The sequence below is a fragment of the Sinohyriopsis cumingii genome, chromosome 14, assembly GCF_028554795.1.
Source record: "Sinohyriopsis cumingii isolate HCF-2022 chromosome 14, ASM2855479v2, whole genome shotgun sequence".
In the NCBI taxonomy this organism is placed as follows: Eukaryota; Metazoa; Mollusca; class Bivalvia; order Unionida; family Unionidae; genus Sinohyriopsis; species Sinohyriopsis cumingii.
The window spans coordinates 22,341,817-22,413,905 of NC_142974.1; the positions used below are offsets into that span (position 1 = coordinate 22,341,817).

General features: G+C 34.9%; 1 long non-coding RNA gene across 1 annotated transcript; it reads left to right on the forward strand.

The window, feature by feature from the left end:
• Positions 1-32,679: 32,679 nt before the first annotated feature.
• LOC149783411 (uncharacterized) lies at positions 32,680-58,485 on the forward strand. The gene is made up of 7 exons (XR_016413596.1): positions 32,680-32,964; positions 33,478-33,599; positions 55,352-55,477; positions 55,823-56,962; positions 57,463-57,620; positions 57,816-57,922; positions 58,375-58,485. It is a non-coding gene; the product is annotated as an uncharacterized LOC149783411 (long non-coding RNA).
• The last annotated feature ends 13,604 nt before the right edge of the window (positions 58,486-72,089 follow it).

The following is a 72,089-nucleotide window of genomic DNA, read 5'->3' on the forward strand; positions in this document are numbered from 1 at the left end:
TATAAAATATTTGTAAATTATGTCTGCAAGGGTCAGTATTAGTATTAGTTTCAATGGGCAGTCACTTTCTTAATAATTTGTTTTTCATACTTTATCCTTCTAGTCGATGCGGTAGTAGGAAAAGATTATGCATAGGAACACGGATCAAATGTAATAATCAAGGTCAAAAATATATTCATGTAATGCAATGTATAACTTGTCATTTTTATTATGAAGTTAGTTTAGGAAATAAACTTTGATCTCATGTTGACCTTCTAGCTCAGTATTGCTTAGCTTTTCCATTTGCATGGAATAAATATTATGAAGTTAGTTTAGGAAATAAACTTTGATCTCATGTTGACCTTCTAGCTCAGTATTGCTTAGCTTTTCCATTTGCATGGAATAAATATATAACTACAGGAACTAATATCTTAATATCTAATTTGTAGCATTTTCTGGTTGTAGTTGCTTTTGTAATCCTCTCTAACTTCATCCTATATTGTCCTTTCAATATACAAAATTAGTATCATTTAACTCGATATTTTAACAACCTAGGTTTTTCCACTATTTACAGTCGACGGCCGAATGTATCTAATAGTCATGGTAACTATAATATTAAATATATTGTGACTAATTTTAATACGTGATTTGTTTCTCTATATATTGTCATTATTGTCCGACATACGTCTGCAATATATGAGCACTTTAAAAGCAGTGTTATATACAATTCTGACTTTGAAAACATTTGACTCAAACCGAAGCAATGTTGTACAAAGCAACCTAAACGATAGAGGTATCAGTGTAATTTTGATATTTTCTTGATTAAAACTGCGAACAAATATCTTTGTAATCATCATTGCCTTTAACTAATTCATTCTTAATTGAGCGAATCATTTTCAGATGATTTTATGTATGTAATTTCCTGCCGGCAATGTAGGATACAAAAGTGGAGGAACTTGTATTTTACAACCTTTAATATATATGAAATAACTTAGCTGTACGATATATAAGATAGTATTCAGCCACTTGTAGTAATATATTTTCAAGCTTAGTTTCATTCTCTCTTATTTAGTTTTGTTGTTCCCCAAAATAAGGCACGAACAAGGTGGAACTTCACTTTCACCGATAAGTATTGGATATGGATGAATTGCGCCACTACCACCATTGGCATATATTGTTATTATAACCCGGTCGCCAAACCAGATTATTAGGAATTGTTTACTTACCCGATTTATCACTTTGAATTAGTAAACGTATTACATGCCCCTTTGGTTTAAACACGATGTCAGCACATGAAGCATCTTCTAAATTAGCACACAATTGACCATACAGATACAATCAACTACTTGTGATATATGTTATTGCGTAGTCAAGAGTGTATAATTATTTCATCCCATATTGCTGACAATGAAATAATGCAAATAGGAAAAAGACTTATTCAGTAAATTTGGAACATAAATTATAAATCTTTACGTGTCTTTGTGAAATGTATAGTTTTTTGAAAGCGATAAGAAACCTATTTCGCGTATCGAGCAATGGAATACTGATATATGACCCAAATGTGTTCCGTGATGTCATCTTGATAAGACTTCAAATGTACATAAACGTCTCTCTCCTCGGCGCGTCGCATAGAGAGAGAAATATATTCTGTTTCGCTTCTTGTGAACCGCATTTCATTTACTCACTGACTCCATAATGTATCTTACTAAAAAGGTATTTTCTTTCCAACAACGAAAGAATAAGTTTATATAGATCCATTATCGAGCAATATTTTAGTTTTAGTACATTTAAAACGGATATTACTCTCTGTAACGAAGCTGACAGTTGTAGTTCCATTTACCTTCATATAATTTGCTATTGACAGCCAAACTCATGCTACACTAAGGCCAAACGTTTTACAGGAGACCATTATATAATAAGTGACCTCGGTCCTTTTAAAGTATAAAGTTCAAGTGTCAAGATTGTATTATTTTCGAATGAGGCCGAGGTGTGGCGTAAGATGTTCATGACCTTTCTTGATGACCACGGTGAATGGGTAGATCTATAAATGAGGACTTCAATGTGACTGGCTGGTAGAACGGAATAGAAATCGAATTTCATTTCTCACGATGAAGGCTTCAGTCATTTGTTTGCTGTTTGCAAGTCTGCTGGTGATCGTCTTTCCAAGAGGTATTTATTCGTTCATTGATTTTTTATTGTGATACGTGTAGCGCTTTAATAAATGTTAAATATTTCTCAGCAGGTACAATTGTCAATGCTTGATTTTGTCATTCTGAAGATCGGTTTTCTTGCGAAATGTAGCGTTGTCCCTAAACAGAGAGTGATGTTCAGAACGAGTCAGATAAAGAATATAAATATGGTTCTAGGATTTCCTGACCACGCATTTACTTAATTCATGACCACACATTTGTCTTTATATGGTAAATGTTTATGTGATAATCAGTCATGTGAGTGAAAAAAGACTAAACTCTTTGTCCTTGTCCAGTTAGTGCATTTAGTGGATGAGAATAAATAGCGCTTGGTGAAAGGGTTTTTTAATTTTCTTTTGCAATTTTTTAATGGTTCAGTTTTAAAATTGCTGAGCGATACATGCTAATTATGTGCCAGCTGAGAACTTTTGTTTGTCCCAAATGAGGTTTGAGGCTATGAACGGACACAGGGGATTATACACCATTAGAAAGAGGCTAGACCATCTGCTCAAAAAAAAAAACAAACATATATTGGGGTGTGTATCATATACAGTTCCATTTATGTATTTGAAATGCAGTAAACAACTTCAAAATAATCCTTTGGGGCACACAAGCACTAACACAATGCATTTTGACAATACGCTGTGTTCTGATCTTGCAATAACTCGAGTACAATATAAAAAGGCTCCCTGTGCTATTAGAGACTTTCCTTTTGTGGGCGATGTCTTTACGCCAGAATCGGCCAAAAGCATTTTTGGTCGCAAAAGACATGTATAATTTCTGTACAAGGCGTTTCAAAGGATTACTAAAATGATTTACTTTGGTTCCCTTTGAAAAATTACAATGCAGCAAACTATAGTATCTACAATATGAAGCCAAGCCAAAACAAGCCTCTATCAAATAGGTTACATTTTATATTCGTGAAGTTAAAGCATGGCATTGTTGATCTTAGTTAAAATAGAATAAACTTGTTACAGTCTATCATAGTCATGTATCTCGGGCAGTGCTTGACATTTTTATAGTATCATTGTTAGATGGTTTCTATGCAGTCTGTATTGTTTTATACAGTCTTAAATGTGATCATATTTGGGATGTTAAAAGAAAGATACAGTCTGTGACGCGACAAAATTGGCTTAGAATTTTGTGAAGTAAATGTGCAGACTTAAATACTATTTAAATAACGCTTACACGTCGAAAATAATCTGTTTTTTACCTGAATGGAAAATAAAGCGGCTGTGGAATAATGCTGCTATTAGCTAACTCCTTTTAAAAGCCATTTTTGAAAGTTCTGAGAAACAAGGCCAATCCTAGCATCTAAACAGTTCAGGACATTTATAGTTTCCACAGCGATAAGTATTAGATATGATTGTAAAATGAAGTAGGTATTAAAAGAGTGGAACTTTTTACTAAAACCCTGAACCCTAAACGAAGACAAAGGCTCAATATTGGGACCACTCATGTAAAATTGACCAATAACAAATCTACACGAGTTAGAGAAGAACGAAGAAATGTAATCGATATTACATACCACTATTACTACTACTACTCTTACCACAATTTTCAATTCATTTCATCCTTTCTTGTCGAACATCTTTTCTAGTCAAACATTAGTACCTTACTGGAAAATAACGTAAGAATGTCTTGAATACTTTAATTTACATCGCATGATAGTATGGCCTGTGTTACGCTAATTGAAACATCCAAAGAATGTAGTGTTGCATTTTATTCATGTATATATGAATTAACAGCCATGATTTCTTTCCAGGCAACGAAGGGCACAAACGAGATCACGATGAAGAGGAAGAAGTTATACGGCGTGAAAACTTCAAAGAATACGACGCAAACGGAAACGGATATATCGATCTTGAAGAGTTTAGGTGCATAAATTTCTTTTGTACCAATATAATTTTATTATATGTAATGTATTAGGTGCTAGAAGTTTTCTTTCACTTACGATTCATACTGTCAAAACATTTTGCCCGTATTGCCTGCTTCTGACCCGAGAAATGAAACCACTCTAATCTATCACATCGAATGGAAAGTGATGTGTCTATATTGGCGTTGCGATACAGAAGATTAGTTTCACATTTTACAATAATAAAGGAACCGAAGACTTTGGAATATTGTGAATTGATTTAGCCAGATGTAGATTCAAAAAGGAAATGTATGCCGCAATGGGTCTCGGTGAAAAATAAACGTATGCAGCTGAGACAACTGGCGAGCATGTTTTCCAGTGTTCCCCAAACTAGCTAAAGTAAATAAGAAGCGTTAGGAAAGGTTAGTGATTGTTGAGACAAACTGTATGCTGGTGCTGCTCATTTTAACTGAACGTATATGTTTATGTTCCTATGTAATGCTCGCTTAAATGTGATCAGTAACATACTTTTAATGCTGACATAACATGGATTCTATCTCACATAGGTATGTAGCTTTCAGAGATATTTCGTTGAATTTACAATGGCGCAATCTATCTGCAACGCTCCTTTTTGGGCAACTGGGTTGTAGCTGTCACCTGGGTTGGTCAATGTCATGTTTAACAACGACAGTTAAAATCAGATCACAAAAAATGAGATTGGTAATGGTTTATGTTTTTCGAACTGATTTGTGCGCTCACTATCTTTTGGATCATCTTAAGTGGCTAATATTACTACTGTATCTTTGATGTCTTGTTCATTATGCTTATCTGACTTACATTGTGTGATTAGTAGAGCTTCTAGATTCATCAATGCTACCTATATTTATTTTCTGTTCAATCTTGATTTTCCGAGATATTGGTTGTCAAAGTTGTTGTCCTAGGTATTGAAAATTCGAAGTTGCCTTATACCAAAGTCACACAGTCTTACCTATTTGAATTGATGCTGTCTTAGTACAGGATAGTTGCATTTACGGCTTTTCTTGATGATGTTGCTTCATTTATCATATATATCAGTACTTGGGCAGATAGACATTCGAATATATGCCATGATTTTTACTATACATATTTTACTTATGTGCACTTCAAGATTTGTCACTTACATTTGCTAGGTATTTATAAAAATATGCTTGATCAACGTAATTGTAAATGTTCTTATATCTGCTTGTATGTGCATGTCCAAGTACCTAGAAACAGTCATTTATAATGTCTTGGAAGTTACAAAACGGAGCAACAAGCCAAGCTTGTATAATTATCAGCACTTTTCATTTCAACCATTTAAAATCTATATATATATCAAGAGATTTCTTTTTCCAGGCATACAGGAATACAGAAAGGATTCGGAGAGTATATAGAATTTTTGATGGGACAAGTCGACAAAAATGGAGATGAACAAATAAGTTATGAAGGTAACTTATTAACAGCCACATGTTGCTAAATTAGTGTTATACTACTACTTCTATTACTACTACCACTACTACTACATTAACTAATACTGCTACTACTACTGCTACTACTACTACTACTACTACTACTACTACTAATATCTATTATTTTACTTTAGTTATAAAGAGGATTTAGCAGAATTATGAAGTTTCTTCTTTAGAGATGTTTTACAATTTCAATTAGTCTTTATTATTATCAAGTTGATTACAAAGATTACAACGTATCGGCAATGAAACGATACTCTTAAGATATGAATACTAAAATTCCAGTCAAGTAATTCTTCTTTCGGCGCGTTCTTATCAGCGGGTTACAAAGAACAATCAAAAGCGGTATAGTGCTTACATTTAACGAAAATGTAGTAAGTATCCATGCCGTGCGCTTAAACTTCTCTCACATACGATAGCTAAAACAGTATTCGAGTTTGTACAGCTGGAAAAATCGTGATTTAATCAGGTTACTAGATTACATTTATTTGTACTATTACGTTTTGAAATGGTCCAACCTTCTGCTGACAAAGGCATGTTTCGCATGTTAGTTTTTTCTAAATTCATCCATATTTCTCTTTATGATCAAGCTCTGTGAACAGCATAATAGGCAATATATTGGAACATTTATGACCAAGGTAATCATACCTATAAATAGTTAATATTTTTTATCTTGCAACGATAGCAGCGTGTCATTGCAATGTAGTAATTATTCCAAACATTCATATGACAAGCTACATATGGCCAGTATTAATATCGAATGACGTGGATGGAAGGTCGTTGTCTCGTAAACATGGGGGAGGAAGGTGCGTCAGCCTTTTATGCATTGAAAAGTACATTAAAATTAGATACCTTTTATTTCCAGCTTCAGTTTATTTTCCCCGTGACCTTATTTTTATTATAAAATTTCTAATTGCCTTCAGCACACTATACTGTTGCGTTTTGTGAACAAATGCATAGCCGAATTTCATGTAGTCTGTGTATGTGCTCCTATTTACAAAGTCCAGTCGTTATCATTTGTATACACCTATCAATTTTGAACGCATGAAGCAGCCATAATTGTACTAGCATTTACTACAAACAGGGGACCACAGTTTTCTGATTCCGTATTAATATACCCTTAGACGACGCCGGGTCTAGATTATCTTCGATGATTTCCGGTTGTATAGCAGCGTCTCTAGTGATGGAATACTGAGCCTTGCAGGAAGCATAGCTGCCATGCAATGTTACCTAACAAAAAGAAACGTGGCATAATAGGTAGAATATACAAAAGGTCAAAAACATTGTTTCGTCAAAAGAACAAAAAATATAAAATAACGTTTCTAGAAGTACACAATATAGGCAAAATCTTCGCTCGCAAAAAGATTACAGTACAACTCATTAACAGAAGTTCAAATTTATTAACGTTGGTGAGATTCACTGTTGATGAATTTCAAACTGTAAATATTAGAATTATCGAAAATTCAAAATACCTATAAATACCATAATAATATATCTTTATCATAGTACTAATATATTGATTTACAGTTCATGGGATACTTTTTCTTCCCGAAAGAGTCCGAATTTCTGGTAATAGAAAGTCAGCGTCATGAAGCTACCATGATCATGATCATGTGACTTTTTATTGTTTTATAACATTTTCTGCTTACAGTGTGTTCTGCTTTATATTTCGTATGACACAATTGACAAAGATCGTTCCAGTTAAATATGGAATGAAATGGTTAAAACATCCTTCGATAATTGCTCTGAAATATAAAATGATGTTTTTCTTTATTTCAGAATTCAAGAACAGTTCTTTTGGGATTGTTGAATAAATTGAAGAAAGAAATGAAACTGGCGTGTCTTATGAACTGCACTGAGAAATTAATGTAACCTTCAACATTGAATTTCAAATCAACAATATATTATTTATTTTTATTTTTCATACCATGAATGTTTGAAATGCATATTTTGAACTGTTATTAAGTCCTTGAAAGTCACCAAAAATGAAATGGATGAAAATTTCCAAATGAGTTTATAATGAATGTAAATGTCTTAAATGTTATAGATTCTTCCGGACTTTAGGCATTTAGGCATCACTCACAAGACAGCGCACTGAGAAAAGAAATTAAAAGCCAGTCTGATAAAGTCGTTTCAAGGACATCAGAGATTTACGTTTGAGCTCTAGACAAAATTACATTTTCTCTCCATATTTCGAAATGTCATTATTGTAGTTGTTCCGCCTTCTGCAAAATTCACCAAGGTCAAATTACTGTTTCCAATAACACCGTTAAGTGTTACGAAAGCTTCATACTGATCTAAGACTGAGGCAAACATGTTTCGTGTTAATTGGTTAATATCCGTTGAAATCTAAATTTAGGTTTTTTGAGATATCTGGAGGAAGAGAGCCCACTTATATTTTTCCATCTTTTATTACACGAACTTTCATATTCAACAAAATTTAGAGAGAACGAAAATCATATAGCATCAACTATTATATTACTTATGATAAATTTAGTATGTTTAGTCAAATTATGATGAAAACGAACAAACTCTTAGTTGATCTAAATTATTTACAGCTTTGATTAAAATTTCTTAGATCTTAATACTTGTTTTTGTCTTTTATTAATTCAGCATTTCTTAAATGTATATTGGCATTGCTATTATATACCCCTTCTTTTCTTCACGAAGTTTAGATATTCAGAAATATATATTCTTTCTCAATACATGTCTGCGTTACTTTGAACGGAACTTGTCTTTAAAAAAATAATTATTCCTTTCAATGCTGCGATTTCACAGAATCTCATATCATCCGCTATAGAGTCATAGCGATACGCCGTTCGTGACAATTAAAGGTTTCCAGTTCATGAGTGACATTTTTCGTATAATATTCAGAAGACAACTATACGGATTTAAAATAAGAGAAATGAATTTCGTAAAAGAAGTCCCAAACGATCACCTCAGTTTTGTATCAAAATTGTCAATAACGTTGGTGGGATTATAGGGATAAATGCAGCGAAAACCTTTACAGATGAAATGATAGCAAATTATGATCGGCTGATGTAAGGAATATCAAATTAAATTCAGTTGTATTCCCCTATGTACATTCGTTCCTGGCGGCTACATGCTTTGACTAAATGAGACTGTTAACTTATAATAGATAAAAAAGATCCCAGAACAGACACGAAAACAGGGAAAACTGATTTTGATAGCTAAAAATGTAATTGTTGTTTGCCGATGGATGAACGACTTCATTGCAATATCCTATTACATATATATATATATATATATATATATATATATATATATATATATATATATATATATATATATATATATATATATATATATATTTATATATATATATATATATATATATATATATATATATATATATATATATATATATATATATATGTATATATATATATATATGTATATATACCATTATTTAAGGTGGGTCGTGGGCAGTTTTGTCGTCCTCGGACTGGTATCGTGGGCAGATGAAAGCTTCGTGGGCAGATGGAAATCTGCCCATGAAGCACGTCGTCCTTTTCTGCACTCTTGCCACAAATATAAATAAAATAAATGCATATTTACGCTGCTGAATGTTAAATATTCGATAAATATTCATCTGCAAAATAAATAATTGCCTTTTTACCTATTTATTTCCATTCTTTCATTAATGAATTGAATTGAATAGCACAACTTGAGTTACCTCCCATTATGTACAAGCATTTCTTACATGGTAAAAATAGATTGACCCGGAAGTAGTATGTTTCAAATTTACTGCCCATGATGACAGGGGATCGTTACAAAGAAAATCAAGGGATGGGGTTCTAACCTGTAACAATATAATATGTTAATATTGTTACAGGTTAGAACCCACATCTGTTGATTTTCTTTGTAACGAGCCGCTGTGCCCGTGATTATTATTGTGAGAGATCACCACTGCCCGGGAACCAGGATGTGGAGTGAATAATCTGCCAATGTCGCCAAAAAGCACCATACATAATTACATATATACTATTTATTATGATATCTAAGAAGTTTTCAATAATGCTAATTAGTAATGTACATGTACTGTTTAAGGTACAAAACTGTTTTGCATACTTCATAACTTATTTATCTAATAGTGCAAATAATAGGAGACAGAAGACAGTTAGAAAGAATTAATTTGTCAAAATAAGTTAAATATCAAGATTAGTTTAATGGACGTTTGAAAATTTAGTATTAAAGTAAAATTGCCTATTTTTGAGAGAAAAATCCTAATAGTAATACATGTACTTTATTTAAATTAACAGTAATGTAGAGGATGCTGATTTATTTATGAAATATACCATAAACGTGTGTTTCATGTTCATTACTCCAAAGTAAAATATCCAAGAACCACCTCAGAAAATCAGTAATGACATATTCATGTAAAACACAAAACACAATTCTAAAAAAGTTTTGGAGATGCAGTTATCAGCTGTGAGTCACATAGCTAACACATGTTGAGTAGCAGACTGGATGCTTGGTATGGTAGGAATTGTATTTGCCTTGTCAGAATAGTTGGTAAAGATTGTAAGAGGACTTCCTGGTTGGAAAAAAGTGAATTTGAGAAATGTATTATTTTTTTCATCGTATGTGTCCTTGTTTCACTTCATTAATAATAATGATATGACTTTTGACAAATCTTTTAGTCTGCGTGACTCAATGCTGATATGTGTAAAACAAATGTCGAGGCTGCGACAGATGTGTCCTCTGTAGAAATGGGTGTTTATTAAACTAGGTCAAAATTAGGTAGTGTAAAAATAGGAAGTGGAACAATACACAATATGGAAAACGCTCGCTTTGGAAGACATTGGGCGGACATACAGACACATCAAGATGTACTTAATAAGATTCATACACATATTATATACTGTTGTATAGCTGTCCTTGTATGCTTCAGATTTATACTATTAACATTGAAGTTTGTGGTACCGAGGCAAACGGCAATGGTAGATGCACGTATCAAGGATATAAAGATCGTTAAATTCACAACCGATACAGAGTCAAAAATACCAAAAATTTCATATTGCATTTTCTTACATTTCTGCTATCACAGATCGATTTAGACTGATGCGAAACCTATCAATTTATATCAAATTTGTCAAAATCGGGGTTTATTTACTATTGTTATGAGTTATTCACCTGTATGGAAAACGATCGTATAGGAAGACATTAGGCGAAATGACAGACAAAGGAAGACATACTTAATAAGATACATACACATACTATTTACAGTTGTACGGCTTTAATTATATGCTTTAGCTATATAGCAATAGGATCGAAATATGTAGTACGATCGCAAAACGGCAATGGTAGATTCACGTAGCAAGGATATGAAGATCGGTAAAGTCGCACCCGATATTCAGTAAAAAGAGCAAAACCTTCTATTTTGCATTTTCACACATGTCTATTGGCACCGATCGATTTAGTATGATTAGAAACATATCAATTAAAATCAAATTTTTTATCTGATATCAAATGTGTCAAAACCTTGTTTTTGCGATTGTTATGACTTATTCGCCCATATGAAAAACTTTCGTATAGATCGGATCTAGGCGCACGGATAGACAAATAAAGACGTGCTTATTAAAATATATACACACATTTTATAATATTGTATAGTTTTAATTCTATACTTCAGATCTCTAATATTAGCATCGAAGTATGTGCTACAATCACAAAACGGGAAGGGTGTATTAAAGTAGCAAGGATATGAAGACCGGTAAAGTCGCACCCGATATTCCGTAAAAAGTGGAACTTTTTTATTTTGTATTTTCACACACGTCTATTGACACAAATCGATGTAGGTAGATGAGAACCTATATATTAATATGAAATTTGTCAAAAGCTGTGTTTGTTTACTATTGGTATAAATTATTCACCTATATGGAAACCGTTCGGATAGGAAGGCATCGGGTGCACAAACAGACATATGAAACCGTACTTAATAATATACATACACATATTATTTAATGTTGTACATCTTTAGTTATATCATTCAAATCTATAGTATTAGTATCCAAGTATGTGATACTATGGCTAAACGGGAAGGGTAGATGCACATATCAAGGATATGAAGATCGGTAAAGTCGCAAGCCATAATGAGTCATAAATACCAACTTTTTTATTATTAATTTTCTCGACTTTTTTGGGGGACAGATCGATTTAAACTGATGAGAAACCTATACATTGATATTATATATGTCGAAATATATGGTTGTTTAAGATTGGTACAACTAATTTACCTATATGGAAAATGTTTGTGTTGGAAGGCATTTGGCGCACGGAAAGCCAAATGAAGACGTACTTAATAATATATGTAAACATGTTATATACTGTTGTTTAGCTTAAATTTTATGCTTCATCATCATCATCATCATCATTATCTTTATTTCCTTCCATGGAAGATTACATGATATAAGAATAAATCATCTGAATACAATCAATAAATATAATAAAAAAAAAAAAAAAAAAAAAAAAAAAAAAAAAAAAAAAAAAAATATTCTATATTGGAATACAAATTCTTACACAATATCAATCAACAAAGTGTTCGTCAACTCATAAGTTGCAAGTTTCAGTACCTTATTTACAGAAGATAGCTGCACACTGCGTGACAAAGTATGCTGCATACAGGACGAATAGCTTGGAGTTTTCTTTGTCGATTACTCCTGATGGTAACCTTTTACCTAAAAGATATTGTAGTTGCAGCTCATCTTCTGCATTAAATAACGTAGTGTGCAGGCTCAGGGGAAATTTATCAGTAAGGAAATCCCAGAAAGAATTTCGAAAGTTCGACATATAAGGACAACTAACACAACAATGAAGTATCAAGTCTGTATAAACATTCCCACATCTAATACACATATCAAGCTGTGTTTGTGGAACAGCAGCCCATAGTTTAGCTACATATGTAAATACCTTAGTGTGTTGTCTAGTTTTAGCCCACTGCCACACTGAGGCAGGTCGTAAGTATTCGTGTATCGAAGAGAATCTATCAAAATCTGCTTGATTAGACATACGAACTCTCCAGAGGCTATTTTCAAGACCAACAATTTTTGACCTTACAATTTCTTTCCAATTATGTTTATCTGGAATTTCAGAATAATGTAAATAATCAGCTAGATACCCGAGCAAGTCAAACTTCTTTGAGGTATAATATAAATTTGAAATTAACCCGCAGCTTGACATGCATCCGCTCAGAATGAAGTGAAATAACGCAACGTTAAACACACGTTTAGTATGTACATTGTTAGGCATCAAACACAATCTGTGTAAAAACATCAATTTTCTTCTATCAATTTCGGACTGCGCTGATGTCCATCCTAGCATTCCCAGGGCAATGTCTGATCTTGTATGTATTGGAAAACCTTGTAAATGTTTGGCAAAATACCTCAGAGTTTTATCCAATAAAGCGAGGTCACTTTTTGAAATGTTACACCATAATTCACTTCCATAAAACATTGAAGGGAAAATTACCTTTTTAATTACATTTGCGGCAACCAAAGGATTTAAACCATTCTGTTTAATGCCAATACCAAACAGACCGTGAAAAGATTTTTTTCCCTTTCTTGCATGCATCGAGTATTGCGTCATGCGACGTCAGCTTTGAGTTAATCCGGTGACCCAGGTGTGTTGCCGAATCGGTGACCGGCAAACATGACGGGCCAAGATACCATTTCATATTGATACAATTCTTGTATTGGGGTCCGAAAATGATAATGTATGACTTTGTAACACTAAGCTCGAATCGCCACTTATTACTGTAGTCGTATGCTATATCTAACAGCTTTTGTAGATTGCTAGGATATATAGCCAAAAGTGAAATATCATCAGCTAGGGTTGGATTTCCCACAGCTAAGGATCCAATCTTTGCTCCAAATCCACTATTTTCTAACTGTAGCAGCAAGTCATTTATAAATATTGTGTACATCAAGGTTGACAAAACACCCCCTTGTCTCACACCTTGGCCAATTGAGAACCAATCTGAAAATTGCCCATTTACAAGAACTTTACTCTGTAAATTTGTATACATGTTAAAAAATATCAAAAGGGATTTACCCGTAATTCCCAACGTGAATAATTTAAAAAGCAGTCCTTCGTGCCACACGGCATCAAATGCCTTTTTTGTATCAAGAAAAGCAGCAAAAACCCGTGAACCCATGTTTACATTATATTGTACTGATTGCAACAGCACAAAACTCGCTGTTGTGCAGCCTAAACCTTTTTGGTAACCATGTTGTTGTGAACTGGGTATACTAGAATTAGTATCTTTGAGCCAAGTTACCAAACGTTCATGAATAATTTTCTCAAAGGTTTTGTAGATAACAGGCAGTAAAGTAACAGGCCTGTAACTTTCGAGGGAGTTCTTTGATTTTCTGTTACCTTTGTACAGTGGTATTACTAACCCTTTTTTGCAATCTACAGGTATGTAAGATTGATCAATCATCCGAGTAAATAAAATTGTCATACACTCGATGAGGTAGTCGCTGCCATAGATCAAATGTTCATTGCAAATTTGATCATGGCCCGATGCTTTTGATTTCTTTAGACCTTTAATGATTTCTCTTACTTCATTTAAACTGATACTGGTCTGTAAGGCCTCGATATGGCTTACTTCGTCCTGTAGACCCCGATTTAATTCTCTCTCTATAAATTCATAAAAGTTTCCGTCAAAACTATGGTTTAAATTCGGCGTGTGAATGTCCTCATAGTATCTAGCAAAGCCATTTGCGATGGAATCATCATCACGGACACAAACTCCATCAGTTGATAGTTCCTGACAAAAATTTGTATTGTTCCCTCTCTTAATGTTGATCATTTTCCAAAAGTGTCTTACATCGCATTCATGTGCTTTTTCAATTTCTTCATACACCTCCCCCATATATTTTTCCACAGCCAGTTTTTGAACGTTTCTAAAGTCTCTCTTCTTATCTTTATATTCTCTGTAAGAATTAAATTGACTACCCCTCGGTCTTCCCTCATTTATCCAAGTATACCTAGCTTGTCTTTGAAGTTTATGTGCTTCTTTGAGTTCATTTGACCAATATGGTTTGGCATGATAATTGAATTTAGACTTTGGAAGCGCGATGTCGCTTGACTGCTGTATTGCATTAACAATGTGCTGGTAAAAGCTATCAACATTGTCCGAAATATTATCTATATCTAAAGTTTTCAGGCGAAGGTCCAGCTCAGATTGATAGTTTTTCAAGATATCAGCGTTTAATTTATTCCAGGCTATGTTGTTTCTCTTCATAAACTGTCTGAAGTCTCTCCCACAGGTCACTGTACGAAGGGAAGTAAGGATAGGGAGGTGGTCAGATATCGCGTGCTCTTCGTGATCTGAAACAATGTGCACACTTCGTAATCTACCTATGCATTGATCCGACAGTACAAAATGATCAATCATCGTTCTTGCTGGGGTGAACGTATAGCGGGAATCAGTGCATATTATTAAATGTCCAGCACTCACTAGATTATTATATCGCAAGAACTCATGAAATACTCTATCTTTGTAATCTCTGAAAGTGGCTGGTTCAGCTACTACATTGAAATCACCAGTAAAATACACGTCCCCCAGCTGTGAGTACTGATCATAGAGATTTTGAATCAACTCAATTTGCGCTTTGTAACAATCTATGCCATATAATAGGGTCGGCATATATACACAAAAAATATATACATTTTGCATATCAGGAAATTTGAATTCTATGCCAACAACTCTGTCACTATTAACTTCATCTATAAAGTTAGCATATCTCATGAGAGAAGTTTTGCAGAAGATTGCAACTCCTCCTTTACCACATTTTATTAACATACAATTAGAGGAAATATCCTCTGCCTTAGCAGTGCATTTATAATCAGAACGAATAGTATCGCAAAATGGAAGTATGTGCTGTAATAGTTTATGTTCAGTTACGCAAGCTACGTCAACATTATATTTATCCAGCATTGCACTAAAGCTAAGAGCAGAGGACATAATTCCTCTAACATTCCAGGTCAGTATATTAAGATTCATATTAACTTGCAATATAGGCATATTAATACTTATGCATCGTGAAAGCAGGACTAAAATGACAAAGATGACAAAACACATTAACTTACGACAGAACATAATGGCAAATTTATGAACAATTAACTGTCACCCTAGTCACAGAATATCGCATCCTGCACCTTCATTTGCCTCCTGATCGCGATTGCTAAACCTGTCTCGCCAAGATTGATTCCCATACCACCTTCTTACATAAACACCTTTTGGCCATGTTACATCATTTTCAACAGTGTCGCAGTCTGAATTATATACAGTCAGCTTGGCCGATAGACAATTACGTCTACTGTGGATAAACTTTATGGATAACGGATCTATATCGTATTCTTTCAAGAATTTACCGAGGCCTTCAGCAGTAGATTTGACGCCAATGCCACCCACATAAAAGTAGATGTTTGCATTCACTTGCTTGTTTTTGTGTGGGGTTTTTTGTGCTCCCACACAAAATGCGCATGCGCGGAATTTAATTTCCGTTGCCATGACGAATAAAAGTTACCGGCCATGCACCAACATTTTTCTTTTTGCATCAGATTTGCATAACATGATTAAAAGTAGTTATACTTGAACAAAAAGAACCAAAAAAAAAACTATCAAGTGTACAGAAAAAATAATTTAATTTCTCGAAATAAAAGCATACATCACTGTTACTTAGCTACGATTTTCCACCTATAGAGGACGCCAGCAGGAAATGACGTACATTTATCCCCACAAGACGAAGTACTGGGGTGGGTGGGGGGTGAGGGGCACCAGACAGATCCCCCCCCACTTTTCCAAAAAATTATGGTGTTTTATGTGTATTTATTCCCCCCCCCCATGTGTTGTATGTTTTATATTATGCAAAAGAATTTAGGTAAAAAACATTTAATTCTAATTTTTAACGGGGTATTTTTTTTTAAACTTAGTTTTATCTATAGGGTTGTTTTTCCGAGTAGGTTTCCATCTTTCCATCACCTGACTTGAAATCCCTTCCCTATACTCTTGGTTGACCTTGGCTAGAGGTCGCCTATATCCCGTGTGTGCTATATGTATATATGCTATAGTTTGTGTATGCTATATTTTGCTTCCATGTTGGGATATCCTATATTTTTTTTTTCCCAAATCTCCCCAGTAATCTTAGGACCTTATAATCGGATCAAGAAAAGGTTTATTTTTATTTATTTAATATATTTTGGAATTTTGGCGAAGTAACGGTGTATTATAATTTAATTAAGAAAAAAAACCTTAATGTGTTCTGTGTGCAAATATATTGTGTCATTATTCACATATTGAATTTGTAAATTGAAATCCGCTGTACTCGAGTTGGAGTCCATACACGTTTTTATTTGCTTGTATTTCTCCCACCTAGAGTTAGGCCGTCTCAAATTATTCATTGGATTTCTGCCAAAATCTCTAAAAATGGTTGTTCTTCCCCCCCACACACACACACACACAGTGGGGATTTACCGTGCAGTGCGAGAGCTGCACATTTAGAGCGAATAGAATTAGAAGAGAGACTTATTAGATCCTTTGTTTTCGTGTTTGTATGTAAAGTTTCCTATATGGGGTGTTTTCCCCGACTCTTTCATAGCCCATGACGTCATTATCTCGTACTTTTCCCATATAGTTTCTCTGTCCCGATAATTAAGATTTGTGATAGGTTGCGTAATATAATTAAAGTCTATTTAATTATTTAATTTTAATTTTAATGGATAATAAAAAAGAAACTGAAGCTTTTTAGGAAAATTTATAAGAAATTAAAAGGGTGGCGGCTACAGCAGATTCCAATCCGGGGTGGGGGTATGGGGGCAAGGGTTCACTTTGTGGTGGTCCCCTTTAAGGGGAGACTATCCATTGCCCCATCTCCCTCCCCTTCTTTTCACCCTTTGCAGCCCCGTCCCTCCCATTCACAAATCTTCCTAGAAGGTCTTTTTTCTAATTAATTTGAAAGGATTACAAAAAAATTGGCCTATTCATTTTTTTATGTTTATGACTTGGTCACATGCCATCATGGTTTTAGTTATGTAATCTGTTATTTTTCCTATTAAATTTTTGTTAAAGTTGCCATCTTGATATAAAATTTGGTTTCTTCTGTATTCTTATTTCTTGGATATCTCCATAATAATTGTATCCTGTCTTGTTTCCTAAACTCGCACTGTGCTATCGCATGATATTTTGTGGAGTTCGCACATTTGCACATGAGATATTTTACATGTATGCGTATCATTCTCCTTCGGAGTGCCACTTTACCAGTCAGCCATATGTCGTGTAGATATTTGAATATCAAGCTTTGTATTTTTGGAGAGCCGATGTTGGTCCAGTACCTCCAAGGTCTGTCCCAATTAACCGAGATATTTCCTCCTCTACTTTATTTTTAATTTTAGGGGTCAAGTTTTCCCTTATCCAATTATATGTTTCCTTAGTTTCAATTCCCCAAAGTTCCTCATTTTCCCTATATTTACATAAAAGTTCCTTTATACTTCTAAAGGTCCTTGGTTTTTCTAGTCTTTTTACCAGTTTATTATTTTTGTAGATGTCACTTACGTTTTTCATGCTAAAACCAAACCCGTAAATGTATAAAGCTTCCTAAGGGGTTTTGGGTTGGATATTTACTTCTTTTACATTATAAATGAAATACTAGAGAGGAGGCCTAACTCGAATTGGGAGAAACACAAATAATTAAAGAAAGTGCGGACCCTGACTCGAATACAACCTGCCTCATTTTGAAAATAGACTTTAATGTGAGAAACGCCACACCATAGTCACTCACATAAAACAATAGGTTTTATTTTAATTTCAACTGGTAGTATACCGTTCATCTCGCCGGAATTCTAAATTGAAATTAATTCAAAAGCAACTAAATTTATACCAGGACAAACAAATAAATTTGAAAAGTCCATAGAAAAATATATATTAAGACAACAGGGACAAATTTGACATAGTATTGCTGTCCCTATACACAGACTATGTAGCATACACACACCATAGCATTGATACACATAGCATACACGGAACATAGGAAATCCTTGGCAAAGATCACTAAAAATCAAGGATATGAAATCTGAAAATGGGAATAAGACCCATGTTTCAGACTACTACCCTTTAGAAAACACTGGGACTAATTATAAACTAAACGTTTGATCAAAATTCCTTTTTTAAAACTTTAAACAAGCACACACATCTTGGGGTATACAAGAGTACATGAAAACACTTTATTTTTTGTGGTGGGGGGTGCATCTGTCTGGTGCGTCCCCCCCCCCCCCCAAAAAAAAAATAAATAAATAATAATACTTTCGTAACCCATACTAGCGAAAGATTATCATTTGCAGTCACATTGTATGTTCTTTAAAATAATGATTTTTTTTTTATTTGCGAGATATCGTCGTATAGTTAACCTGGATACAATACAATCTTGGTCCGTTTGCACCTTGTAACTTATCATGCGTGAATGGCAGGCGCCTTCAAGCAATCTGGTGATATTTTCGTTTCTTTTGCGATATTTTTTTTTTATTTGACATTAGCGATACACACACAGTAAGGATGCATACGCATGCCGGCATCCGCTACATTTACGGAGTTCGTTGATATATTTTGTTCTCTAAATTTCGCATGATGAAAAAAGAAGGAATACATTATAACAATGCAAGGTTAGTTTCTTTTATTTTATTTTCAATCAAGTGTTTGTTTATTGTACCGTGCCGGGGTGGGGTGGGGGGTGGGGGCACAAATTCAACACAAAATTAGTTCCTTTCTTATCTGCATGGAATAATGGAGCAAATATGATTGACGATATTGACTAGTAATAACAAGCTTTCAATTTACACACACGAAGACAACTTGAAAAATAGAAACAAACAATAAAATTAACTGGTAACTTCGCACTTGTTCAAGGTTTTGTAGTTACAATGGGGGGGGGGGGATTTTCTTTGCTATTCTTTGGTTAGGCATGACTATTTCGCAGAAATACAAACAAATCTTTTGAGATGAGCATAAAAGACAATTTCTTTTCCTCCATACATTTACGATGCTCTCAAAGGACCCACATATTTAGGTAAAATTATGACCGTTACCAGGCGTTACTGAGTTGAAAAGATGCCGAGTAAACTTACGAATTACGCCACGTACAATGTATAAACAACACTTGGCAACTTTTAATGACAAAAGTTGGTGTTTTTATTTATCTACTTTTTTATTTAGTTATCAGAACTCTTTCAGAATAACAATGTAATTGCCGATTATACAGCTCGCCTCTAAGAAGATTTTCTTAGTTTCCAACTGCCATGCATAAAATAAGTTTATGCCAAAGTGATCGTGACCTGCATAATGTTGGCCATTGTCACAGGGCATAACATTCATAAAACAATAAAGAGCATTCCTTTTTGTTCTATCAAAGCAGCGGAACCATAATGAGTTGATAAAACACAAGGATATTTGTTGTTGTTTTGCAAACCATTGCTAATAAAATCAGCTTCAGAAACTATTATTATTGTCCGCCCTAGAGGAAAGATTTTACAAGGTGGAAATCACTGACTGTCAGTATCCCTGGAATGACAACCAGTATGACAATTCTAACTAGTTTGTGCATCAGTAAATAATCTTGAGTAGCCACTGCACCTGAAATGCATGCAGTCCATTCATCGAATACCTCCTATTCATTTATTGTATAATACACATTTTACTTACTAAGAATACCCTATCACAGTATAAATGTTTAGTCATAAATCGGGAAAGTTTACAACTGGATATGCATATTTATTTCTATTTTAACCGTACTGTCATAAAAGTACTTCTGTGGAGGCTAGTGTGTATATGTCATGATGAAAGGTTATGTCATCAATAATTTTCTTTCTTTGCTCTTTACAAAAAATCAAAATAATAAGACTTTCGTTCATCTTTTGTTAGATTTCATATTTTCTTGAGAAATTTTTTTAAAATGTATCTGGAAAGTAAACATAAAAAAATACGATAATTTAAAAAATGAAATTTGGGTCTCCATCTAAAGAATTTATATATTCTTAGTTACTACTCAGTAATTTTTAATTATTCATAAATGATTGTAAGAGAAATTAGTTTTACAATGTAAAAGTGCGAGTTTGCTCCGTTTACAGAAGGGTTTACTTGCTTTTCTCTTTGTATAATTCTCCCAGCTTTAAACTGCAGAGACAGAACATTACATAAGACAACGAATTTCAGTCTTAACCTAAAGCTCGATGCTGGAGAAGAGGTCACTAAATTACCGTTTCCATAGTTACACACTGATCAGATAGAGCAGTCTCCCGCAGGTATCATTCCCTATAGATGAATTAGAGGCCAAGTAAACTGCCTTCATTTCATGAGCTATACTAGTGTAGTATAGATGAAATAAGTTTTAAATTGCAAAAGTTGTCTCTTTTGTAACAAAGTTGTCTCTTTTGTAACAAAGTTGTCTCTTTTGTATAACCAAAGTGCAAATCAATAAAGGAATATAATGACATGTAAAATTACATGAACAACAATGAAGGATCTTTTACGCGAGTCGCAAAAGATTGAAACTATTTAATGAATTTCATAAATTTCATTTTAAATAATCTTAAATGTAAGATTATGTTATGTGTATCACATGACAGAAATGATATTCAATAAAAAGTATAAAAATAGGTTACATAATTGACTTTAAATTACATTCGTCATTACACCTTCAATTCATATGTCGTCATGCCGGCATTTGCTGAGTTATTGGGTGTTATTAAACGTATCATATAGTTACGTATGATACTGGAAAATATCATATGGGTATATTAATCTTAAGAGGAGCCACATTGGCTCAGTGGTTAGCGTCTCAGACCTGCGACCGAAAGGATGCAGGTTCAACCCCTGCCATCGGATCAAATCCTCGACCTTATTGGAAAATAATGAGATAACAAGTACATTCTACAAAGACATGGAACCTATTACTTCCACTGAAACGTACGAAATGATCATCTAAATTTGCAAAAAGTGATCAGGAGAAGTGCGATCTGTTGAACTCGCAAGTTTGATATGTTACACGTTTAAAAAATTATGATAAACAGTTACCGCATTTTGAAGTTAGTAATCAAACTTTTATTTCTGCCATCATTATATATAAACAAGAAATTATTGATGTAATAACTAGTCTTGACCTAAACAAAACCGCTGGAACCAATCCAATAAGTAATAAACTTGTACAAGTATAGTTGAAGAAATGTATGTTCCATTGCAAATACTTTTAAATAAATCACTCCCAGCCAGCGTGTTCCTAACATAGTGCAAGCTAGCGTATGACATACCGATGTATAAGAAAGGAGATAAAACACTACCGTCTAAATACAGACTAATTGTTGACTTCGGCTAAATTATATACACTATTCATAAGTCCAACCTTAGAATATACTTCTGGAGTCTGGGATAATTGCTCTATTGAAGATTCGGAAAGATCAGAATAAAGGGGGGAAAATCAGATGGAAGATGCACGGATCGTTCCAGATCTATACCCATTAATTCTTCTAGATAGTCTCTTTATGCGGAAACTCTTTGGTTTGCACAACGAAGGAAAAGGAAGAGATTATGCATTATGTATTCGATTATAAATACTCAAGTACCTAACTATTTAAGCGAACTTCTTCCACAAAGGAGATATGAGGCATCTAATTATCGTCTACGTTACTCTCAAAGTATCACACCAATCTCTACCAAACTTTATATTTTCACACGACCTTTTACCATGTACGATTCGTCTTTAGAACTCTCTCCCTGATGCTATCCGAAATCCTCCAAATCTTTCTATTTTTAAGAAACGTTTCTCTAATTTAACTAACGGATCATCACACAAGCAGAAAGACATCTTAATGTAGCTGGGTAGTCACGTCACTTTTCAATGATAAATCTAGACTTAACCAAGAAGTGTGTTGAAAGGTAGAGCGAAAGAGCTGGGATCTTTGGCATTAGGTAAGGGGCAATAGACAAAGTGCTCAACTTCTTCATTATCATAAGCACATGCACACGTGAAAGAGTTAACTAAATTCACCATGTAAAGGTCGGAATTCAGGAGACTACCTGCTTATCTAAGTTTAGTATGTAGGATATTAAGATGACATTTGTCAGTAGCATAATTTTAGCGTGATGACCCGTTAGTTGAATTAGAAAAACGTTTCTTAAAAACAGAAAGATTTGGAGGATGAGAAACCTATAAATTGATATCAAATGTGTTAACATCGGTGGTTCTTTACAATTGGCATGACTTATTTGATTATATACAAACCATCAAAAAACGGCAAGGGTAGAAGCGAGTGGCAAAGATATGAAGATCGGTAAGTCTCAAGCAATACCGAGACAAAAAAGGCAACTTTCAAGGTAGCATTTTCACACATTTATATTGACACGGGTCGTTTTAGACTAATGAGAAACCAATAAATGGATATCAAATATGTCCAAATCTTTGGGGTTTTTTTACGATTAACATGACATATTTAGCCTTATAGAAAACGATCATGTTGCAAGGATATAGGCGCACGGACAGAGAAATGAAGATGTACTTAAGATACATACACATAACTTTTACTGTTTTATTGCTTAAGTATATGCTTCATATCATTAGTATCAGCATCGAGATATGTGATACCATCGCAAAACATCAATGGTAGAGGCACGTAACAAGAATATAAGATTGGTAATAGTAAAGTCGCAAAGGATAATGGGTAAAATATATTAACTTTTCTAGGTTGCATTTTCACACATTTCTGTAGGCATATATCAATTTAGACTGATGAGAAACCTATCAAATAATACCAGATTTGTCAAAATCTTTGTGTGCTTACGATTGGTATGACTTATTCGACTCTAAGATAAACGTTCGTGTTGTAAAGATCTAGGAGCACTAACATTCAAATGATTATCATCGAACTATATGGTACCATCTCAAAGCGGCAAGGGTAGAGGCACGTAGGTAGAATATGATGATCCGTTGATGATCCGTAATATCGCAAGCGACACCGAGTAAAAAATATCAACTTTTTTACTTGCATTTTCACACATTTATATATTTCACAGATCAATTTAGATTGATGAGAAACTTATCAATTGATATCAAATTCGTCTAAATCGCGTTTTTAAAAAAATTACTAATGTTGTAACTTATTTGCTTATATGGACAACGCACATTGAGAAAGACATTGAGCTGACATACAGACACATAAAGATGTACTTTATAAGATGCATACACATATTATATACTGTTGTATAGCTTTCCCTATATGCTTCAAATCTACACTATTAACATTGAAGTAGGTGGTACCGTGGCAAACGGCAATGGTTGATGGACGTATCAAGGATATGAAGATGGTTAAAGTCGCAACCGATACCGAGCCAAAAATATAAACTTTTTTATTTTGCATTTTCGCACATTTATGTTGGCACAAATCGATTTAGACTGATGAGAAAATATCAACTGATATCAGATTTGTCTAAATCCGGGTTTATTTACTATTGTTATGACTTATTCACCTATATGGAAAACGATCGTATAGGAAGAGAGGGCGAAAGGACAGACAAATGAAGACGTACTTAATAAGATACATGCACATATTATTTACTGTTGTACAGCTGTAATTACATGCTTCAAATATATAGTATTAGCAACGAAATATGTGGTACGATCGCAAAACGGCAATGGTAGATTCACGTACCAAGGATATGAAGATCGGTAATGTCGCATCCAATATTCAGTAAAAAGAACAAAACGATTGATTTTGCATTTTCACACATGTCTATTGGCAGATCGACTTAGTCTCATGAGAAACCTATCAATTGATATCAAACTTGTCAACATCGCTGGTTGTTTGCGATTGGTATGACTTATTCACCTATATGGAAAATATTTGGTTAGGAAGGCACTAAACGCAAGGACGTACAAATCAAGACGTACTTCATAAGATGCATACACACATATTATTTACCGTTGTGCAGCTTTTATTATATGTTTCAGATTTATAGAATTAGCATCGTAAAAATGTGATACGATCGCAAAACGGGAATGGCAGATGGACGTAGCAAGGAATCGATGATCGGTAACGTTGCAAGCGATACTGAGTGAAAAATATTAACTTTTCTATTTTGCATTTTCACCCATTTATATTGGCACAGATCTATTTAGACTCATGAAAAACTTGTCAACTGATATCAAACGTATTAAAATCGTTCTTTGTTTGCGATTGGTATGACTTATTCGCCCATATGGAAAACGTTCGTATAGGTCAGATGTAGGCACACGGAAAGGCAGATAAAGACGTGCTTAATAAGATACATACACATATTTTATAATTATGTACAGCTTTAATTCTATGCTTCAGATCTATAGTATTAGCATGGAAGTATGTGCGACCATCGCAGAACGGGAACGCTGTATGAACGTAGCAAGGATATGAAGATCAGTAAAGTCGAACCCAATATTCAGTAAAAAGTACACTTTTTTGTATTTTGCATGTTAACACATGTCTATTGGCACAGATAGAGTTAGACTGATGAGAAACCTATATAATAATATGAAATTTGTCAAAATTGGTGTTTGTTTACTATTGGTATAACTTATTCGTTTATATCGAAACCGTTCGTATAGGAAGGCATTGGGCGCACGAACATATATATGAAGACTTACTTAATAAGATACATACACATATTATTTACTGTTATACAGCTTTAATTATATGCTTCAAATCTATAGTATTAGCATCCAATTATGTGCTACCATCCTAAACGGCAAGGATGGAAGCATCAAGGATACGAAGATCGGTAAAGTCGCAAGCGACAATGAGTCACAAATAGCAACTTTTTATTATTCATTTTCGCCATATTTTTTTATTGTGTGTGTGTGTGTGTGTGTGTGGCATAGATCGATTTAAACTGATGAGAAACCTATAAATTGATATCAAATATGTCGAAATCGGTGGTCGTTTACGATTGGTACAACTTATTTACCTATGTGGAACATGTTCGTGTAGGAAGGCATTTGGCGCACGGTAAGACAAATGAAGACGTACTTAATAAAATATATTAACATGTTATGCTGTTGTTTAGCTTTAATTTTATGCTTGAAATCAGTAGTGTCAGCATCGAAGTATGTTGTAAACTCCCCCTCCCCTTAGTACGCTACTGCAAGCACACTTTGTCAAATTCTAACAGGCACTAACTTTCTTGAAAATTATAACTATCAAAAAAATTCTGGATTCGTATATTATAACCTTATAATGCGCCTTCATTTTCCCTCAGGTAGGTCTCCAGGTCGAGTTGTCAAGAACAACAGGAACCAATATCGTACATTCTTTGTTAAGCGATCGCTCCGGTGGTGCAGTGTCTCTACAGAGCGTCCGCCTTGGATGCGAGAGGTCGCGGATTTAAACCCCGGCCGAATCATACTAAAAAGACTTGTAAAAATGGCACTAGCAGCTGCCTCTTTTGGCGCCCATCATTAAGAGGTTAGTGTTCGGATTGGTCGGACAGGTGTCAGGATAATGGGATTGGGTGGGACAAAATGCTGTATGTTTGTGGCATGATGCCACATTGCTACACATCATTATAAACTGTCACAATGCAGACATGGTAGCGATATGATTGCATTTTTTTAAAGCTACGTAAAAAATTACACACACACACACTTTACTAGGGTATTTGCTATTTAAAGAGATGGAATCTTGTTCATATTTCAACCGCTTTTTATTAATGATCATAGCTGTGACCAACATATACGATAATAATAATCCCGATGATGATGATGATGGTTGCTGTTCATGATTTGTTTTATTACTACTGCTCCATGGTTTTATTATATATCGAACTTGAAAACAGAAGCACTACCAGCAATAAAGTAACTTTGAAAACAAATCGCACTTAGTCGATATAAATAATATTGACATCAAAATGAACGTCAAATGCTCTTGTGCAAATGTATCGAAATGAACTATCACAAGCCGGGTTTTTATTTTATTTTTATAATTTTTTTTTTTTTTTTTTTTTTTTAATTTACATTTCTAAACCGAAATAAGTAGTACTTCAAGGCTCTGTCTATGGTATAAATATGTTCATGTACACTTTTCCATTGTAACTTTAAGTGTATAGACTGCAAATACGATGAAGCACAAATCGAGGACGTCGAGTGGTAACATTGGAACAATATTACTACTTCGGTCCAGAAGGATAGCGACCTATATATATATTCCTGCCCACTACCATGTAGGATGTATCAAACTGTATATTACTCAAGCGCTCTTTGTCGAGCGTGCTGGTGTGTGTGTGTAAATATAATAACTTTAACTGAAATATATACAATTAAATTATATTTAAAGTGATGCGGCACCTGGGAGTAAAGCAAAAATGGAAGAAACAAACTTCCGGATCGCTACTATCAACAGCAAGGGGATATACAAAGCGAAAGCAGACAAACTAGCCAAAGAAACAAACTTTGAGATAATAATGATACAAGAAACACACTATGGAATTAAGCCAGAATTCAAAATTTTAGTAGAAGACAAACTTAACGCAATAAAGATATGCAACAATTTTACAAACAATGATATTAGAGTGGGTTGCAACAATAATATTATTTAATAAAACAGGCAGTAAGCTAGTAAAGGTTTGAGGTGGGGGAATTTTTTTAAGGGACGGTTGCTACATGTTAAAATGTTGAATTGCCATATTATAAATGTGTACATGCCAGCTAATAAAAATAAGAAACTAATTTTAAAGAAAACTTACATACCTACCTACAACAATATTCGATGGAAAATCTAATCATAGGGGAAGATTTCAACTGGGTAGGGGACGAACTTGACAGAACGGCTGACCTAACAAGTAACAAAATATACCGAACTGAAATGGTAAATTTATTAAATAAACACAATTTACATGACATTCATAGAAAACTGAACATTTTAAGAAGAGAATTTACCTTCGACTATAAATAAAACCAGTCTAGCAGGTTTTATAAATTTTACGGGAATTTTTATGATCCATTAATATATATTAATGCTGCAATAACCAACCAAACACTATCAGACCATTTCATGTTCACTATTGACCTAAAAATGAAAAAAAAATAATAGAAAAATATGGGCCAAATAATAAAATAAAAAAGAAATTGAAACCTTCAAAAATGAAGAAAATATTAATATAATAATTGATTGGGATGTTTTTGAAAAACATAATGAAAAGAATATATATTCAGTACTCAAATAGAGGGCGGAAAAACAGAAAAAAGACAAACACGAACTCAAATTTGAACTAAGCAAAACAACAAACGACGATGGAGAAAAAAAACGATTGACAGACAAAATTATAATCGTTGAAGAAGACGAAAATCAGAGGGGAATAATAAGGGCGGGAAAATTTATAGAGATCTACAACAAGGCAAAAAACTTATATAAACGAGAAGAATTTAGAAAAGGGGGTGATACAATTTTAAACAAAATCAAAATAAACAATGTAACCCATACTGTAAAAGAAGATATCCTAAATAATATTTCCCAATATTATAAAGAACTATACACCACACAGAACATATACTTCAGCACAATCGACAGCTACTTAAAAAATGTCGACTGTGAGATGACATCAACAGAACATAGAGACCAATGTGATGACGTCATCTCAGATCAAGAAATCACAAAAAGTATATCTACACTCACAACAATCGCCAGGGAACGATGGACTCACCGTGGAATTCTATCAAAAGTTCCACGGTGAACTGACCCCGATCTTAAACGCTTTGTATAACAATATATTTTTAAGTAAAAATAAAATGACTAAATCTATGAGGGAGGGAGTTATCACACTTATATACAAAGGGAAAGGGGATAGAGACGAGATTAAAAACTGGAGGCCCATATCACTTTTAAACACGGACTATAAGATTTTAAGTAGTATTTTAACAAATAGAGTAACGGGTAGGATAAACAAAATAATTATTGTAAATCAAACTTGTGGGGGAGGGATATACAAAACAAAATTTTAAACATTAAAACTATAATTAACTACATAAATGAAACATGTATGATGAGTGTTATGGTACTCTTCGACCAGGAGAAAGCTTTCGACCGATTTGAACAAAACTATATAAAGAATGTTTTTAAAAAATTTGGTTTCAGACCCAGTTTCTGAAATGGACCAAAATCCTACAAACTGGGATAATTTCATGTGTACAATTAAACGGGAAATGCACGAAATAATTTGAAATAAAACGATCAGTGAGACAAGGATGTCCACTATCAATGCTACAATACGTAATGGCAATAGAAATCCTAAGTCACACGATAAGAAACAACCCAGAAATACAAGCAGGGGCGTATTAACCATTAGGCAGACTAAGCACTTGCTTAGGGCACCAGGGCCAAAGGAGGCGCCACAAAGTTGAGAAAAGGGTGAAAAAAAAAAAAAAAGCGAATGAAGATTTGTAAAAACAAGTTGATAAAACTAGTGCCAATTGATCATAATGTTCTGTTTCTTGATCATGGTACACCCTAGGGTTATCTTCCCAGGTGTACGTTGAAAGGAGGGGGTCACCAAGATTTGTCAGTGCTTAGGGCACCAGTGAGCCTTAATCCGCCCCTGAATGCAAGGTATACAAATACCAAACCTAAAAAAGAATAAAAAATGCTCTAACATGCATATGATTGCACCAACTTTATAAGAGAGGGGAAATGCTATATGCATCTAGTAGAAGAATTTGAAAAATTTGGTAAAGCGTCGGGTTCCAAAATAAACCACAACAAGCACGAAATCTTAAAAATAGTTAACTGGAGGGGCAACTACCCTGGATTGCCCCCCCCCCCCCAACACACACACACACACACCTACTGAGAGACACGGTAAAGGCTCTAAGGGTTTACTTTGGTAAAAAAGAAAAGAAGCTGTAGAAAACTATGAACATATTATCAACAAAATAAGAGAAAATATGAAAATCTGGCCATGGCGCCATTACGTATCATGGAGCGGGCCCAAGTGGCCAAGACTTATTTATACTCAAATATTAACTACATAATTAAATCCATATATACGGATAATACTATTTTAAACAAAACAGACAAGGAAATAATAGATTATATATGGAATCATAAAATGCATTATGTAAAAAAAGAGACATTATATAGGGCCAAAAGTAAAGGGGGCTTGGGGTTGTCGAGCCCCCTACTACTATAATTAACTAACATAATCAATAGATTAAAAAATTGCAATCAGACCCGGCTACAGCGTGGGAAGCACTGTACATCTACTGGTTCGGCTTCACCTTGAGAAACCGACCAGAGATATACAAAAATAACAAATTAATATAAAAAATTGAAGTGCCACGCAAATTTAAATATATAAGAGAAATAATTTTAAAATATAGAGACAAAACAGATTTATGGAAAATAGAAATAAGTAAAAGTGACGCTTGGATTAGAGAGGAGGTAACCAAAAATATAAAATGTAGATTAGAGCAGGACAACTGGGGGGTAAATTGGACAAACACTTGGAAAAATTGGTGAAAATAAGATCTGTCAAACACAAAGTATAATTTTTTAAATACCTGCACAACACCTGGCTAACAGACGAAGAAGCAATCAAACGTCGTATGCTCAGGATAATGCCGAAATGCCCTTTATGTAAAACAGCGAACTTCACCAAACTACATACGATTGCCCAATGTAAAAAAACTAAACATAATAGGATAAAGTTAATAATGGAAATTTGCAAAAAAAATATAAGTATAACAAAAATAACATTTTATTCATAGATGTAGACTACGAAAACAAAATCGTTCTAAAAATGTATAGACTATATAGTAACTACGATGATATCCTGTGAACAGGTGATACAGATTTTTAAATAGGATACGCCGTAAAAATAAGAATATTAACCACAATACGAACTCAGTACGTCTTACGACGAACAGATACTTACCGTCAGGCTGATATAACGCAATTTATGTTGGAATTGGGGGAGAGAGGAATAGGTATGAGAGACCGAAGGGTCGCGTAGCGCAATTGCGAGCTGATGCCATACCCATACCCCCTCCTCGCACCCCACAACAGCCATATTTTAAAGAAAATTTCAAATTACATTTCAAATATTTCAAAGAAACCCATATAACTTTTTTTTTTAAAAGAGAAAAGGGAAGAAAGGAAGAAAGAAAACAATAAAAGAATTTTGTAATTTATTTTTTTTTTTCTTTCTATGAAAAAAAAAATTCTAAAGACATATATAGTAAGGGATACAGGGAAAATATAAGGGGGAAGTAAATAGCGATGACATCATGGGGCTAAGTCACATGGCGCTAAGCGAAGTGGACAGGCCCATCAAAAGTCTTTGAAAACACGCCATGTAGAACATAAACAGACAAAACAGAGACACAAAAACATACTGTATAACACTTAGTTTAAAACCCTACTAACTTCTATATCTTAAAATCCATACAGCTCCCGCACTGCATGGTTGACCACTGCACAATAATGTGGTCTCATACATACGTTTGGATCTTTCAATAAAGCATAATCAGATAAACTAAATGAAGGAAGCCTAATGCGACCCAGGAGAAACACATAAAGAATAAAGAAGCGTGAACCTTGGATCGAGCGTAACCTACCTATCAACATCTTTAAAACCTATTATGAGGAACGATCATATTATCACTCGAATAATAAAATGAGAAATTATTTTTTTTTTAAACAAAATCTAAATAGTACACCATTCCATCGTCAAAATTAGAAAACCATTAAACAAATTAAAAGAAACAATATAACATCATAAAGGAAGAAATACAACTGGGAAAGATAGTTGATCTATACTTGCTGTCTCAAACATAAAGAAAATATAGCATACATACAATATAGCACCATTACATATAGCAAACACTGAGACCTAGGCGACATATAGCAAAGGTCACAAAATATTTGAAGGGAAGGAACTTCGAGCAAGGTGAGGGAAACCAGACTCGGACGAACAACCCTTTAGATAACACTATGGAAACATAAATACCCCATCAAAATATCTACAAACTAAATTTTTTTATATAAAATTTTGTTTTAAATAAAACATACAACACATCTGAGGGGGAAAGACACAAACATAAAATACTTTTTAATTTTTTGGAAATGGGGGGGGCATATTTCCGGCGCCCCCCCCCCAAAAAAAAAGTGTGTTTGTGTGTGCGTGTGTGTGTTACTATACCCATTACATTACTTGCAAAATATATATGGTGCTGACATTTTCGGCAAGAGGGAGAGATACCGATATTCTGCATATAATTATTTTAATGTTTGTCAGAGCGAGAGTATTGGGGCCTGATCAGTTCAATATATTTCTCAGAGCGCTCGTGTAATATACGGTTTAATACAAAATACATGATCGTGGGCAGGAATATACAAATTTTGGTCGATATACATGATCGTTGTTATCTATTCAAACGAGGGCCATGAAATACATTAGCAAATCCCTACAGTATTTAAGGCAGGCGATTACGAATTATTTAAACCACATTCTTCATCTGTCACAGATTTTATAATCATTTTGAAGTGGCTGCTTTATCTCGAGGAAAACGAGCGGTAAGTGTTATATAAAACAAAATCTTAATAGCAATTTGATCACTTTTGCGTCATTTTACAGTAAGAATAGTAACAAATAGAGGATAATTTCTTTTCCTACGTTAGGCCTAATACCTGGTATGTTTCTTAGTGTGATACACACACACAAAAACCAAAACAACACCAACAACATTTTAAAAAACCCACAAAAACGAGTGGCGCGCCGAAGCCACGGGCTAAAATGTTTTTTTAAATATTTATTTATAGTATCAATCACAAATTGAAATATATCCAGTATTAGCGTTGGAAAAGAAAGTTTTATTTTTGATATATTTTTTTTAAAATTATCTCATCCTAGCGAAACACTTTCTGCAAATGACCTTAATAAAGGAAAATAATAAATTAACCTAAACCACTTTGAATGTCGACCGTAACTTGTATTTACACGGCATCATGCGCGGAAGAAAATACCAACTGAACCGGGATTTCAGACAGCAGATGAACTTGATTCATTGAACTTCATGAGCACAATCAAACAAATGCAACAGTGAAAAAGTGGAACTATGAAAAATCGAGAATGTTAGATTTATTCCGAATTATTGTCTGCTAATAAAGGATTCATGTCAGTTGCTGTGTCAGGGATGCCCACACAGCACGCCGTCCAAATGTGAAGTTGCGTCGTGCTGAAAGACATAACACTGTGCCATAATTTATCTTATGTCATGTAAAGAAGCTGCTTAAATTATAGTATTTAAAATTTTCTTCATTTTGTAAGAGCTCAAGAAATTAATTCTGGTTTGAAAGACAAGATGACGGTAAAACTCAGAAGACGTAGCTGTACAGTACCGTTGGTGTTTGAGACATCATAAAAAAGGTAACTGCGTTAACTTCGCTTTTTGTTTGGTAATATGTTGGAGATCATCTTTTGCAGATCTTCTTTGAGCTTGGAGTAGCTTTTACATTCTAAACATTTTTATTTGCACTTATCTGCTTAACATGTATTGCTGGGATATCATATAGAATATGAAGTCAGTATAATGGTACTATATTTTAAATATTTGAATGATAAATTACTGATAAATGATATAATGATAAACTACAAAATAAATAATTTGCCCATTATCCAAAATATGTTAATTAAAACAAACATTGAATGTAAATTCAGATATAATGAGCAGTTGTAAGAAGTCAGAAATAACATTTATCAATTGAACCAGTTATGTGTTATCATCATCAATTGTAACATAAACACATGGAGACAAGTATGCTTAAATTCTAAAATGAACACACACACACACACACACACACACACATATGGTATTTTAATTTAATACAGAAAAGGTGACATTGATATATGCAGACCAATAATTTTTTTTTTTTTTTTCAGATACAAATTAAAAAGCCTAATTCTGAGAGTTTCACCTACAACATTCATGATGGAAAAGGGCCACTAATTAAGAGCTGACATATGTGGAAGAAAAATACCATCCATGTTGAAAAGGGCTAGAGGTAATGTGAGAAAACATAATTTATCAATCTGAATTAACATTATTGTTGCTATTTTATCTCAACTGGTCAAAAGGCTAAGTGGGTTTATGTAATGGTCCAGAGTGTGTTATTTATTTCACATCCCTTCTGTCTTTCAACAGTAAGAAATTAGCTACTTTGGAGTCCATAGTTCTGATCAATCGTTTATATAAAACTTGGTTTTGGGCTTAAATCAACATCTTGGATAAATCTAATAATGAGCAAAATCCAATTTTTTTTTTTTTTTTTTAACCCCGTAATAGGTTGACCACTGGGTCGGGGAACCATCCCAGGATCACCTTACAATCAAACATTTCTGGTTATCAGATAATCTAGGGATAATAAATATAATCTACAGAGAAAGTAAAAAAGAAAAACACACACACACACACACACGCATATACACATGCATATGGCCAAAATCTAGGTGACATGGCTTTTGTGATATTACAGTATTTTGTTCCTGTTTACCCTCAAGTCAGAGACAAGTTAAATGTTCATTGTTGAGGTCCATTTTTGAAGAAATTGGTCCTCTTTTTTATTTACCTTGGCAGTGTAATTTTCAATGTTCTTATGCATTGCAACTATTTGCTTAAAAGCAAAAATAGAAGGATTTTTCATATTGAATTTGCAACTATAAATATAATATTTTGCCAAAATAAGCAGAAAATTATCCAAACTGTCCAGTTGTTCACTTCCTAAAAATGTTTCTTTTTTGGACAGATGTACAATATTTGGGCAAAAAGGTGCAAAAACTTCATTAAAACGGTACCAAAACTGTGAAGTAATACTGCAGTCATAAAAGAGATGCTCAATACTTTCAGTTTCACTCTTACAGAAAGTACATTTGTTGTCATCAGATATGTTAATTCTTTTAAGAATATCATTAGTAGCGATTATTCTATGGATTAATTTAAAGTTAAAAGAGATCAACTTGGTATCCTTGGTACAGCATTTTGCCCGGCTATATATATCAGACCACTCCTCACTACTTATATTTTTATTTAATACTTGCATCCAAGTTTCTTGCTTCGCAGTGTGTTGCCTTTTAGCTTCCTGTCAAAGATCTTTGTAAATAAACTTGAGTGAATCTTGTTTTCGCAAGTTCGTTATTTTATCATCCTGCTTATCAAAATTATTATGTACTAGGTGGTTTTTTATGGCATCTTTCCATGCTTTAGGAATTCAGCAAAATCCAAGTATATACACGAGGTGATCATGTATAAGATTAGTTGAGTTCTTTTAACCAACCTAAAAGCCATACTTCCACAATATAGACTAAAATCATTAAGTTGTCCTCGAAGTTTGATGAGTGTTAACCATTAATAATAATAAAGTGATCTTTCACCTGACTGAGCATGTTACCACCGCATGCAGTATTTATGCATATAGTGCAGTTTTTACTAAATTTAGAATACATGCTTATATAAATGAGATCTAGATTGAAGAAGTGAAGATGCATACAAATACACGAGGTTATAACCACTACTGCTGATTCAAGTTTGATCATACTTGGCCATTGGGCTTCTATAGTCAAGCTTCACAATGATGCTTATTATGAGTGTGATAAAGGTATGTTAATGAAGTGACCTTGCATCTGATTGGCAGAGTTTCTTATGACTTGCACAACAGTGTTTATGGTCAAATTTAGATCTGACTTGTTTAATTATTTGCTTGTATGTCTGAGGCTGTAAGCAAATTCTATGCAAATAATGTGGTGGTTCTACATCTCACTCGCCATTCTTGCTACTGCTCTTAAAACTATTTCTCATTAATTTTATCAGACTTGGTAAATAGATTTATCTCATCAAGATATAGCAAAGGAGCAATTTTGTAAAAAAAATATTCATTCATATTAAACTCAAATTCTGCATCTGATTGGTTGACCTTGCAAATACTATAAGGGCTCTATTTCTGACAAAAAGATTATTTTGATCTAATGTAGCAGAAATGCTTATATGATCAAAACATCTAACATATTTGATAACAAATAAGAAATAGTTTTTCATGTAAATTTGATAAACATTGATAAATCGGTTCATATCATTAAAAGCTTGGAAGAGTTTGATTACATGCGAGACCTTCACATATTAATCATGCTTTATTTAGAGAATTATTTTTGTCAGGATTTAGTAAAATAGGTAAAATCAATATGGACTGGTTTTGTTATGTACAGCAACACTAGTTGTTTACTGAGTACTGAGGGAATTGGAGTAAGGCAAGGGTACATTGTAGTAGGTAACCTGGTTGACTTGATAACAGGATTGTAACACAAACATTTTTATCAGGAGTCTATCATACATACCATTGATTCACTGCAGATCCTGGCCCCATTAGTTACCTTTTAATACATAAAGCATTTGGGTTTTTTATGTCACAAATCCCATAATTTTGTATTTTGACATACACCTAATTTTTAAGGTAGAAGGCATGAACCTAATTATCACAAGCCTAGCATTTCTAAATTCACACATAAGCTAAATCTATAATGTGGTTTAGATTTACTTTGAGTTAGGCATGGAAATAGGTTGGCTTGTTAGTGACTGCCTGTCACAGTTAGATGAGCATTGGAGATCAAATGCTTGATCTGCAAATGAGCTGCTGACCTTGATGTGTGTCTGCTACAGAGGCAAATATAAAAAAATCTAGATGGTTGAGGGTTGATGAAAAAAGTATGCTAATTTGTTATAGTACTAGTGAACTTTATTCATGCATAAGCCACATACTGATTCTTTTAGCTGCCTTGTCACAGAAAAATATTGAAAATAGCTATTTCTTGTCAAAAATGAATGTAAAATTTAGGAGATGGTGGCAGTGATGGTTCAGTATAGAAATCAATAGCTGCATCAGGAATTAACCTGATTACTGCAGTCAAAATCTCACATGTATGCTTTCTACAAAAATCATTAGTTTGTTTTTGTTAGTATCTTCAGTGTAAAATTATTCTCATTTTTCTGTAATTGGTCATTGTCGGATGAAAATTCACCAGATAAACTGTCCAGTGAGACCATAAAATACACAATTAGAAAATAAAATAAATTTATTCTAGAAAGAAATATTGCATGCAACTCTGTGACACAAATGAAATTAATGAGAAAACACTTAAACAAATGGCTAACATTACTCATCTGGCTTATTTAACTTAACAGTTGGCCATTTCACTGTGGAGTAGTCAGGTATATCTAGTATTGTAAGAACAGAGCCTAAACAGTAATCTCAAAACTTTTATCAGATCAATTGCATACTTAGGTTTGGAAAGTATTACATGGGAATTATGTTAATTTTTAAAGATCAAAATGTACCTGCATGTTTTGACCCTACCAGAACCAAACTAAAAGCTCAAATGTGTGCAGTGCTTTTTGCTCGTCACAACATAATTGGGATTATAACTGCTAACCCTACCCTCTAGCACACATTTAAGATCTTTAGAGTTTTTAAATACAGCCTTCTAATTATATAAGTTTCATTACATTGGTTAATAATTAGTCACATGTGATGATACTTGTAACTAATCAAACCACAGCCACTGAGAGCAGACTAAGCACTGATATTTATGTGGTACAGTGGCAATATACAGTCCGTCTGCTGCACATTTAGTTACCTGCCCATTAAACTGACAACACATGAAACAAACTGGACAATTCTGAAAGCCTTGAATTTGACTTTATTTATCTGTATGGTAGAACAGAACATGAGTTGAAAAGCTTTTAATGAAAGACCTTGATATCAAACCTAATAATAACTGCAGGAGTTATATTATGGATAATTAACCATTCTCTCAGTTTCAAACTGGGCATTCCATCCCATGGGGTTCTAAATGTAAACCAAGTGTAACTGATATCCTAATGAACTGTAAAGACCATAGCAGCACAACAGCAGGGGGCCAGATATGTCCAGATCCAGGAATCATAGACCAGTTTCAAACTGATAATGAGCCACATAAAAATGACACATCTGCTAGAACTTATGTGATGAAGATAACTTAAACTGCATTATTATTAATCCTCCTCCTCCACATCATCATAATTGAGATGCATCATATATGTTTTATTGTAAAATAGTTTATGCAACATAATTCAGTGAAGACCTTTACTGCCAATTTACCAGTGAACCATTTGTTTCAATGAACATATTTTATGTTGTAACAAGGAGCATCATTTAAACATTATGATACACTTATCATACCTGTATATGAAATCTTAATACTAACACTTATACTTGCAATACTACTACTAATAAAAACACCTGCACTGATAATTTGATTATGTTCAATTGGACTTGTATCTAAATGATCACCAGCTGTATGAAAAGACATATTTTAATATATAGATATTGGATGGAATACTAGTTACCACAATTGAATAGTCATATGATAAATGATATATTATTATTTTAAACAATTTATATTTGCAGTGAAACATACTTTTACATTATCTTCCCATAAATTTCATTTATAGAGCAGTATACTCTGCATTCATTAAATTACTGAAATGGTTAATAATACAACAACAAATACTGCAACTTCCAGAACCACAAAAATCAAAAGATATAAACAAAAACTTCCCTACATGTATCAACAGTTGTCACTTTATAGACAGAACCATGAAGATGTAGGACAGGATGTTAACAAATTAGGTATTCAAGTTAAAAAGAAAAAAATACCAAGTAAGCTTACTACCAAAAAAATCAAACATTAACAGTGAATTTTAGTACATTCCCAGGAAACAGAATATATAATTTTTCTTAACTTGATCTGATACATCTTAAATCTATAGAAAATGATTCATATTGTATGACTAAAATATTATGTAAACAAAACTTCCATCACTTTTTTCATATGCAACATGCATACCCCAACCCATCCTTCTTGATCATAAAGTATACTAGCATTCCACTATAAGATGGGGAGCTGTAGTTGCTCAGTGGTTAGCTTTCTGGACCTGTGAAATAAGGTAGGTTCAAATTCTACCATCGGACCAACCTGGGTTAGCTACCATGGTGCGTCCTTGGGCAAGGCACTATACTTAAAGTGCCTTGGCACTAAATAACTTACTTGTGTTGCTTTACCATAAAAAGCCAAACCAAACACAAAACAACAACTTTAAAATATGAGTTGTGTCACTACTAAGTAAAGGAAAATCATACTGAAGAAACGTTTTTGTTAATACAATTTAATGGATCTAAAAATCTCTTTCTTCTGCAGGAGTTTAAAATGTTAAATTAAAAAGGTCATGGTACACATTGCTTTGTTCGTACACATCAGGCTCCGTATCCCATATCCAGCTAAAATTTTCAGTAGAGTCTGAATAAAAAATATTTTAATCTGGATGATAATATTCTTTCTCCATTCATATATTACACCAGCAAGATTGATCCAGATAAGATTACATTTTACTATAACACTGATGATGAGTATGCCTCATAACAACTGACAAATGTGGAGAGAATGGAGTTAAAATGAACTCTGATTTCTTTTCAGCCATAACACAAGATGATCATTTATTATGAAAAAACCTGAATAAAGTTGGAGTTCATAACCATGACAGTCTTGATATAATATAAATTCAATATATTATTGTTGTCTTGAGGTATAGTTCTGTATATTACAATCTCACACAAGATCAGGGTATATTTTAGTACCATACAGTTAGTTCAGGATTGTATTAATACCTATTCTGGTGAATGAAAACTGAATAAGTTTTACTATTTTGGAACCAGTTGCAATAAAGTTCACTACACAAGAGAAAATATGACTTTACTGTAATATCTAAAATGTAAAATCTGCAAACAGAATACTCGCTTGACTTTACACTTCAACTATATCATAATATTTATTTGAAATGAATTTATACAAATGGCATTAAATTGGGTTTCAGGCTGGTAATGACAATGGTCACACTGACTTAGACCCAGGGTGGGCAACCTTGTGACCAATTGCCACAAGTGGCAAATTGGCCATGTAAGTTTGGCTCAGTTGTGGCATCGTATGATGTTTTTCACTTCTCATTCGCCACACCTGTGGCTACATTGAAAAATAGTTTGCCCACCTCAGACTTAGACAACTAGTAAATTATGAAAGAAAAATGTCATTAAATTATGCTTTTCTGGATTGCTAGATTAATAAGTTATTGTTGACTTGAAGTTAGAATATTATGTCAGTGAAGATAACACTCACAGTGACTTTGACATTTTGAGCTTTTTGTGAAGACATTGGAATTATGTGTGTGAAGTGCTAGATTAAGTGTGTGTGTGTGATTTGGATTTGTTACATTACAAAAAAATGTAATGTAATTAAAAAAATTACTAGTTTAAAAAAACCTCAATCATATCATGGATTAAGTAATGATTAAATTGTATTGCAAAGATCAAATCAGCAAGGATAACACTCACAATGACTTGGGTATTCTATATCCCTAAGAACATTTTTGGACCTATACTGTATAAGAAATTGAATCATGTATTGCAGCATAAGAAAAATTTCTCAGGCATGGAATTAGAGTCTTAAATACAGAAAATCAGTACATACACGTGTTGGTATGTGAAGATAACACTCACTTGACAATATAGCCAAGTTCTTATAACAAATGATATAACTATATGTAGTTTGCTTGTAAAATAAGTTAGGAATGAATATTAATTATATAATTTAGAATAGAGAAAAGCACATTAAATTCCATCAATAAATATTTTGTGCTTAAATAAAATCTTAAACAAAAATGTACAAGTCCAAAATATTTTGTTTTAGTGCTATGTCTTACTACCCAAATAACGGCCATGTATATGTGTTCCAATGTCAATTGTCATCGGAATGAGTAGTCCAAGTTTCAGGAATAGCTCACACACTTGGCAGCCTATATCGACACTCTTCCACTAATTTATGTGTAATTAATATACTTACAGTGCTGTCTTTATCCTGGTGGAGTGAAAATATGACACTAGCAAATGGACACATTTTCATGTTCCATTGACATACATTTGAATTTGTTGCAATGCAATGGTAGTCGAGGTACGCCAAAGTTTGTTTAAGTAGGTTCATGTGGGGAATATGTTTCTTGAATGAAACAAAACATTGCTTACAGTTTCAATAGGCAAAACATATTTTTATTTGTTTCCTTAAAGAATAATGTTTCAGCTTAACCCGATTTTGGCATTCCTGACTTTCATCGCTTTCCAGCCAACTGAAATGTGGGCCAACAAAACTTGAAAACAGGTCCGGTTCTTTTGTGAGAATTTGAATTTATTAGAGAAAAGACATCAGGATAAGTGAAGTCTGACAAAAACATTATAACTTTACTTTGTAGAAATGCATTGTTATTGGTTACCAGTTGTGTGTGATATTTCAGAAAATTTGACTTTCATTACACTGTTAGTCGACATCAAAACGCTCCACACAGCACCCTTCGTTAGGCAGTAAGACCCATCAGCCCCCCAACAAATATATTGGGTGATGTGTCTTATGTTATCGGACTAGTCCAAAATATTGCTTAAAGTTTCTAAACTATATACAGAACAGTAAGAAACAACTTAAAAAAAATAAATAACTTTTAAAAAAGCTCATAGTAATTGCAATATTAGTTAGAAAGCTGCTGAGCTGTCTTCATACATGCAGCCCACAACACCTTATATACTTATGACATATTGCATAAAAACCCCAGCTTGTTAGAACCTTTAAACAAACATGGGACTTAGTATCGCAAAAGTACATTTAGTAAATCTGCACAATAATTATATTTAAAAAATTACCAACTTAATAGTTTACACATTAGTACCTAATGATTTTATAGCCAAGAAGAAAAAAAGTTGATTTCTAGTGGTACATGCCATGTTTACTGCTGCTGCTCATAGCAAGAGTTCGAAACCTGTGTTAAGCTATGCACTTTTACAGTATGATCGAGATACACCACATGACAAGATTAGTCAGCATGTGTTTGTATCAAGTGAAATAAAACAGAGAAAATCAAAACTTAAACACAGTGACATACAGAAACTTAATATTGGTATAAACACATTGAGAGTAGTGAAGTGGGACGATATAGCGTCAATGGGACTTACCATTAAAAACCACCCTGGGACGATATAGCGTCAATGGGAAATTTAACATTGTGGAAACCCCTGGGATGATATAGCATCAAGGGGAATTTAACATGGGAATATGGGACTGTTTAGTGTCAAGGGGAATTGAACAGGGTGGGACTGTATAGCGTCAAGGGGAATTTAACATGGGCAAAAAAAAAAAATCTTGGGCCTGTTGAGCGTCAAGGGGAAATGGAGCAAGGTCGGGACACTATTTTAATAAGGTCCCGACCTGATGGGTCTATGGAAATGGAACAGGCGAAAATTGAAACAGGGAGGGGTCTCTATTTTTTATTTTTTTTAAAACAAAAAAAAAAATAAAAAAAGGGTAGGCAGTGAAAGTCAAGATCTTTTCGAGACCTATGAGTGGCCCTGAAAAGGGCCTTTGGGTTTATGTTAATATGCCCTTAACATAAAGGGCATCTGTGACTTCTTCTTGTCCTTAGGCTTCGCCTGACTGCAGGACCATAGACTAAAACTCTTTTGAGACATCCTTGCCTCTCCACATAGATCCTACGTATCCATAGGCTGGTATCTGTCCTATGGACAACTGTCCACTTGGATCGGACGTACATCGGTATGTCTGTCCTGAACATCATCGAAGACACAAGCATAGAAGATTGAACGTTGGTCCACATGTTGAGGCGCCGAGAACAGGTGAAGGAATGCAGTGAACTACACTTATTTATAGGGAGAGGAAGGATTGAAACGGAGTTCACTGACCAATCCAAACACGCCCACATCCAATCCGAAGAGAGCAGTCTGTGACGTCATGTGGTCTATATAGATTTGCTAGCACCTGTGTGCAGTCAATTCATGCGACAGTTTTTCAACATGACGGAAACTCAGAAAACGATAAATTGGGGTGCACCAGCTGTGGAGACTACCCAAGGGAAACCGGACTTACTTTCAGAAGAGGTGAATTGGGATTTTGTGGATTTTCTTACCTCGCAAGAATTTGTTCCGGAACCTTCGTCACCTTCTCCTTCATTACCACACGTGGAGAAATTTAGACAGAGACAGAAAGAAGAATTGGAGAAATTTATACAACAGCAAAAGGAAGCGGAACAAGCTTTTCTCCTACAGCAACAGCAGCAAAAAGAAGAGGTAAGAAAAAAACAAGAAGAAGAAGAAGCAGCAGCAAAGAAACAAGGGTGTGAAAATCAAATGGTCACGGTACTGTTAGACATTTTAGCGGAGTTAAGAAGTCTGAAACAAATGTTATCAGACTTCTTTATTACGACCAAAGAGAATACGACCTTCCCGAGCTAAACACTCCAACCCTGTGACTAAGCCTCCCGTGCCACCCTTAGTGATTTCAACCAAATCATCATCATCAACACTACGCAGTCCAGAAGTAGGCCTTGGCCGTGGCAAAGGCTTAAGGCAGTTAAAGTTGATTGCTTAAACTCACCCCTACACCAAAAAAGGCCCTTTTCAGGGCCACCCACGTCTGTCGAAAAGAGATAGACTTTCAATTGCCAACATCCATTCAAACTATAAAAAAAAAAACATTTTACCTCTGTAGTACGTGTGTATGAGTGTGTGAGTGTAGGTTCTTATTTTAAAATCAAAACCCAAAGACACTTACCTTTTAATACCTAATTTATTCTTTTATAAATATTTACAATCCAATTCACAATTCACAACAGAGCACTTTAAAAAGTTCATAAACTTCTTCTGTCTCATTGTTCACTCTCTGAGTTTTTTGAATTTCTTCACCACCACAGTCTTTTCCTCCTATTCCTCCTCACTTTCTTCTCTTCTTCTTTTCTTCTCCTGTTTCTTTTTCTTCACCTGTTTTCTTCCTCTTCTTCCTCTGAAGAATCCCTCTCTTCTTCTGACTCCTTGTTTCTTTTTTGGGCAATCTGGAGACCAGTGTCCTTTTTCTTGACAATAATAACAGGTATCTTGACTTTTGTCTTTTCTAGCCCCTTTTTTTCTTTTTTGACGGTCTGGACACTCTGAAGACCAATGCCCTTTCTTCTGACAGATATAGCAAGTATCTTGACTTTTATCTTGAAAGGAAGGAGAGTAGTCCCTCGGCTGGTCTGAAGAGAATTTTTGGATGACCCCTCGCAAAGCTCTGATGAAACGTTCGATCTGGGTAGTCTCTTCCATCGTTGTGCTCGGTTTGAGAGCGAAATGAATAGTGAAAGGACAAGACACATACCCTTTTATATACGCTGGTCTGCTATGACTATAAATTAGTCCATGGTGTTTAAACTTTAGTCATTTGACTTTTTGCTATCAAGATGAAACGATCCAATTCATTTGAGAAGAAGGAAGAAGAAAGTAAGAGGCAGAAACGTGCTTTATCGCCTCGTACCAGGGCTGAAGTCTTGGCACAAATTCATGCCAGTGATTTTGAAGAGGACATGAGTGAACCAGAATCCAAACCCTCTAAACAAAGTTCACCATCCTTAGTCAACCGTGAAAAGTACTATTCCATTCAAGAGACGGAAGAGCATCCCTCTAGAAAATTTAGAACTACAGCTTACAAATACACGGTGAAGTTTAAAGATTTCAAGTCCGAAGTACTGTTAGAGAAAGCAGAAGGGTTCATCACCGAGATGTGGATTGAAATGCTCAGCATGTTTGGCCTCTCCACCCTGTCTGAGCGAAGGACAAGAACGAGTGCATTGTTCAACTGGTCTGCGCACGTTTGTCAGCCCTGCCTGTTACCAACAACATTTGAAGATGCAAGGTTCACAGAAGAAATGTGCTTGTCAGCTGCTGAGATTGTGCCCTACCTGTGGACAAGGCATACTTACCAATAATGCCAAGGCACACCTGTGTCGAGGAAAGAAAACATGTCACATTTGCTGCCACATCGTGGACTTGGAACACGAATGCTATGTGCAAAAATACCAACCCCAACCAGAGAAAGAGATCGGTCACAAGAAGAAAGGCAATTTCATCTTTTTCGATTTTGAATGCATGCAAGAGACTGGTATTCACATTCCTAATTTCTGCGTGGCTCATCGAGCGTGCGAGAAGTGCATTCAAGAACCTATTTTCAGTCATTGCCTTCACTGCAGCAAGATTTCTGGATGACGTGAAAAAATCTTTCGAGGACCGAACACGCTAGCTGATTTCGCTTGATGGGTCTTACACCCCATCGACAAGACGTGGATCCAAGAGGACATCGAACGTTACGGAGATTGTCATCGTCATGCCACAGTGATGGCTCACAATTTCTCCGGATACGATGGACAGTTTCTTCACAGATACTATACAGAACATGGCATCGAACGTCCTAAAGTCACTTTGAATGGAGCCAAAATCATTTTCATGCAAGTGGGACAAGTACAGTTTAAAGATTCGATGAGTTACTTAGCCATGCCTTTGAGTCGAATGCCTAAAACGTTTGGAATGACAGAAATGGCTAAAGGGTGCTTTCCACACTTTTTCAATACGGAAGCCAATCAACACACCGTTCTACCCCATTTGCCTGAGGCTCACTATTACGACCCTGACAACATGCGTACCGAACAACGAGAAGCTTTCTACGCTTGGTACCAGGCTCACACCTCTGACCCTTTCGACTTTCAGGAAGAAATGCTAAAGTATTGTCGTTCCGACGTGGACATTTTACGGTGTTGCTGTGGAAAATTTCGAGAACTGTTCATTGAACACGGAGGGGTCGATCCTTTCAAAGAAGCTTGCACCATTGCCAAAGCATGTTCCTTAGTGTACCGGCAATGATTCATGCCTGAAAACACCGTGGCTGTCATCAGTCCTCAAATGACCAACTATGTCAAACGTCAATACTCGGTCAAAGCCCTACGCTGGTTACATTACTTGTGTGACAAGGAAGACAAATGGATTCAGCATGCCCGCAACGGAGGGGGTGAAAAGACCATCAGAATGCATTCGGTCGATGGTTGGGACTTAGAAAACCCCAAGATTGTGTACGAGTTTAAAGGTTGCTTATTTCACGGATGCCCCGTCTGTTACCCTGACCGTGGCACTAAAAATCAGTTTTTACAATGAACCATGGAAGACTTGTACCAGGCCACATGTCAGCAACGCCTAAAGTTAGAACAGGAAGGATAATAAGTGGTGGAAATGTGGGAACACGAGTACCATCACCGTTTGAAAACCGATCCAGAGTTTAAACACCTCGTGGAAAGTTACCAGTTCATGGACCCCCTGAACACGAGGGATAGTTTGTACGGAGGAAGGACCAATGCCACCAGTTTGCTGTACCAAGCCGACGAAGAGAAAGGAGAAGAAATCAAATACTTGGACGTGTGTTCACTGTATCCCTACGTGTGCAAATATTGTCGCTTTCCTGCAGGGCACCCACAATTGTTGACGGAACACATCGATTTGAAAAACATTCGACAATATGAAGGCTTGATCAAATGTAAAGTTTTGGCTCCCACTGACTTGTACCATCCCGTTCTACCTCACCATTGTCAAGACAAACTGATGTTTCCTTTGTGCCGTACTTGTGCTGAAACGTGCAACCAAGACCAGCCTTGTCAGCACACCCAGGAAGAACGGGCCTTGACGGGGACGTGGGTCGGTGTAGAATTGTTCAAAGCTCTGGACATGGGATACCAACTGTTAGAAGTGTATGAAATTTGTCACTTTCCCAAGACAGAACAATACAACAAGGGTGACCCCACTCAGAAAGGCATTTTGGCAGACTACGTGGATGCCTTTTTGAAACTAAAGCAAGAAGCCAGTGGTTATCCGTCCTGGTATCACACTCCCGAAGACCAAAAGACATTCAAAGAGAAATACTGGGCACAAGAAGGCATTACTTTAGATCACATCGAGAAAAACAAAGGCAGGCGATCGTTTGCCAAAGTGATGTTAAATTGCTTGTGGGGTAAAATGGCACAACGACCGTGTTTACCCAAGAATATTTGACAGAACCTTCCTGCTACTTCCAGATGATTCACAACAAAACTAAATTCATCAAACACGTGGACGTCGTTCGCGAAGATTTGATCTTAGTCAATTACGAAGAAGATCTGGACTTTGTAGAAGCCGATCCTTTTGGAAATGTCATCATTGCAGCTTACGTGACAGCTCATGCTCGCTTAAAACTGTACGAAGCTTTAGAACTGTTAGGGGAACGCGTCCTGTACTTTGACACGGATAGTTGCATCTACATCGATCACCCGAGTCAACAGCACTCTAACATCGAAGGAGACCGTTTAGGAGCCTGGACAGACGAGCATTCTGACGACAAGATTCTAAGTTTCGCCAGTGGCGGTCTTAAAAATTACGGCTACGAATACTGGGACAAACAAGGAGAAGTGCACACGAAGTGTAAAGTGAAAGGATTGACTCTGAATTATCGTACCAGTCGAGTGGTGAACTTTGGCGTATTGAAAGAAGCTTTGCAGTCTAGAGAAGATGAACACTTTAAAGTGACCACCTATCAACCGAACAAGATTGTACGTTTACCCACTCACCACATCGTCAGTCGACCCTTGGAAAAAGTCTGTCAAATCGTGTATCAGAAGCGAGTGCGGCTTCCCAATCACTTTATATTGCCATATGGACATGTCGGTATAAAACATTGGTTGTAAGTGGATAGCCACTCACCAGAAGCATGACTACGCCACAGCAAGAATCAAGTGAGAAACCTGATGAGAACTCCAAGTTCAAACCCTACCATTTTCCAGTCTTCTTACCTGACTATTGTGATTGTGCCCGTCGATTGGACACATTTCAGAAATAGTTTACGGATAGGGAAGGATTACCTTCTTCGCATGTTTTAGCTAGAACAGGATTTGTCTACTTGGGACCTGAGTCAGGATTGGGATACGAAGTACAGTGTTTCGCTTGTGGACTGAAGTTACGAATGGATCTATGTATCTATAAAGGTTCAGCTATTCTGGAACCCACTCGATGGTCTTTGCACTGCCCTTACCTTTCTATGGCCTTTCCACCCATTACACTACGGTACAATTATGACGGTACCTTAGAGACAGTACCTTCAAAAACTAGATATAAAAAAGGAACGATGTACAAGCTTGAGACTGCATTGTGACTAGTATAAAAAGGGGCTATGGTCAAGATCGATAGTTCATTGTGACTACCAAGACCAAGCGAACAAGATGAATCCTTTCAGAGAAACACAAAACAAGTTCAGAAAGGCACAATTCAAGTTTGGGGCTTCTGAAGTGGAATGTGATTGTGAGCCTTGCGATGGGAACGATGCTGTACGCTGTGACCTTAGCGATGCCGTAAAGCATCATGAGAACTTTGTTCTCACTACCCCTCTCATGGAAAGTGATGCTGTGCGTGTCAAACCTGAGGGATGCGAAAGCGATGCTGCTCGTCCTCTTGGACACTTTACTGGGTTTCATTTTAAATGTGGATGTTCACCTTCACGTCTACCCCCCTACGGATGTCATCCAGACTTGAGCAAACTCCTGTCCATGTCACCCAGCCCTCATCGAAACGAACCTGTGAAAGACGAATATTCGTTCCCTGTGTGTTTGTCGGAATACTGCGACTTTGAAAATCGTCTTCAATCATTCAAAGGAAAATGGCCTAAGTATCTGGGAGGACCGATCCCCAAAGAATTAGCCAGAGCCAGATTTTTCTACTTGCACGAAGGGGATAAAGTCAAGTGCTTCAGTTGCGGTGTGTCACTTCACCACTGGGAACCACAAGATTCGGCCTATCTAGAACATGCTCGTTGGTCACCGAATTGTCATTACTTACCCTTAGTGGGACCGAGAAATTGAAGTAACTTACCATGTCGTTAAAGAAGAAACCAGATTGGTTAGGAGTCAAATGTTGGACATCATCGAGACCAGTATTTAAACTTCATTTCAAAAACGATATTGAATCATTACCTAAAGAACTGCAAGAGAAGATTTACAAGGAAGTTTGGCAGGGGCTTGCCAGAGTGAAATCTCAATGGATAACTGTAGAACTTTTATTCCGAGAAATTCACAAGAGATAAGTGAAAAAAGTCAACCAGTGTGTTATATTTCTCTGGGTCAAGGGTGCATTCATACTATTATATCGCTTTAGACCGTTTACATCAAAAGAGTTCAATGAGATTCTTGAACGTTACCCTGAATGGCAGTGGTCTGAAATTACTTACTATGTGGATTACTTTTGCTCTAGGAGAAGATTGTGAATTGTACGTTTTAAGTGATGATCTTGGTAATATAAGATTTTAGTCTTAGGGGGATGTTTTCCTTCAGGTCTGCGCTTTAACTATAAGAACCTACAGTATTCGTCATTCAGACCGTGTGATCGACGAGAGAATCTAATCCGAAACCGGCTAAGCAATGAAATTATCTAAATTACACTAATAAATACTTACATAAAATATATATATATCAAATTTGGACCAATGGCGAAGACAAGGATTCTGTCTCCCCGAACTCTCCATTTATGAGAGGCGAGTGTGATCGACGAGGGAATCTAATCCGAATCTAGCCAAAAGTATTACAAAATAAATACACTCACAAAACAAGTACCAAATTCTGAACAATAGAAAAACTCATTTTATCAAAACTAGCCCACTGACTGATAAAACTCTACAAACAAATATCATTAAATTAAAAAACACCTAGTTCAAATACCAGGAAGAAATATACAGGGGGTGGGTGGTGGGAAAAACAAAACAAACCTTCTCCACTTCTCCTAACTTAATACTCGCCTAACACCCTAACTAACAGCTCCAAAAGTCTATCTTCTACATAGGTGACAGCTAAGACAAAAACTAGGTATAACCATATAGTCCCAAAATAGAACGTAAAAGGTGGTCGCAAGAATAGACCATCAGGGATCCCCCGTATTAAGACCCTAAACTTACACATATAAGGTAGTCAAAAAAACCCAACGACTATCGGGCCCGGCGGCACAATGCTGCAAATATAACAAATATATAGAATACCACCCCAAAAATTACTTGTATAAGGTAGTCAAAAAAAAACCAGTGACTATAGGGCCAGCAGCACAAGGGAGCAACCAAAATTTACAACTAGATAATTAGGACCCAAAAACAATTACTCAGTAAGATGGAAAAAACACCAACTCCATCCAGGGCCAGCAGCACAAGGCTGCAAAACCAATCGACAAATACTGTCACCTAAAAGCTAACATCGACCTCAATAGACTCTATCTCTCTTAAAAACAGCACGGAGTTTTTATGATTCAAAATTCCAAAGACGGAAATTTAGAACAAAAATACCCTGGATCGGAAAAACCCTGCTAACCTGTGGCAAGACAACTCCGCCCGAGCCTGACCACTTTCGCCCTTTGCGACGGACAGACATCAAAACACATACGTGCAGTGCACGCATCATAAATTAAAAATACGGACTAGATCGGGTCCAATCCCACTAGTCGCTAATCAATGCAAATGAATGACAGAGTGTGTGCTGGGTCCAATCCCACTCAAACAAAACATAGGCCTTACAATCAGATCGATGTGTACACAAAAGTACCTTGACCTGACGGCCCAATCAATTAGTGTTCTGTGAACACAGATATGCCTGGAGGAAGTGGCTCCATTCCTTCCTCCAATGAGTAATCAGTTAGGTGCCTGTGGCATCATAAACCAGTGGTACATGCTCAATGCGAAGCGCACGCCACTATAATTCAACTCAACAACAACAACAATCGTTCAGACCATTCCACGGAATAAACAAAGAAGATGGAGGTGACAAAATTATTCAATCTATTAAGGGATATCTATTTTTGGATAATGGATGTTGAATATGTTGTAGGAAGAATAGAAAAGGAATGGAGTGATGGAAATAGGCAAGACTTGTTAACTATTCAAGTCAAAGGACTAAAGGTGGCCGGAGATCTCATCGCAGGGATGATAGAAGAAGAAGTCAACAAGTCAAGCGGATTTACTGACCCACCTTATGTCAGAGTGGGAAGTTTGAAGGAAGCACTGGACCATGTCATCCAAGTCGGGTGCTTCCTGGAAAAAGTATTGTATTGGATGGAGTGGTGATACGTAAAATGGGGGTTCGACCAGTTGACAAAAATGGAAGAAGTAATGAGGAAAGTGCTGACGGAAGAGGTAAAGAACATCAAAGAAAAGTGGTCTAAGGAAAGAAAAGAAGAAGAAAATAGAAAGAGAAAAAAAAGCTTTGAGAAACTCAACAATAACTGGATAAGAATACAGGAGAAATTCCGAGTGATAGGTCATCCTGACTGGATGCCTGAGTCAGAAATAAAGAAGAAGATGACAGGAATATTGGTAAAAGTTAGAAGATGGTTGAAGAAGTGGAAGAGTTAGAAGAAGAAGAAACCCAAAGGCCCTTTTCAGGGCCACTCATAGGTCTCGAAAAGATCTTGACTTTCATTGCCTACCCTTTTTTTTTTCTTTTTTTTTTTTTGTTTTAAAAAAAATAAAAAATAGAGACCCCTCCCTGTTTCAATATTCGCCTGTTCCATTTCCATAGACCCATCAGGTCGGGACCTTATTAAAATAGGGTCCTGACTCTGTTCCATTTCCCCTTGATGCTCAACAGGCCCAAGATTTTTTTTTTTTTTTTTTTTTTTGCCCATGTTAAATTCCCCTTGACGCTGTACAGTCCCACCCTGTTCAATTCCCCTTGACGCTAAACAGTTCCATATTCCCATGTTAAATTCCCCTTGACGCTATATCGTCCCAAGGGTTTCCATAATGTTAAATTTCCCATTGACGCTATATCGTCCCAGGGTGGTTTTTAATGGTAAGTCCCATTGATGCTATATCATCCCACTTCACTACTATTGAGTATATATTTATAAATCTGAAATGGTTAATTAAAAATAGTTATTAGTCAAATTAACAAGGATGCCAGTTACTAGCTTTGATACTCTGTTTTTGTTAACTGAAAACATGTAGACTCAAGCCACATCTATAATGATAATTTCTGGCACTTTCAAGGCTGATATAGCCCTTTCATTAAAACCTGCAAACATTTTTGACAATTTTATCTGCACACATTGCTGTACATTTTATACACATCTGACTTGCCAGTATTTCTCCCAGCCATTGAGCTACCATTGGCAGAAGAGATCTTTTTGCGAAAAATATTTCCAAATCAAATCCTGTTTGGTTGCTTGTAAATCGACATGGAATAGCACAACCCTAGCACAAATATTACTATCCCTACTTCGTGGAGACATTGAGGCTATGACATTGTAGCTACTCAACCTTCTGTCCTATGACCATTTTGAATTTTGCGCTAGATATGGCTGTTACCAAATACCGGTGTCTAAACAGTACATAGGTGCTTTCTGGAAAGATTTGCATGCAGTAAGATTGCACATCAGATCCACAATATTTCCATCAATATCAACACAGATTGGAGGGGGGCCTTTGAAATTGTTTCTACATATTTAAACAGGTTTTCAATGAATTGTTGCTTTTTGTTTTATTAGCAGGTATTTATACATTTATAAAATGAGTGTCCTGTATCACAATATGTATCAATCTTCCTGCAAAAAAGTTTCCCTTGTTTTTTTGTTCCCAAGTTACTCCCATTTTATTCTTGATAAAAGTAGCTACCCCTCCCCTTACATCTCCTTATAATCATTCACAATTATAACCCCATTTAATTTTTCCTCATATGAAGTTATTAGTTCTTTAGTCAACTTACTATGTGTTTCTTGTATGAAAATCATATCATAATTTGTCTTGTTGTTTAGTTTAATTATTTTTTCCCTATTTATTCAGTTTAAATTTGCTGAGGCTATATGGAAGTTTTTTATATCCATTTTCGCCTCTCCACCAGGTTGTCGCATTTTTGGTTATACATTAAGTATTATTAGTTTTAATTTAGAATTGAAATATCACCTAGGGGATCAAATAGTAATTTATTAGTCAACATGTAGACCCACTCCATGACCTTCTTGAATCTGTAACCCAGAAATTCCGATTAACTATGCATCTTTTAGAATCATACAATACATTATATAAAATATGGTAATGTATACCTTAAAACAATACTGCATTTTAATCCAAGTTTCCAATTTTGCAAGAAGTTGTCCCGCACATGCAAAATCATCTGCTACCCAATATGTAAACTTGTCGCCAGAACATAAATTCTCAAAAAATTCCCCAGCGTATAGTCTGTTTCTAAATTCTTTAGTAATTTTCCCCCATCAACAAGACGCAAACACATTGCATCCTATTTCATTGTTGTTTCTCTTCCACATAATAGCTTATTTTTTATAAAATGTTAAACTTTACTAATCTTTTTTCAAGATCACTTTAGTTTGCAAAAATATATCTTGTCATTTATTGGCATTCTACATTGAATTTTGTAAACTAGCTATAAACCTGACCTAATTACTCAACTTAACTGCTGACAGAAACAGTCTACAGTAAATGTATTTCATTTCTATAGCTCGATGGATAAACATTACATCTTTTAAAGCTGTGCACAGAATAGGCCGACATATCACGAGTCAGGAAAACATGGGGGTGGTATCCCCTGTGTCCAAAATTAATATCATTTTGAATAGAATATTCTAGTGACAATTGCCTCTTTTCAAATGGTAAGCATTGCTTTTTTTATTTTCGTCAATCTGTCAAATTTGGTATGCATTTTGCTTTAATATTTGAGATGGAAACCTTAGGTGCATAGAAATGTCAGACAGCATTGTACATCATGGATGGTGTCCAACATACTTTTATGATCATAAAACAAAATCCCATTGTTTTAGTTATGGCCACTGATTTAAAAAATATTCATCCAAGCTAAATATAATAATAATAATAATGAGGACTTTGTATAGCGCCTAATCTTTAGAAGCTCTAAGCGCTTTGCAACATTAGACAACATAAAAACATACACAATGATATGATTACAAAAACAAACACCATGAAATTAGAAAACATAAAAAACATGCTGAGAATATTTAAGGTAGTTAACATTATTAAGTCATTAAGTTTGTTTTTGCAGTCAGAATAAGTAGTTTTGAGAGCACTCTTGAATGGGATCACTGCGTCTTTGTGTCTAAGTTCAGTGGGCAATTCATTCCATGTTGCTGGGCCCTGGTATGCAAAAGAATGCTGTCCATGTGACTCTGTTTTCATAGTGAGAATAATGAGTATATGATTGTCGGAAGAGAGTGTAAGTATCTTGCTTGTGTGTACACATAGGTGAGGTCGGATAGGTATGTTGGACTAGAGTCTGTCAGTGAAACGTAGCACAGAGAACTAATGTTGTGTTTGATTCTGGATCGAATGGATAGCCAGTGTTGGGTACAGAGCAGCGGGGAGGTGTGCTCTGATTGTGGTACTCTGAGTATGATCCAAGCAGCTATGTTTTGAACTTTTTGAAGTCTCTGCAGTAGATATTAAGATGAACCAGACAGAATTGAGTTACCATAGTCCAGTCTTGAAAGTAGTAATGAACACACAAGTGTTTTAGTGGCATCAACTGAAAGATATCTGAGAATGGAGCTGATGCGTCTCAGCTCAAGATATGCAGCCTTGCATATGTTCATGACATGTTGGTGCAATGTGAGAGTACTGTCCAGAGTAACACCTAGGTTTTGTACTGATTGTGTGAATTTAATGTTGGTGTTGCTGATATTTATTGTTTGAGGTAAAGGACGTGAATGAGAAAGTCTTTGTGTTGTAATCAGAATGGCCTCAGTTTTATCATCATTCATCTGCAGCTTGTTACAAGTCATCCATGATTTCACATCAGAAATGCACATCTCTACACCTTGGATGGTAGCATCAACTTCAGTTGGGTGGCTAGATTTGTATATTTGGGTGTCATCAGTGTACAACTGGTGAGACACTGGATGATGATCTATGACACTTGAGAGCAGCTGAGTGTATAGAGTGTAGAGAACAGGTCCAAGAACAGACCCCTGTGCAACACCACAACATAGATCAACTGGGCTGGAGTGTAATCTATTTGCAGACACAATTTGTGTCCTGTGGCAAGGGCGATATGCAGATTGTACATTGCTAAAAAGACTGTTTGAATTCAGACAAGATGCAAGCTGGGATTGAACAACCTTTTGTAAGATTTTTTATATGAATTGGAGATTAGAAACCGGGCAGTAGTTCTTTAAATCCTTATGGTGTAGTGTTAGTTTCTTCAGCAGAGGTTTTACAATGGGAGTTTTGAAAAATGATGGAAATTATGCTGATGAGAGAGAGGTATTAATAACATCAGTTAGTGAAGGCAATACTGGATCTAAGCACTCAAGCAGCAGTAATGTTGGAATTGGATCAAGTTCACATGACTTTGGTGCACTCTAGGATGATTACTTAAAAATGCATTTATTGGTGGTGAGAGACTAAATACATGACTTGATACTTGTGTTTAGCATTAATTGGAAAGCTGAAGATTAGTAATCTTTTGACATACATATCTTAATTGTACCATTTAATTTACAAAATTCAATGTAATTTGCATTGGTAAAATGTGTAGCACAAGAAAAGTCATTATGAATCAGAGATGAATCATATTTTTGTTTTGTCTGGAGCTTGACTAATTTATTGCACATTTCTGTACACTATTTTGTCTTTAATCCAGGATTATTCACTGCATTCGGATGCATTTCATGGTGAAAATTCACCAGCTGGATTTAAAAGTGGTGAATATTGCTAGCGATTGTTCTGCAAACCCTGTATGTCACAAGGAGTCAGTGTATTCAAGGACTCATACAGTATTTACAAGTTCTCATTGACATTTCAGATGAAAATGAAGAACTGAAAAAAGATGAAAATCTCAAGTGGAAACCTTTCTGGTCAGCCATCTCATCCAAAACCTCCTGAAATGGAGAGTATTTTGCAGACTCCAAGATTTCCTCTTATCCTTCTGGTATGTTCTATTTAGTTTATCTGGTCTCTTTTTATTTTTTATCAATTGCTTTTATACCATGCCACAATTGGAAATTCTTTATCAAAAGTATGTATAAATTTCATCATTTTTCTGTCTGTTTAATAAGATGTGTTTTAGAGTACTTACTTACTCATGATGCTGTATATATGAGATTAGATGTTTTGTTAAAAAAGAATGCATTTTGTGATATATTGTATCACTGCTTTATATACAGTGGTCATTGCAACCAGTATGCATTTTGTTTACATGCCAAAAAATCCAGTCTGATTTCTTTGTTTCTTTTTTACTGCAATTAAGGAGTAGTGATAATCTTTATACTCTTAGCTGCATCCAGAAGGACAACACCATCACCATCCCCATCCACTCTGGAGTGGAGAATATAAAGATTTCTCTCTGCCAGTTCCTCTGCAAGTAGCAAGTATTGAGGATGGAAAAAAAAATGTACATTATAGAATAATGAAACAAATACTACAGGTGTTGACTTTTATATAATCTCTTATTTCATTTACAGCTCTCTAAATACGAGTAGGTCAATTATACACTGTATTTATGAATTTAATTCTCATCTAAGGTAGTAGAACTGTTTTATGTTTGACAAAATGTTGGGTAATTTGTGGCCATACACTAAAAACACATTTTATAGCATTTAAAAATGCTTATGTTCAATGCACGTAAAACTCATTGGTTTGTTGTCACTTCAGTTGATAATAGTCTTGTCATCTTGTAGACATTTTGAATGTTAGTGTTCAATGCTAAGGTCATATACATTGATTCAACATCAAAATTTGTTTGCAAAATGGAAGATTATGACATGAAAGCACAAGCTCTTGTAGCTTAGATACTGTTATTTCAGAACATTGTGAGATGTTAATTAATTAAATTATAGGTCATAAAACATACTGTTCAAGACTTATTTGTGCAAATAAACAATGAATTGTTTTTCATTGATGTGTCGACTGTTCATCATTCCATTGGTTTTTTTAATTTTTCTTTCTGATGTATACCATTGTCTTGTGTAAGTCAGACGCCTAAACCATCTACATTGAATGCAGACTTTACAGACACCAGCAGTGAAACAACATATCCAGGGAATAAAAAAATAAAGGATTATGGGAAAAGTTTTCATATAAACTGTACAAAAACCATGTATTTCATTCCATAAATATATTTCATTGTTAAACCCATGTTCACTGTACAGATCTTTTTAAGGAGTTTATAATAATGATCTTGATCTTTCAAAACTAATTTCATCACAAATCTGTTACAGATTTCCAGTTCAATGTACTTATGAAACTGGACACAAATATTGAGAATTTGTTGGAGCAGCTGGCCCTCCAAGTTCATACACAAGGCCCAGACACAGAATATAGAGAAGAAATTCTTGCAATGCCATGTGATTCAGTGGAGGAACTAGAGGGCCTTTGCCAGAGGTTGGAGGAGAATCCCAAACTCTCCAAGAAGATGGTAAATTGGGGCTTTATTTTCTATTTAAAAAAACTGTTATAACCTATATTTGCTGTTGTGAACCTCAAAATAATTTATGCAAGTTCCGCAGTGCCTGTATAATTATTTTTGGGGGTGGGGTGAACATGTAGTGGTCGGCTGTTTTGTCTTACGGATGTAGGCCAAAACATGTTTAGAGATGAACATGTAACAGGTATTTTACTACATATACACTATTACATATTATGTGGCTACTTTAATTCAATCCTTGAGTGAATGTCATTTATGAAGTTAATAGATTCACGGTGGTTAATTTGGTTTATAATTGCTATTAGTACATTGTGTTGCATAGTTAATGTTATCAAATTTTTTTCAAGTTAGAGAAATTAAATTTGCTTGCAAAACCATGGCAAAAAATAACTATATACAAGCATATTTTGTCACATCGATCATGAAATACTACTACTACTAATAATATCAAAATCAAAAAATAGTAATATTATTATTATTATTATTTTCAGATATGCTACTTGAGCTCCCTTGGCAGGTTTACAATTGGGGATAGTGTCTGCAGGATGATGAAAAAGCTTAAAACAAAAAGACTGGCCAGAGTATAGTCCAAAGGGACGTAAAGGGAAAAAAGCATTTCAAGAGCTTGTGATATGTCAGGTTTTGATAAGTAAGTATGGCTTGATTTAAATTGTGTTTTTCATGTGACTTGCCAGAGATTTTTAAATGAATTGGTAAAGTAACTTGAGACCACATTTCAAAGTACATGTTTTAAAAATATTCCATTGATTATTGCTGGCATTTAGAAAAATGCAATGCATCCTTTGTTGTGAAACTTTTTTAAAACATTGTATTACTCTTGCAGAAGCCTGCTTGAAAACTAATGGCAAAGCAAAGGCAAATGGAATGGAAGAGACCATATCAGAGACCCTCAAATATGCACCCAACCAACGCAGAATGATAAAAAACAAGGTAATCCAAATGACTCTTATTTCATCAATATTGGATTCAGTTTCGTCTTTTAAAGCATAGTATTTGCAAAGCGGATGCATTTCTAAACTGATAACAAAATCAGCTTATCCTATTGCCCAGGACTATCAAAGCTAGAGTCCAGCTAACTACAATATGCATATATCTTGTCTGATCGGACAAGTGCCTCCATTTGGAATTTTTATTCACATGAAATATTTGGATGAAATAAATTCATCTTTGTGCAAATTGATTGCACCATCCACTTGCCAGAAATGATAAGTAAGTGCAAACTTATCTTGTATCATGGCTTAACGATAGTAAGGGAAGCACAAGTGCAGTGAAGAAAATTTCATACATTTTTATAATGCTGATTAACATGACTTCTGCATATGTAACTAGTGCTGAGATGATATGACTTTATTTAAGCATTACAATTTTGTTTTAATTTGCAGGTGCCTGAGCAGAAGAAGTAATAGATAAACTTTACAGTGGAGTTGGAGACTGATTCTGATTCATAATCTTAATTAAATCTAGAAAATAAACATTAAAGTCATATTAAAATATCTGTTGTATTGTTTCCTTCTTTCATTTTTCTCTTAAAAACAAATGTCTGAACCTTTAGTCTGTAAATTCAGTGGATTCCTTATCAGCCCATCTACTTTTACTTTACACCATGCTATTTAAAAAAAAAATGAATTATCCCCATTGGGGTAGGTCCCCCCAACCCCCCACCCTACTTTGTCAACTTACCTGCCACATTTAAATCTAATGGAAGGCCCTGCTGTAAAGCCTGTTAGTAAAACTACCCAACAAGAGGATTTCATACATTTGCAACTCCTAGGTGGATGGTAATGTTTTCATTTTTGTAATGTAGATTTGGACATTCTTGCCACCAGTATGGAATATGTGTTTCAGAAACACAAGCAGCTTTCATCAGATTTGCATAAAGGTTTTATATGTTGTGAGTATGTTGTAGGAAGTTTTTTTAAATAACATCATATGAGATGATGCCAGTGGAAATGGCAGAAAAGTGTCTGTATTGTTCACCAACTACACCTTGTTCTTACAAAATGTGGCTGTTACACATTCCCATGATGATGTCACTGACAGCCATCAGTGAGGAATGCCCCAACAAGCATAATACAAATTGCTTCCATTGTAATTGTTACAATTCCATTCTGACCACTCCAGTGTCCTAGTGGTTAGGGTGTCCGCCTCAGAAGCGGGAGGTCATGGGTTCAAACCCCAGCCAAGTCATACCAAAGACTTACAAAAATGGTATTAACAGCTACCTCGCTAGACGCTCAGCATTAAGAGGTTAGTGTTAGGACTGATCGGCCTGGTGTCAGGATAATGTGACTGGGTGCAACATCATACTACATGTTTGCAGCATGATGCCCCAGTGCTATACATCACTATAAACTGCCACACTGCAGACATCGTAGCAATATGACTGAAAAATTATTCAAGCTACGTTAAAAATCCAATCACACACACACAATTCCATTCTACGATCCAGAACCAACACTAATTCCGTACTACAGTTCTTGCATTTCAATCCAATTTTGCTTTTGAAATGTAGTGCCACTCAATTCATAATGAACCCATTCATTTCAAACACTCGCAAATACATATTATTCCTGTCTACAACTGAAAAATATCTATATAAAAAAACGTGTAACTGTGTTTTATGCAAGGGCATGGAGATGCACAAAAACTTGCACCTGAAGCTTGAATAAATCCCCGACTGTGGATAAGACTTTACCCATCGATTACCCCAGCTTGGGGATAAATTCCGACCGTGGCGATTTATTATATATCCTATGACTGCTCCAGCTTGAGGGCAAAATCCAAGCACATCCCTAAAAAGATAACAAGTATAGCGGCTCTTTACCTTCTGTAAATGCCACTTGAGCTTCCTGATGCTGTTGTATCTGCCATTTGACAGAATCACGAATGTGGATATATTTTTTAATTGCCTCTAGTTGTTGAGTTAGTTTAGCTGTATGAAATTCCTTTGTGCAGACTCGCTCATTATTAATATTACAACAGTGATTTAATTACACATTACCTGTCAGCACACCGATGATAAGTCAGTTATTTTATAACACACCAACAAGCTTGCCCCTTGCACCCCCCCCCCTTTTTTTTTTATTTGGGCACCTGTGGACATGAATCTGCAAGGCTCAAATTGTCATTTTTAATATAAGATCTCAACATTTTTAAGGCCTTAATTTTAAAGACATCCTTAAAACCCCCAAAAGGTTATCAACTGGATCACCAGCCTTCGTTTAGAGTAACAGCAAGTATATATATATATTTAGGTCTAAGGAAACACAATAAAAATGTTTGATTTAACAATGACATATTTGCCTCAGGTCTGTGATCCTGAAGTGAATATTAACTGTCCATTTATTTTCTTGGCTTTTCTTTACTAGGAAATTGATTATAGAGATTTCTGCGATGGTGAAGGCAATGTAAAAATTGGTTACTATAACATACTTTTTACGCCATGTTTGAAAAAATAAATCCAATGGAAAGGTTATAGTCTGAACATCTTCATTAAATTAAGTTAATATAGGGGAAAAAACTTTAAGAGTTCATAAATATTTTTCAGTGCTGAATAAAGATATAACATAACACTTTCTGCTGTGATTTTAATAGTTTCTGAGAGCATGAAAAATTTCTAGAACTATAATGTATAAATGTTTTCAAAAGATTATATTAATATGAGGGAAAAATCTGTTATGAAATAAACCGACAAGATCTTGTATGAATTCATGTTATCTTTAAATATGATATTTGTGTGAAAATATCTGGAAGAAAAAACAAGATGGTGCCACTCACACATACAATGTGGTTGCCACAGTAGCCATATTAAGAAACTTTTTATCGCTACTTCTGAATGGATAATTGTGTCAGCGTGTCAACATGTGTACAAAATACTTATGTTGATGTCTAGCAGGTCCTGAATGAGAATTATGGTGCTGTACAGACATCCTATAAGGCCACCAATGTGGCCATCCTGAAAATCCTGTTATAACTACTTCTCCTGAATGAATCGTCATATCAGTGAAAGACTTCTTATGTCTAGTTGGACGTAAATGAAAATAGTGCCAATCTAACCTCCAATATGGCTGTTTTAATGGGCATCTGGAAAACCCCTTCCTTGCTACTTCTCCTAGATGGCTGGTCATTTTGACATTGTGCTTTCACTAGATGACCTATTTGATGTCTGGTTGGCCGTAAATGGAACTATGCATATGGTTTTCATGTCTAGTTGGTCCTAAATGTGGTTTTTGCTGCTCATAAACTTCTAATGGTATTATAGTTGGTTCCTTAATGAAACTGCTGTACAAAATTAAAAGGCCTTCTGACTTTCTATCAAGTTGGATACAATTATCTTTACTAGCTAGGATTTCTTGATCCTCTTTTTTATACATCAACCCTTCGCATATGTAGTTAGCTAAAACAGTATTTTGAACAGTTAATTGCCCTCTTGCAAATAAAATCCCAACTGCATGCTTTTACCAGTGAGAGCTCCTTATATAAGTAGCTAAGTATTCAGTAACTGAATTTCCACATCCACATGCATCAACTCAGAATTAAAAGTTGCAAAACATATACAAATTTGAAAATCTTGAGACGTGTCACTTTGCATGGTGGGTGTTATGATTTAAATGCAACAAGGAAATTGAATTAGGGTTAATTTCTTTAAGCTGTATTCAATCATGGGGCCCTGGATTATAGAATGGTCTAGGTATACACATCACTAATCAACTCTCTCTAGTCCAACCAATGTGTGTATATGGGAAAGTTTGCCAGTAGCGTTATGTGTGTTCATTTCTTCCAATAAATATGTTGGCTGCCATGTAAAGTCTATGATGTCCTGAAAAATGGTGTTAAGCTCCATACAAGCAAGCTAAACAATCAATGATATAATGGAACAGTAGACACCATTTTAGCTAAATATGCCAAGAATTGATTTAGAGACTTGGTTAGTGATGATGACTTAAAATTGGCAAGGGATTAAAAAGATAAAAGAAATGACCTTTCATGGCACTGTAATATAACAAATGAGGAAAAACAAAAGTTTATTGCATTTGAACCTTTTGTTTTTTCACAGTTTCAATTTAAGTCATAAGGCCCCTTATTTTGCCTTACCAAACATATAGCAAGTTATTACCTCAAACCCTAGCACTAATAATGCCTCACAAGTAAGCAGTCTTTTATGAAGTCTCAGGTCTGAGTATATGTCTAGCAATACTTATGTCCAGTTTCTTTATAAAATTCTTTCTCACATGGTACAGTTTTCAGAGAGACACGATAAATTCAACAAGTGTGGTAATGAAGGAACAGGCATTCTTTATTTATGCACACATCCCAAAGGGACATTGCTATGTTTGAATCAACACTGAACTGAAGAATGGAGCATCAGTTGCATCAATTAAAATATTGTGGCCCATACAAAATACTGCAAGGACTATAATCAATGTATGAGTGCAATGGGCATGAATTACTGTAGCAGACTGGAGGAAGTAATTCGAATTTATTAATATCTTGAAGCTAAATATAGTAAAGTTTTCATCTATAATCTGTGGAATCGTTTTTGCACACAGTTTGCAGGATTTGTCTTTGGGTCATCGTTTTTCTTTTTCTTCATCTTTCTAGCTTATGGTATCTTGATAAGTCTTATGGTGCCGTGCAACTGCACTTGATGATTACCACAACCAGTGACATTGTATCAGATCTTCTGGGATCAGATGATTCAATGCAAATTCCACATAACCTATCACCATCCTCATGTTTGCCATCTGACTTACTAAGTTATTTTGCCTAAATAATAATAAAAACAATCTGGTCTGATGTATTGATAGCGTTCTGAATGACCATAATATATTCTCTGTATCTACCCTAGAAAATCCTGAGTGGATCGCTGTTTGGTTTTAATAAACCAAAGTAATCCAATGAAAGGCATTTTACAGACACAAGTGTCTGTTTCCTGTATGCAGTGATTAAATGATAGTATTATGTCTTTATTTTTTTTTAAAACTGATGATACATATGATCACCTTCAATGTGCAATATTAGTTATGTTAATTAACGAGTGGGCAATATTTGAATTTCAAAGATAAAAGTGTATGCCATGATCACTTTAGTAGGATGATTTGTCAAGTGAGGTTATCTTTTCTGTTTGAATAAATATTGTTAACTAAACTATTTTCGCAAGTTATGACATAAGAATGATTCAAAGAAAGAAAATTCATTAAATTGAACATATAAAATGTAATACTACAACAGAGTATAGATGAACTATTTCTTCAGAGACACAATCCAGACTCTGTGGCAGCAAAATTATCAAATAGGACACAACTAAGAGACAATCACATTTTCAGTCACAATGGTTTGACAATTATCAATGGCTTGAATTCATTGACTGTGAAGGCAAAGTGATTTGCAGTTACTGCAAAAAAAGTTCCCAAACTGTCACAGATTTTAAATTCCACCAGTGGACTTGTAAGTGTAACTGACAAATTCAGGATTTAATCAAGCAAGTCTCATGATAGTATTATACCTAATAAAGCAAAATGTAGCACAGTATATTCATGACACTTAGGCCAGCATGTACAAAATATTCCTCAAGTTACAATTGCTAGCACTCCACTAAGAAATGTCATTTTATAATAAATAAAAATGTAATGGAAAAAAAAAATCGATAAAGTGATTGCACTCTTTAACATAGCCTACTACCTAACTCAATAATGAAAATGATTTGGTTCATTATATCTTTGTGTTTTATGGAATAAATGCATACATCTGATTGAATTTTAGGCAAGAGACTGAACTTTTGGGTTAAGTTAAAATGTATGTGGAACAAATGCATTTTCTAAAACTACTTGTATCAGTGTGCATTGTGACTTTTCTTTAAGATAACTCTAAATGGTACTGGGTATATATCATTTTCTTCAACTGCACACTGTTGTCTTCCATTTGATTTGATGACTTACAGCTATACTGTCTACACAGTAGGCCTCAGTATCAGGAAAAATTCTGTATACTTCAGTTACAGCTGAAATAAGTTTTGCATTAGTACCTGCATCAGACAAAAAAGGTTGTGTTCTGGTGTGTGAATAGAAATGGCTAAAAGTAATATAGACAAAAGCCATAAGAGTACACAAGTTACATATGAAAACCACCAATTCACTTGCATGTGTGGCATACAAGTTCAAAGATTTGCTTTATGTTTATTTGTGTACACACATTGTTCAACTCCTAAGATATTTTAAGAGCTATTTCTCTATTGTATGCATAATTCATTTACAAATGTGATTAGTGGGCCACACCGAAGGCCATACTATTAGTTCACTTGGCAATATGGTAACGTCAGCTGAAAAGCATAATCATCCATTAAAAGAGCATTATGATATGAACATTAGGTATTTAGAACATATAGATTTTTCTTTTCCAAATGGAGTCCAAGTAATTATTGCCCAATCCAGGTATAATTTTGTATACAAGTAAAGAACAAAATAAGATAAATCTTCATTTATTTGCAATTGACAATACACTTCTTAATGAATATACACTTTTACATTTATTTTGTATCACTTGAATAAACAATATTTCTTTCAGTTCATTTTAAACTTTTATTTTATATCACTTGAGTAAACAATATCTCTTTCATTTCATTTAACACTTAGAAACAGGTTCTTCAAGTTACAATAATCAACTCTGGAAACAATAAACAAACTGGAACTTTTGACCTAATTATATTACATTTACTAGGGTTAAAACAATAAATTCCTTAACATAATAAATTAACAGTTCCAGTTAATCAAACACAAAATCATGTTTTATACAGGGTGTGAACTGTTAATATTTACAGGATAAAGCTTATAGTTTCCAAATTGATTGAAGCTTACATGTTGCAGTTGCTGGCACATATCTATTTCCAGCATGGTTTGCATACATTCCACCTTTAATAATTTTGTTACTTCCGTACCCCACCCCATTCAGTAACAAGTATCAAAAATCAGTCTCATTCTAAGGCAAAGTCTGTAACTTGTGTACCACAGTCATCAGAGTGACAAAGATGCAAAACTTTATGATGCCTGTCAAAGGAAGAAAACAGTTTGTTGTTTACCCAAGTTTTGAACCAGTTAACTTGAATTCTCAGACCATCAATTGCTACAGCCCCACTAATTACAATTGTTAGGGAATAATGAGAACTCACCTTCAGTTATCTGTGTATATATATAATTTTAATAACCAAGAATACCGGATGTCTGGGAACATTAAAGCATTCAATGGTAACGTCAGAACTGAGATGAGAGAATTAAACAAGCATAGTACATGACATAATATATCCATAAACTATTGACTGGGAAAAATACTACAGAACACCATTTCTGCTGGCAGTAAGATGTTGAACCTATATGTCATAAATATCAGGTTGGACATCTAGGACCAGTAATATTCATAATGGGCAGTACCCACCCCCCACCCCCCAAGTGAGAAGGGCCTGATTTGTAATCTAAGCCACCCAACCTATCACAGCCTTTATAGTACTTGACACAAATATTGATTAATAGTAAAACAAACTCTGAAAGTTATTAAAACCAATTTGTTATATTTCCATAACTCTGCATAGTTAACTGTACAAGCAGACTTAAACATATCAGTGTATGACAGTTAAATTGAGCCATAACATCGATTAACAGAAGCTACGAATTCATCAACAAGCAGTGAACAATCATCTTCACAATAAATGTCAAACATTAGCATCCATAAGCTGTCAAGACAAGTTGTTACACTGGATATATAATCATCCATTTATTTCAAACAAGCTGTGAAAAACGAACCTCACGTCCGCTATATGTACGCTGGCCATTGCAAAGGATGCTTTAATAGATTAATGTTTATCGTCGTGTCTTGACAACCATTTTGCGCGCGCACACCGGAAAGTCATGCTATATATTTGTTACTTGTGAACGTATTCGTGGGCAGTACGCTATATATTGTTCCCGGGGCCGTATTCGCGGGCAGAATGCTATATGTTTGTTCTTCGTGAACGTATTTTTGGGCAGTTACTTTGTCATCTTCAACCTAAAGGTCAAAACTGCCCATGAAATTTATATATCTGCCCACGAACCGAAAACATGAATAGGACTATAACATAAGTGTATATACTTATTTTCAACATATACATAATTACTATGTAAGAAATACAACCTATGTATATGTATTTTGATTTGAAATGTAAACTATATCATGTCCTTCCCGTAAACCCACTTTCGGGATGACTGCCCACAACGCACCTAAAACGTGTATATATATATATATATATATATATATATATATATATATATATATATATATATATATATATATATATATATATATATATATACATATATATATATATATATATACATATATATAGATATATTTGCATAGAATATAGTTAATGAACCCATTTCGGTATGTTATTTACATTATGTGACAATGCTGTATAATAGTCAGATCTGGCAGGATACGAAGTGACGAATAAAGCAGATGGTTAGACAGTTGAGCAGGTTTACAATAATATCAGCGTTCAACCTGGTCAAGCGACCTGGATAGTCCTGAAGGCATAATTATTACATGTACTTTTTCCAACTTTTATATTCATTTTATTTTCGTTCGCCTCTGTATTAGATTAATAACCAGAAATTCATAAAATTAACTGGACTATATATGCACCTCTTGATCTCTATTTAATTTCTAGAGATAAATATCCTTTGATCACACATGATGAACGTCAATATATTGGTTGCGGTTTCAAGTGTTATTAGAATCCGCGTGTCAGCTGTGGTAGTGTTTTCTCTGTGTATGGTACATTGATCCTTTGCTTAGGCGTGAGCTATGCTTTTGTGAGATAATGTGTCGATAAACACATATCAATCAGTCGCTTTCACAAATATATGCTAATTATATTAAACCTAATTGTTTGCTTGTTACCTTTACAAATAAAGTATGTACATGCTATTGCTATGTAACAGCGTACACTTGACCTGACCTTGTCCAAAACTGAGTGTCATTCTGCTAGACCTAAATGACTTTTATAATTTTATTTTATTTCATTTTAAGTTAAAAACTATCTTCTTTATTTGCTATGTGTAGGAGTTTAATATAAGGATTTGTATTCAGATAGACTAGAAAAAGTACATATGTGGATTTGGGTCAGGAGTTTAGAGTTTCCAAAGTGAGCTTTATAGGTTCTTGTGATGTAAGTGAATAAGGTTTATTTGATCATTCAGAAAGTTTTCTTCATTAGGTGAATTTTGTTTTAGAAAATGATAATTGTGGCCTGATATCGAGTAGAGATCTAAATATATTGTAACTTAGGATTTTAGTATTCGTGCTTTAACATGAAGAACTTTTAAGTTGTAATAAAAGTTGATGACAGTATAATTGTCCATTTTTGCTGGTATCTTTTTTATTCATATTTAATTTAAGCGATTTTTTCCTCTTGAAAATCAAATGTGCTCTAATTCAATTCTTTTATAAAGATATTCACTGCATTTTATAGTATATTCAAACTTGGACTTAATTTACCGTGATTGAACAAAAGACTTCCCACATCAGCATGTCAAAAGATATAACAGACACGTAATTGCCTTCAGTTTTGGATTTCTTTGGGATTTGTACTTAGTTATTTTAAGACTTTAAGTTATTTGTACTTCAGCCAGTAATTGTAGGGTTTAATTCGCGAAATCTTAAGTAGGTATTTTCTTTACATTTTCACCTTGTAGGTTAGAGAAAATACATATTTGATACATTTTACAAAGTTTGCTGTCTTTCATTCTATTTTGTTAATTATGTTAAGAACATAGACTCGGGACGCATCCATCATACTTTTATTTTCTTTCGTTTGGTTCTCTTCATTAATCTCTGTCTATTTAAATTCCAAACATTCAGAATTTATGTTTTTAATTCTAATATTCATTATTGTTTGTTTGTTTGATCCATACAAAACAAAGAATATTTTGCAATGTACTTTCTCGATCTCATATGAAAATCACATAATTAACCGAAGCATTTCCTCACGGTATTTTATGAATACCATACGTAATGATGATGGGAAACGCTGAAATAACAGACGAACATAAATGGTATCGTTGTTGTTGTTGTTGTTGTTGTACGGTTAAACGCCATTTTCAGCGCAAGATAGGCTATACATAGCGGTAACACCATTTTCAGCGCAAGATATGTAATACATGGCTGCCAGTATGAATGGTGGAGCAAGAACCCAGGAAGAGCCCGGAAAGAACCAGCCACCCACGATAATCTACTAGCAAGCTTTCTCACATAACCACATTGGCCAAACACGAGACTTCAGCCCTCGCAATCAGAGGTGAGATGGTAGTGATCCGTAACTGCGAGTGCTTTAGACCACTCGGGCACTCGGGACCCCAAATGGTATCGTACGGAAGGCTTAATTTTTTCGCTTGCTGAATAATACCACACGGAACTCCTGAGATCTTTAAGAGTAAGGAAGCACAATCTTTCACATAGGAAAATAAATTATAATGGGACAATCTAATTTGATTATCAGGTGGATTTATTCGTCGATTAAGAATTCTGGTTTTTCAAGGTAAATGTCGATGGTGATTTCAGTGATGCTTGTCAACGTCTCCTCCACTCGTCTTATAGCCAAGATGATTTAAAACAATGAGTAGAATGGCAGTTAGTGTAAATATTTACACTCCTACCAATGTTATCACAGAAAATACTCATCTTGCCGCGGCATCAAATAAGTGCTGCTTCCATTTGCGACGATAAAAATAGCACTCTTTCTTCCACAGCGCGTAAAACTTGTATAACATTCCATTATCTGCTTTCAAATTGTCCGAATATCACCCTTGCTCCATCGTTGGTTCCGTATAGGTCCAAATAGCAAATTGTCTAGAGGTTACATAGCTTTGTTGGTATTATTACAATATACAATATTCCCAAAATTATAACATGAATTCCTGAGATAAACAGACCATGAGACCGTTCATTTACATATAGCAAATGCATTGCAGCTAGCAAGTTTGATGTATACTTCTTTGTTTGTTTGTTTGTTTGGAGTGCGAACATTTAGCTGGATGACCGAAATTACAAGCTCACACAACCTTTGAACACAGATTTAGTCTAGATGACATGGTTGTTGATATATAGCAATAACGAATTTAACCGTACATCCTTGTACAAGTTTTGAAAAGATTATTTATAATGCAACTTCTCAAGTTTAAAGCGATTATTTGGTAATGTTATAAGCTTATCAATTAAATAAACCCTCATCGAATAAAAATTTCATTCAAATGACTGCACATACAATCCGATAAAATGTCACGCTTAGGATATTTTAAAATTCCTGGTTCCGTTTACACATTTGTGTAGCTTTCCAGCTGATCTTCATTTTAATCTGCCTATATTGTTTATGTTTAGTAATGTATCTGAAATAAAAATAAAAAAAAATTTAAAATGTTTAACTTTTAATGATATATATGTGGAGAAATTAATTACACATAACACGAGTTTTTAACCCGGAACTGTCCTCATTCGAGTTATGCAAGTCATATGAAATGCTTTCCATTGGTTAAGTTGTTATTATATTGTTTTTAGTACAATACATCCACATTGTTTTCAGAGCAATTAAACATGCTAAAGTAAACAAGTTTTACGTAAACTTTCTAAATATACAACATGAAGGTAAATTTATCATATTCTTCCAACGCAAGTACACAAAGGAAGTACATTGAATAATATACCAATGTAAAACAGGAAATTTTGCAAAAGAGAGGGAAATAAAGAGCTATGAAGAGAGGTGGAGAGAGAAAAGGAGAACAAATTGTTATCGAATTTAACGCTGACTTCATTTGTCTTTCGTTTTTGTACTAACAAGGTCAGCAGAATAAATATTGTTTGGATTTGTGTTGCTCTTGTAACAGCATTTAATGAATGGTTTACACTGAAACAACTTAAGGAGGACCAAGGGAGATGCAATATACCTGATAGTTTTCTGATTGTTACAGGCACTGCTACGTTTTCAAAGGTTATCTTTCTGCATAATTGCAACTTACAAGGTCGTATATTATAATTATATCTCTTATCGATGTATTCATATGCACGGAAGCGGAGATCAAGTTGTTACCTATGTAAGTAGATGTGGTGATAACTCGTCATATTGGCTAATTATGTTTCTCCCTTGCATGGGATAATAGCAAGTGTTATAGTAAGTTCTGAATGTCAAATCAAGACAGAGCTCGAGGCATTCTGTCTGGCATTTTATATTTGTTGAATTAAAGTATCTTGCTATGGCATACCTCAAAATCTACAGATGCATCCTGGATGACAATTTCTATGTGGAGAAAATGATACAAGCCGCTACATTTTCTGGACCTACGTGTGTTTGAAGCATGCATTTTCAATTCAGTACCAAAGAGTCAGGTGATAATTTCAGTAATGAGTGTTCCACATTCAAGAATGAAAAAGGGTTGCAATTTAAACAATACATGTCGTGTGTGTATTTTTTACTGTCAACTGGGATCCTATCTTAAAAGATTCTTTCTACTAAAATTCGACTTCCATGGTCAACAAATTATGGCCAACCAAATTCATGTATACTTTATGTTATCTTCACCGATTTTCAGACTGATTCCTGTTTTTCCTTACCATATATATATATATATATATATATATATATATATATATATATATATATATATATATATTTGTTGTATAAGTGTACAAGTACGTGTATTTATGTCAACAAGGATACTGATACCGGATTCCGCAGATCAACACGCCATAGATTTGATATAGTTCAGTCAGATATCCATGTATAGGTGGATGCCATTAGAATCTGATCATCACCAGTTTAATAGATTTCAGTATATGCAGAAAGATTACCTTCTTAAATGGTAGGTGTTTCGACCAGAATCTAACCACGCTTAGGCACGTTATAGCCTTCTTTTGATGATTGTTAAATTATAAGCATCACCTATTCCTCTTAAATGATATAAAAGGTTTAACCCTTGATAACACGCCTCGTACACCAGCAAGACGGTTACGCGAAAATGTATCCAACGTTGATATTTAGAGTTTGCAAATGCAATAATACGAATTCGAAGTTATAGTATATACGAAGAGAACAACATTTGTCCTGCTGTGCTCTATCTCCCCCTTTCTCTATCACTCTTTCTCTCTGTCTCTCTCTCTCTCTCTACATCTCTCTCTCTCTCTCTCTCTCTCTCTCTCCCTATCTCTGTCTCTCTGTCTCTCTCTCTCTCTCTCTCTCTCTCTCTCTCTCTCTCTCTTTATCTCTCTCTCACTTGTAGTATCCAACGTGCTTTCAATATTCATTATTTTAAAAGATGTTTCCTTCAGTACTTGCGTTCCGAAACACTTTCATTCATATTTCCTCCTTCAGAAAACATGTAGTGTGGATTATTATAGATATTTAAACGATTATTTACATATTCTTATGGAAGTGTAGGTGTTAGAATAAAAACAATAACAATAGTAAGGTAATCTGCTCACAATTTAAAAGAATATTTCAACTTTGTATGTATAATTAATATTTACTTACATGTATTATCAAGGTTTATACAATTTGCAGTCATTGATTATTCAAGATGCATTTCTGAAAAGCAAGTATTCCAATCTGATTAAAGTGAATATCGTCATATGAACACACGTTCGGTTCACCTTACAATTCATCCATATATCTAATGCTTTCAAACCTTAAGCAATATCATCCCCAACATCAACCCTAACAATACCTTATCAGATCCACTTTATGATCTAGGTTTCGATCATGACAAACAAACTTAGCCTTTACTTAACACTTTCTTGTTAAACAGAATCTAATCCCTAGTGTCACTAAATTCACGAATGTAAATAACAAACAAACTTGTTTTGGTTATGATCTTTTCTGAGGGTGTTGATGTTTTCATGTTGAAAACGTCAATCCACATCGTTCACATAGCTGTCCATTATGGTGTAGAAAAAGTGACCACGGTGAGAACTTGAGTCACTTGAATTTCGGATTTAAGCATAACCACTTAGACACGTCCTTACAATGAAATTAATAATCTGCACTCACAATTCAAATAACAACTATTTCGTACTATTCCTG